This window comes from Bos mutus, chromosome 21 (genome assembly GCF_027580195.1).
Source record: "Bos mutus isolate GX-2022 chromosome 21, NWIPB_WYAK_1.1, whole genome shotgun sequence".
In the NCBI taxonomy this organism is placed as follows: Eukaryota; Metazoa; Chordata; class Mammalia; order Artiodactyla; family Bovidae; genus Bos; species Bos mutus.
In genome coordinates this window covers 64517326-64587597 of record NC_091637.1, presented here as the reverse complement: position 1 = coordinate 64587597, position 70272 = coordinate 64517326, and the positions used below count along the sequence as shown (strand labels likewise).

At 55.2% G+C, this 70272-nt stretch overlaps 1 protein-coding gene across 4 annotated transcripts; it reads right to left on the bottom strand.

The window, feature by feature from the left end:
• Positions 1-14139: 14139 nt before the first annotated feature.
• Positions 14140-22281, bottom strand: DLK1 (delta like non-canonical Notch ligand 1). Of its 4 annotated transcripts, none has more exons than XM_070357981.1 (6): positions 22047-22281; positions 20804-20867; positions 20134-20264; positions 17170-17311; positions 14871-15150; positions 14140-14717 (listed from the first exon to the last, which is right to left on the bottom strand). In XM_070357981.1, the coding sequence occupies exons 1-6, from the start codon at positions 22111-22113 to the stop codon at positions 14403-14405; spliced, it is 999 nt and encodes a 332-aa protein (XP_070214082.1). In that variant the 5' UTR covers positions 22114-22281; the 3' UTR covers positions 14140-14402. The 4 variants fall into 4 exon arrangements, with proteins under 4 accessions (XP_070214082.1, XP_070214083.1, XP_070214084.1 ...); XM_070357982.1 differs by having other exon boundaries at positions 14140-14651; XM_070357983.1 differs by having other exon boundaries at positions 14140-14645.
• Positions 22282-70272: the final 47991 nt, after the last annotated feature.

The window sequence follows — 70272 nt, the reverse complement described above, 5'->3', positions numbered from 1 at the left end:
TGAGATAGGAAGTTGGACTAGTGCCACGTCTTAAGCTAGATGATAAGGACATGAGAGACTAGAAGAAAGCAGAAATAATGAGCATATAAATACATGGACATATTTAAAAGAAGGAGGAATTACTCATAATTCTTACAGTCATTCCTACAACGGGCTCCATCATTGTAACTGATGTTTATAACTGCCTTCTTCCCACGCCTGCTTCATATTTCCGTTGCCTTTAGCAAACCCTTCAACTACTCGTGGCTCTTTGCCTTGCAGAGTGGCCCAAGCATTTATGTGTGGAGCGTCTGGGCTATTGGAGGCTCTACCTGAATTGAATCATTGGAAGAAAAGCTGTGACCAACCTAGACAGCATATTAAAACCAGAAGCATCACTTTGCCAGCAAAGGTTGGAATTGTCAAAGCTATGGCTCTTTCAGTAATCAGGCATGGATGTAAGAGCTGGACCATAAGGAAAGCAGAGTGCTGAAGAGCTGATGCTTACAAACTGTGGTGATGGAGAAGACACTTGAGAGTCCTCTGGTCTGCAAGGAGATCACACCAGTCAATCCTAAAGGAAATCAGTCCTGAATATTCCTTGGAAGGGCTGATGCTGAAGCTGAAGCTCCAATACTTTGGCCACCTGATGCAAAGAGCTGACTCATTAGAGAAGACCCTAATCTGGGAAAGATTGAAGGCGGAAGGATAAGGGGGTGGCAGAGGCTGAGATGGTTGGACGGCATCATCGGCTCAATGGACGTGAGTTTGAGCAAACTCCAGAAGCTGGTAAAGGAGAGGGAAGTCTGTTGTGCTGCAGTCCATGGAGGGCCAAGAGTTGGACGTGACTGAGTAATTGAACAACAACAACAGCAAAGCTTTTCGTTGATTTTAATCACAGGACCTGGGAGTAATAAGAAATCGCAAGGTGACCTTCTGCATCCCACATTTCCCCAAACGTGTGGTGGCAACCCACTTTCTCCTCGATAGTCAGCATCAATCGCTCCAGCCAGTCCAGTTACCTTCTTTGCTTGCTGATTCAGCACCATGGGGAATTCAAGGGGCCAATGACAGTCTCGACATCCTGCTCAGTAGAATCACTGTTGCGTCAGTGATGAAAGTGTGTGTTCTGTAGATCCATGGATGCTAGTTCTGGCAGAGGCATTGAGGGCAGGAAAGGCAAATTCACATCCAAATAAATAACTGTTCCAGTAAGAACACAGTGCTCCCTGCTCTGGAAGGAAGGGGTCTAATGTAATCACTCTGCTCCCAGATGCCCTCACCCCCACCCTGGGGAACAGCGCTGTATCAGGACCCAGTGCTGGGCCCTGCTGTTGGCAAATCAGACCCCCACCAGAGGCTGGAGGTGACCTGCCTTGGAGCGTGGACATGAGGGGTGCTGGGGCCACGCAGAAGCTTCTAACAAAGCTGCTTGTTCCTGAGCCCAAGTGAGAATGCCAGTGTGGTTGAGCACAAGAACTATCCAATATCCACAGAACAGGCTAGCTACCTGGTTAACTCAACCTCCCTCTAACGAGGTCATCCTTCAGAAACCTTGGTGACAATTCCCACGGGACACAAATACCTTCACACTCTGGGCCCATTTGCAGGGGTCTAGCCACTGATTTCTCCCTCAAACTTTTTCATCACCAATTTTGTGACTGTATTTCTTACAATACTCTGACCACCCAGCCAAACCATTAGCCGTAGTCCATCAATCAACACAGGCCCATAGGTCTCTGGCCGTATCTCCTTTCAGACAAAATGAACTATCAAAATTTGGTCCATTGGTAGGATTCTCCCTGCATCACTGACCCTCAAGGCTGTCCCAGAGTAGGACTATAGTTCTGCAGTTATCCAGTGTGGTACCTTTATCTAATGCAGAGCTGTCTATAAACCAGAGTGGAAATTTTTCTTCCCCACTTAGCTGGGAGTTTATGGGAACTCCCCACGAAGCTTTCTCCCCATGACAGAGAAAAGGCAGAGACTGGGGGCCGTGGGTCTCACGATCACATTCCCCTCGGATTCACTTTTGCTTTAAGATCTTGCTTGAGCCTGAACTGATAGGCTCCACTTCAATCTGAAGTAGAGTGCCGCTTCTGTCTGAAGAGGAGGTGCCGCTGTGTGGCCCTGAGCAAGGTTTTGGGCGTCAGCACACACCTAGTCCACAAAGGGCCACTTGGCCGCCCTCAGGACAGAGTTCAGCCTCTACAAATAGCCCATGGGCAAGTCAAAAACAGTTTCTCAGCTACTCTCAGATGGAGAGCAGCCAGCCACAGAAGACAGCAGGAACTGGCTCCAATATTCTAGTGGTCTGCACTGGGGTTCACCTCAGACGGGCTGCCAGAGGCTCCAAACAGCATCCTCTATGCCACTGACACTTCCAGCACACTTGGACTCTCTGGATCATGTGGCCCAAAAGGCAGAGCTGCTTGGATGGCAGCCTGGGCTCTCATTCTGGGCCCCCGCTCAAAACCAGCAGATTTTCAGGTCTCTCAGTAAAAAACATATATATATATATAGGGTATATGTTGTCTCCAAAATCCAAAAAGATGCACTAGACATTGTGTTCCTTTTTTAAATTAAATTCCTTATGATGTATTTTCTATTTCTCTGGGGCTTTGCCGCTGTGTGGGGGCTTTCTCTAGTTGCAGCGAGCAGGGGCTACTCTTCGCTGCGGGGTGCGGGCTTCTCATCGTGGTGGCTTCTCTTGTTGCAGAGTGCTGGCTCTGGGGCACGCGGCTTCGGTAGTCACAGCACATGGGCTTAGCTTCCCCCTGGCATGAGATCTTCCCGGACCAGGAATCAAACCTGTGTCTCCTGCATTGGCAGGTACATGCTTAACCACTGGACACCAGGGAAGTCCATGTCCCTTTCACAGTGATAGGAGGTGGCAGATGAAGCAACTTGTCCTTCACCTTGGAAAGTATATATCCACATGCCCCCCCAAATTACTGAGCATCTAGAATTTTCCACTGAGGTGGAGGAGCCCTGAATTTTGTGGGGTTTATTTCCCACTCTCTGGCTGCAGGCATTTTCCCAGCTCGCCAGGTCCAATCAGTGGAATACCATCAGTGTGATGAACCGCGTGGTGTCCTGGTAAGGGAAAGACAAGCAAAATCCCTGCGGAGTCGATTATGAAAGTGCTGGAGAATTGACAGGCCCCGGGAAGGGCAGCGGTCATGTATTGCTGGCCTTGCCAACAGGTTGGTAGGTTTCCTCGCAGGTTTAAAGAAAGAAGCATGTGCTGGCACACTGGCTGCATAGCAGGTGTCAGCAGGTGACATGCAGATTCGCTCCAGCTATGAAGCCACAGCTAGAAAACAGCTGCAGATCAGACTCACCACTTGATTCATTTATAGTCATTTACTCTCTTTCTTCTAGATCCATCTATTTCTTCTCAGACCAAATAAAGGAGTCAAAAGGAAGTATTGGAGGAATTCTGTATCTCTCACGCCTCTTATGGTGGCACTGATCTCGAGCAGGCCCTCCGAGGACACCGTGTTACTCTTGGTGCACGATTTTCATAGAAACATGTGTTTCCAGCGGCTTCTGTTTTGTCTTTCCTACCATCAGAGCCACCCCTCCATGAATCAGATACTCAGCGTGGGCCTTCTGTGGTTGAGGGTGTCTATTTTCATTATGAACTCCAGGTGAGGAGATAACCACAGGGTGGGTTCAGAAACCCACAGTGGGACAGACCTCAGCAAGGCTTCACTGTCCATCTGACTTCCAATGCTCTGACTGGTGAACCACAATAATGCTTTGGTCCAGAGAAATTAGTATTAATTCAGAGCCAGTGTCCAGGAGTCCCTGAACAGTCTGAGAAGATAAAAACGAAAGGCTTTGGCAGCGACACGGATGGACCTACAGACGATCATACTAACTGAAGTACAGACAGAGAAAGACAAATACCGTATAATCTCACTTGTAAATGGAATCTAGTTTTTTAAAAATGATACTACAGATGATCTTATTTACAAAAGAGAAACAGAATCACAGATTTTGAAATCAAACTTATGGTTACCAAAGTGGAAATGTGGGGGCAAAGTGATAAATTAGGAGATAGGGATTAACATACAAAAGTAACTATATTGAAAATAAGTAACTAACAAGTAACTGACTAACTACAGGGCTTCCCTGATAGCTCAGTTGGTAAAGAATCCACCTGAAAGGCAGGAGACCCCAGTTTGATTCCTGGGTCAGGAAGATTCACTGGAGAAGGGAAAGGCTACCCACTCCAGTATTCTTGGGCTTCCCTTGGGGCTCAGCTGGTAAAGAATCTCCCTGCAATGTGGGATACCTGGGTTTGATCCCTGGGTTGGGAAGATCCCCTGGAGAAGGGAAAGGCTACCCACTCCAGTATTCTGGTCTGGAGAATTCCATGGATGGTATAGTTTATGGGGTAGCAAAGAGTTGGAAACAACTGAGGGACTTTCACTTTAACTGTATAATGCAGGGAACTCTACTCAGTATTCTGTAATAACCTATATGGGAAAAGAATCTGGAAAAAATGAATATATATATTATATATATATATATAGTTATTTTTCAGTTGCTAAGTCATGTCCAACTCATTGTGACCCCGTGGCCTGAAGCACGCCAGGCTCCTCTGTCCTCTACTAGATCCTGGAGTTTGCTCAGATTCCTGTCCATTGAGTCAGTGATGCTATCTAGCCATTAACCTCTGTTGCCCCCTTCTCCTCCTGCCCTCAACCTTCCCAGTATCAGGGTCCTTTCCAGTGAGTTGGCTCCTTGCATCAACTGGGCGAAGTATTGGAGCTTCAGCAACAGTCCTTCCAATGAATATTCAGGGTTGATTTCCTTTAGGATTGACTGGTTTGATTGCCTTGCTATTCAAGGGATTCTCAAGAGTCTGTAGCACCACATTTTGAAAGCACCAGTTTTATGACACTCAGCTTTTTTTATGGTCCAACTCGCCCATCTGTACATGACCACTGGAAAAACAATAACTAGGACTATACAGACTTATGTTGGCAAAAGTCTGCCTTTTAATACTCTATGTTGGTAATAGCTTTTCTTCCAAGGAGCAAGTGTCTTTTAATTTCATGGCTGCAGTCACCATCCGCAGTGATTTTGGAGCCCAAGAAAACAAAATCTGTCACTGTTTCCCCTTCTGTGTATCGTGAAGTGATGGAATTGGATGCCATCTTAGTTTTTTGAATGTTGAGTTTCAAGTCACCTGTCTCACTCTCCTCTTTCCCCTTCATCAGGAGATTCTTTAGTTCCTCTTCCCTTTCTGCCATGAGAGTGGTATCATCTGCACATCTGAGGGTGTTGCTATTTCTCCTGACAGTCTTGATTCCAGCTTGTGATTCCTCCAGCCAGGCATTTCCCATGATGTACTCTGCCTTACAATGTTGTGTTAGCTTCAGGTTCTAATGCAACATTGGAAATCTACTATACTCCAATAAAGTTTCTTTTAAAAAATGAAGGGCTGAATAGAGTGCCTTAGCATTAGGACTAGTTCGGTATTGTTATGATTGATAATAGTGACAGCAAACCATCCTGATTCCCTTCTTATCTACAACTTGCAGAGTGACATCTGGATGTTACTAGGTGGCGGGGGAGCGGGGCTCAGGAGGAGACATCAGAGGCAGATGAGTTATCCCGTAGTTGGTGAGTGAGTGGACAAGGAGATAAGCAGAGATGCTCCATCCTGAAATGACAAAGCCTGGGAGCTCATTCTGCTCAAGAGTCTTCCTGATGCGCTCCAGGAATGATGGACTGAGATTGCCTGTCTCCCAGAAACTTCCAGGGAACACAGTTGCTAACACTAAGAAAATTGGGAATACATTATTTTTCAAAATATAAGGGAGGATTGGGTAGTGGAAAGAAAATTGGCATAAATGTTTAGAGAGCTGATGCTGGGGTTAGCCACTACTCTTGCCTGGAAAATCCATGGACGGAGGAGCCTCGTAGGCTGCAGTCCATGGGGTCGCGAAGAGTCGGACACGACTGAGCGACTTCACTTTCACTTTTCACTTTCATGCATTGGAGAAGGAAATGGCAACCCACTCCAGTGTTCTTGCCTGGAGAATCCCAGGGACGGGGAGCCTGGTAGGCTGCCGTCTATGGGGTCGCACAGAGTCGGACACAACTGAAGTGATTTAGCAGCAGCAGCAGCAGCTGGGTTTAGCTCAACCCCTCTCCAGCCAGAGGATCTGGGGCACGTGTTTTTACCTCTTTGAGCCTGGATTTCATTATCTGTAGCACTGGAAGATAATATTATCTACCTCTTGGGTTGTTGAGTGGGTTACATGAGATGATGATATTACCGTACTTCACACTTATTATCAAAGAGATAAGAGATAGCAAATGTGGTGAGGATGTGGAGAAAGGGGAATCCTGTGCGCCATGGGTGGGAATGTAAATTGGTGCAGACACTATGGAGAACTACATAGGGGTTTCTCAAAAAATTGAAAAAAAAAAAAAAAGAACATGATTCAGAAATCCCATATCTGGATATATATCCAAAGGAAATGAAATCACTCTCTGAAAAAGATAACTGGTGAAGGACATGGCAACCCACTCCAGTATTCTTGCCAGAGAATCCCATGGACAGAGGAGCCTGGCGGGCTACAGTCCATGGGGTCACAAAGAGTCAGATACGACTGAGCAACTAACACTCACACATTCACTGCAGGATTATTTACAATAGTCAAAACACGGAAATAACCTAAGTGTCCACCAAAGGATGAATGGATGAAGAAGATGTTTATATATGTGTGTGTACACAAACACACATGATGGAATATTATTCAGCCATGAAAAGAAGGAAGCTCTCCCACTTGTGAAAACATAGATTAATCTTAAGGACATTAGGTTAAATGAAGTAAGAAAAAGACAGATACTGTATGACTTGTATATATGAAACCTGAAAAAGCTGACCTCATAGAAACAGACTTGATTGCTGGTTTCCAGGGGCTGAGGGGTGCGGGAAGTGAGGAAATGGTGGCCAAAGGGTACAAACTTCTAATTACAAGACAAATATGTTCTTGGGATCTAGCTCAGTCGGTAAAGAATCTGCCTGCACAGCGGGAGACCTGGGTGGGGTCCCCGGATAGGGAAGATCCACTGCAGGAGGAAATGGCAACCCACTCCAGTATTCTTGCCTGGAAAAATCCCATGGACAGAAGAACCTGGCAGGCTATAGTTCATGGAATCGCAAGAGTCAGATACGACTTGGTGACTAAACTCCAAAACCACTGATGCACAGATGGTGACTGTAGTTAACAGCACAGCATTGTGTAGCTGATATTTGCTGAGAGTAAACTTTCAACGTTCCTATTACAACAACAGCCAAAAATGGCAATTATGTGAGGAGAAGGATGTGTTAACTAACTGTACTGGGGTCATCATTTTCCAAAGTAAAGGGATATCAAATTATCCCATTATACACGTTAAACTTACACAGTGTTCTATGTCAGCTGTGTCTCAGTAAAGCTGGGGGGTGTGGAATACCATCCTTAGCACAGTGTTACCTCTGTAGACACGGTCACGTGTTATTGTTGGTGAGTCCCCTTCCTGCCCTACCATCTTAGGCATCATTTCCCAACCTGGGCAGCACTGACGTTTGGGACCAGACAGTTCTTGTTGTGGGGGCTTCCCTGGCTTTGATCGCTGTCTAGCAGCATTCCTGGTGGCTGCCCGTTAGGGGCCAGCTGCGCCAGTCCTCTTTTGACAGTGAACACGGCCTCAAGACATTGCTTTATGTCTCCTGAGGGGCAAAGTTGAAAACTTCAGGCTAGTTATTCTTTTGATCTGTTTCCATGTTTGTAAGTAAGATAGTGAGGTGGAGATTAGATTCTTTCAAAGCTATATCATCCATGCACGCATTGCTTTAATCCTCTATTCATCACACCAATATTATGTGTCTGTTTCATGCAAGACACACTATTTTTACTCTTATCGTTTTTGGTTTTAACATTTGTTGATGCAACTTGTTCCTTTAAAATTTTTTAGATTATTTTTACCGTTTCACTTTTTGAAGGATAAACCTTAAAAGTAGAGTGTCTAATGGCTCTAATGTTAATAAATAGCTTTAAACTTACAATTAATTTGGGGGATAATTAGTATGCTTGTAACACTGGACTTAACTACTCAAACCAGTACACACACACACACACACACACACACACACACACACATATGCATGCTAAGTTGCTTCATTAATGTCCTTCTTTGCATCCCTATGAGCTATAGCCTGCCAGGCTCCTCTGTCCATGGGACTCTCCAGGCAGGAATATGGAGGGGTTTGCCATGCCCTCCTCTGGGGAATCTTCCCCAGCCAGGGATTGAACCCACATCCCTTATGTCTTCTGCGTCGGCAGGCAGATTCTTTACCACTAGCACCGCCTGGGAAGCCTTATATGTATCTCTACATGCCTCATACGGGGTCAGTGGCCGCCTAAGAAGACACCAAAGAGCTGGGTCTTGCTCTTCTTTCTCTGTCTCCATCTCTCTGCCTCTCTCCCTCACCCCCATGTGAGAACACAGCAAGGACATGGCCATCTGCAAGCCTTCACCAGAATCCTATCATGCTGACACTCTGATCTCTTCCCAGTCCCAGAACCATGAGAAATAAACGATAACTGTCTGTTGTTTAAAGCACCAGGTCTATGGTATTTATGGTATTTTGTTCTGGTGGCCAGCACTTCCTTCACATGTAAGGAAGTAGACATACAGATAGTAGGTGGCCCCAAGGACACCAAGGTTAAAGCCAGGCCCCTCTGACTCTAAAGCCAGGGCCTCTTCCTGCTGCAAAAAGCATGACTTCACCTGCCCTTGGGTTTCCTTGAGCCCTAGGACACTGAACATTGTTTAAGACAGAAGCTCTTGATGACATTAAGGAGATATGCATTTTTTTTCCTAGTTGGCTTTTTTTTTTTAATCAAAGATGTATTTTGTCAATTTCCTTCTGGCATCTATTGAACTGATGTGTTTTTTGGCCTATATTTTAAGTTGCGATTTGGTCCACTCTTGTCTCTTTGCCGTGGTCACAGAGCGCAGCGTCTGGAGGGATACACGGAGCAGGGCCGCGCCCTCAGTGGGTTGGAGTTAGCTGGGAGTTTCTTTCCCCAGGCTGGGGCCTGGGGCTGGCTTTCCCCCTCCTTCTTCCCAAGAGCTCCGTGAGGAGGGTCTCGCAAGGGTGATATGCAGGCCAACGCTTTCTTCTTCAGTAGCGGGAGAGAGGCGCTGAAGGAAAGACCGTCCCAGGGCCACATCAGAGGCGTCTTATCGATTCTAAGTGGCTTAGCGGACATTTCCCAGACCCAGGGGCTGGACGCTGTGGGGAACTGGGTGCTGGGCCCCTGCTCTGGGCCCTGGAGCCCACCTCCTCCGTCTCCTGCAGGAAGCCCCCGCCCGTCTGCAGGGATGTGCAGATCCTGTCTCTTCCTCCCCTTGGAGCCCACAGGATATTTTCCTTGGCCAGCTGCCCGAGCCTAGGACACCCTGCAGAGGCCCCCCAGGGCAATCATCCCTCCTGGCCAGGACCCCCACCCACCCCGCCACTGGGGCTCCCCCATCCTCAGGCCCCCACAGCCAGGACCACCCGGCGCTGAGCCCACACCCCACCCGCTACAGCAACGCAGTCCCTTCCCCTGATGGTACCCCAGGCCCCTCTCGTCCCTGCGGAGCCAGCTCATCAGCCACCGCAGCCCTGCGGGAGGGGGCCGGTCCCGCAGGCTGGCTGGCTTCTCTTCCCAGGTCACCTGCCTGACCCCCGGCTTGGCTCACAGCCACTCTGGTCATCCATCACGGTTTCCTCCCTCCTGGACACTCCGGCGTTCACTATCTACGGATACATTTATTACAATGAAACCCGACTTGTTTTTCCAGAAAGCGCTCTACTTGATCATGAGTTTTATTAAAAATATATTTACTTGTTTTGTTATTATATTAAAGATTTTGTTCCTCTACTCAGCAGTGTTAACTTGGTGAGGCTTTAGCACTGGGATTCTCTTAGCTTTGAAGAATGAAAAGATCTTCATCCTTTTTTTTTTTTTTTGCTCTAGGATCATCTCTATTGTGGGCCTGACCTGCTCCATCAAAGGGTCCAATGTGCTGCACCCCAAGTCAGGGAACAGAGCTGGGCCACTTTGGGGTCTTCTCCCAGCGTCGTTCCTGCTGGCAAAATTGAGGAATTGTGATCATTACTATTTTCCCAGAAAAATCCCTTTCATAGAAGCGTCTAGATTTGTCGTCTCAACATTATCATCCTTTTTTTTTTTTTTTTTTTTAATGGTTCTTGGAATGGCATCCGTCTCTGAGTTTACACGGCCCTAGCCGTCCCGCTTGTGTGTTCCTGCAAAGTCGAGACACCCAGCGCCCCCTGCCCGGCTGAATGGGAGGTGGACAGACAGGAGACCCATGCAGCATGGAGGGGAGAGGTGAGACCAAGCCAGGAGGACCCTCGGGGATGCCCAGCGGCCGGGCGGGGCAGCTGGGTGGGTGGAGGCAAGGACCTGGTGGAGGAGAGACCCAGAGAGGGTGTGGAAAGGAAGACCTCACCCCAAGGCCATCTGCCAGGCCAGCAAGGATAAGGGAGTTGACTGAGTCTCCTGTGCCCCTGAGGGGGACTCTGGCCGACCCCTCTCGGGTGGACACTTCACCTCTAAAATCTCTTGTGGGTGGTTTTAGTGACCTGAGTGGACACGCTTGCGACTTGAGGCCTGGGACCAGAGGAAAGGCAAATCCCCCTGGTCATGAGTGGGGCCCAGGTCATAGGAACACTTGGGGCCAACAGACCGATGCGCCAACGTTTAAACGCTTCCAAAGCGTGAGTCACTCGGCCATGTCGGCGCTTTGCGACCCCATGGACTGTAGCCCACCAGGCTCCTCTGTCCATGGGATTCTCCAGGCAAGAAGACTGCAGTGGGCATCCGTGCCCTTCTCCAGGGGATCTTCGCCATCCAGGGATTGAACCGAGGTCTCCTGCAATTGCAGGCAGATTCTTTACCATCTGGGCCACCAGGAAAGCCCCCAAGTGTCCTTCAAATCTATTCTGCTCCTTCCCCTGGGCAATCCTACTTTCCCTAAGTCCTGGAAGGCCTAGGGTCAGCATGGGATTTTCAGACCCTCTGGAGTTCTTTGCTGGAATGCGGTAGCCAGGGAGAGCCAGCCCTCAGCTGTTTCGAGGGGACTTGAGCGTTCCCATGTGGAATCCCTCACTCCTCAGGCCCCAGCTCCATCCACACCGCCCGTAAACAGCTAGCCATCAAACCCAGGAAGAGGCCCCCAAGGGCCCTGGAGGTGGGACCACTGGGGAGGAAATTCCTGGGCTCCAGACCCCAGAGGGTGGGCTGGGAGGCCTCTGGCCTCCTCCGCAGCATGGGAAGGGCTGGATGGGGCCAGAGCAGGGCCCACCAAAGACTGACTCCTCTTGTCCAGGTCAGAGACCACCAGCGGGGAAGGACGTGTATAGCCCGGCGCACAATAAACTGGAGAAACACATGAGGTAGCCCTTGGTTTTTGTTTATTTTTTCAATAAACAAAACTTTTTTTGCATGTCTGGTGCAGAGACGGGGAAGCTAAAAAGAGCTCATCATTGACATGTTTGAAATTTTTCAGTTACAAGATCATCACGCCTGCTCCTCCCCCAGGTTGGGGACCACGCTAGGGACATGTCTCTGATGGCTGTCTTTGAGCTTCCCCGGGATTGGCGTAAACTACACACTACTCCAAACACACACGAGGTGTGGATGGGCAGTCAAGGATCCCAACACTCTCAGCAGAATCTGGTTACCCCATAGCGGATGGAATGGACCAATTTCTGCATGACGTGAAGACCGTGGCGAGGCTGCTGACTTGGTTCTGATCTTGCGGGATGTGTGTTAGAGGCGCTGTGGAATTTGGGTGGGGCGGCCTCATCGAGTGCTGGTAAGAGAGGATCTGTCACGTGGGCAAGTGAGATGGTCAGGCTGCAAGGGAGGCGTCTCCCCTCCCACGTTGCTTTACCTGCACTGCGCTAGGCTCCCTGGGGACTCCTGTGTGTCCACGCCCCTCCCAGAGGGCCCCTCATCCTGCGTCCTCAGCTCCCTGCACACCGCCTTGCACTCAGCAGGTGCTTGGAAATGCTTCCGGATTGAATGGATGGTGGATGAAGGATGAATGGGTGAGGAACTGGTCAAGGATAGGCAGTGGGTGGGGTGGGGGTGAGGGTCTTTTCCTTGTCGTCAGGGGACGTGGCTGTTCTCTACAACACGGAGGTCGAAAGCGTGGAGTAGAGAAATTTGAGCTGTGTCCAATCTTAGAATTTGGCGCGAGGGGAGACTGAGAATCAGAACCGTCAGCTGACTCGATCAGGGGGTCTCACGTGAGAGAGAGGCTGGGCGGGGGTGCCAGACCCCCACCCAACCAAGCCAACAGTTCTTTTTTTTTGTCTTTTTTTAAATTTTATCTCTTAAAACAAACTTAAAATGAGATGAGATGGTGACTCCAATGACTTGGGTCGGGGGTAGGTAGAGGGGGTTGGGGGGAGGGCTGTTAGAGACTGGGGTGAGGGCCAGGGAGGGGAGGGGTGGGGGCAGTAACTTGAGCTGGGGGCGGGAGAGGACTTGGGAGCGGGGACAAGGAGGGGCGAGGGTGCAAGGCTGACGGCTTGGGGTGAGGGTGGGAGGTGGTCGCCGGGGGAGGGCTTGGGACTGTAAGGGTGGCTTGGGCTGGAGATGACGAAGTCTGGAGTGATGGGGACAATGTCTTAGGTGAGAACTGGGGAGCCTGGGGGAGATGAGGGTCGGGCCGTGAAACACGATGACAAGGGGCTGGGGGCGGTAAACCGGTGGCTGACGGGTGATGAGCTGGTGGTCATGTGACAGTTGGTGACGCATGAGGATGCATGTGATTCGAATGACGGAGACGGCGTAGGTGACGGTGGCTTAGCAAGGTAAGCAAGGCAGGTAATAATGCTCAATAAGCTAAGAATATACATTCCTATCTTAATAATTCAAGAAACAAAATACTCCTAACTGGTACCCAAGGGCTGTTTAGCTGCCCAACTCCGAGAGCTGGAAAGCTAAACAGAACTCTGTCCCATCTACTTTTGCACAAAAGATAGATGCTCTTTTTTCTAAAAAAAAAAAGGCAACGTTTATCATTCAGAAGCTGGCTAGGTCTTTGGGGATCTGAGGGTGGTTAACTCAGCAACACAAATGAAATCCACGCTGTGGTCTGCTCTGGTACCTCTATGGCCACAGAACTAGAAAATGCCCCACAAGCGATAATTTCCACCAAACCCTGTGAAAAACCTTGGTGAGGGTTGTGTTGCTGCTCAGACACACCGGGGCACTTGCGGTTCAAGATGCACTTAAATTGCTGGGGGACATCTCTAACCTACAGGGTCGGAGGCAGGCACAGTTGCTGGGGCCTTGAGTAGGTGGGTAGGTTGGGGAGGGGGCTGCCTAAGGGTCAGCCCCAGACTGCACACTGGGACTCAAAGGGGGCGACCGTTTCCGGGTGGGCAATGGGCCAGGAGGCTCCCCACTTTGAGAAATGCAGTCAAAATTCATTTCAAATACATCAAGTGTACATCCAGGATAGGCCAAAACCTTCGGATCCCAGGATGAGACTTAGTCTTCATCAGATCCTAATTTTTTAGGGGCACGGTTTTGGTTCATCACTCCCTCGTTCCTAATTCAGATGTTGAGGGCAAGAGAGGACCCTGACGGTCATGGTGTTCAAGCCCCCGCCTGGAGGTGGGGGGGAGGAGGTGGCCCAGGGTGGGAAAGGGACTCGCCAAGGATCACACAGCGAGTGAGTGGCAGGGCTGGGACAAGGTCCCAGCACCCCCAGCAACCAACCCGGGGCTGTCTCTCTCTCTCTCTCTGCCTGACACACGGCCGCTGCACTCTGCTAAAATCCCAAGTCAATCGGGAAGATCTAAAGCTTTGCGGTGTTGACATGAGTGCGAGTCGGGAGTGGTGTGTGAGAATTAACGAACGAAAGAGATTTTAGCCCTTTTCACAGTGGGTGGTCATGCACAGCACTCGTAACGGTTTCACGAGGACCCTGTGGCCGAGACCCCACCCCTGGTTGGAGGGGGCGTCGGCACGGAGCCCTGGTACTGTTGCCATGTTTTTTTTTGGTCTTTTTTGATTTTAGGTTGAGATTTTAGAATAACATACTTATTTGTCTTACTCACTTAAAGATGAAATTCTCATTATTATTATCGTTATTATTATTTTTTTATATCATGCATTAAGAAGAGAGAAAGAGGATTCATCTGGCAATTACGTTGGTTGCACACACACGGCAGCGCAAAGGCAGGAGAGGGGAGCGTAGCGTTCACCAGATTTGACACAAAGGAGAGCAAATTCCACCACAAAGATAAGAACAGACCGCACAGAGAGACAGGGGGCTCTGCGGGGACCCCGAGAAGGGGGGGGCCGGTGGGGCGCTGCTCAGATCTCCTCCTCGCCGGCCTCCTTGGTGAAGGTGGTCATGTCGATCTTCTCCGGGAAGACGATGTTGACGGCCAGCTCCTCCCCGCTGTTGTAGTGCAGCAGCAGGTTCTTCTTCTTGCGCAGCATGTGGTTGTAGCGCAGATTGGACACCCAGGCCTCGCACTTGTTGAGGAAGACGATGCCCATGGTGCCCAGGACCACCAGGCTGGTGAGCACGCCCAGGATGGTGAAGCAGATGGCCTGTCCCTCGGAGAGGAGCGGAGTGCTCTTGTTGAGCTCCTTCATGGACACCTTCAGGACGCGGTGCTCGGGCTGCGGCACCGGCAGCTCGTGCACCCCGGGGGTCAGGCGGTAGGTCAGCCCGTAACCGCTGGGCAGACGGGTGACCTGCTGGGGGCCCGCCGCGCGCTTCCGGCCACACCGGGGGCCGGTGAACGCGGGCTTGCACAGACACTCGAAGCTCACCTGGGAGTGCTGCAGGCAGGTGCCGCCGTTGAGGCACGGCTCGCTGGTGCAGGTGTTCACCGGGCGGCTGCAGGTCTTGTCCATGAAGCCGGCGGGGCAACGGCAGCGGAAGTCACCCCCGATGTCGGTGCAGATGCCCTGGTTCTCGCACGGGTTGGGGATGCAGCTGTTGGTCACGATCTCGCAGAAGTTGCCCGAGAAGCCAGGGGGGCACAGGCAGACAGCGTGGGGGGCCCGGCCCTCATCGTCCACGCAGCTGCCTCCGTGCTGGCAGGGCGAGCTGCAGCACAACAGGGCACAGCGTAAAGGGCCCTCGGGCGCTTGGCTAGGACAGCAAGGCTGCGGTGGGGGGCGGGGGGGGGTGCCCTGCTCCCCCCTCGTGCCACACCGCAAACCTCCTGGGGCCCAACCAAAGGGCAGGTGCTCAGAACGCTCGAGCTGAGGGAGTGCCAGCCAGGGAGGCCCCGGGGTAGGGGTGGGGAGTGGGTGCCTGGCACCGGGAGCCCCTGCCTGTGAGGGGCTCCCGGGCCATCCGAGGTGGGGTGGACACCTCACCCCCATCACGCCGCCAACCTGGAACATGCCTGACCTCCCGTGCCAGGATGCCCATCTCCTCTCCCACCTCTATGTCACCTCTCCAACCAGAGGCATGACGGTTAAGTCACTGGACAGGTGGGGAAACTGAGGCTGAGAGAGGCAAAGTTAGTGATACCCCAGGGCTTCAGCCCACCCTCCCCTTAGCTCCGCCCCTGGGCCACAGAGGCGGAGCCAAGCAGGGTATCCCTCAGTCTCTCCCACCACCACCACCGCCGCCGGCCCCAGCCCCTTATTATTAATTTTATTTTCCGTGGAGTGAGCCTGCGGGCTATTGTACTGGGAAGCCCTTGGGGACTCTCAGAGTGAAAGAAATCCACGCTGTCTGCAAGGCAGGAGCAGCGTCTGGGCCTGGCTGGTTAATAGTGGCTCATTCACCCCAGTGCAGCCTGCAGACCGAAGCTGTTTGCTCAAAGCGGTGCACACGGAGCATTTAATGTAAGTGCTTTTAAACGAGCAGACCCTTTGTCATCTGATAAATGCCGAAACTCCGGGGAAGAAAGGGGCTCGGAGCGCAAGGAATCAGCATTGCTGCTGCAAGGGTGAGGGCGAGGGGAGCCAGGGCTCTGGAGGAATTTCAAGGACCCCAGGCTCTATTTTGACAGACGGGCTCAAGTCTATTAGGGAGGAAAGCAAAATATTTTAAAGGTCTTGCTCCGTATTTCCCCTTCCTGCCAGGAAGCAGAAATGGAGCTCGGTGGTCACCCCTGTCCTCCGACCTCACCCTGAACTCTGATCTTTTTTTCCCCTAATATTTACTTTTAATTGAAGGATCATTACTTTATAGGATTTTGCTGTTTTCTGCCACACATCAACACGAATCAGCCCTGGAATGCTGATTTTTAGAATGCTGCAAGAATGCTGGTTCCTGGCCCATGTGGCTCTGGGGGCTCTCTGCCCCGTCCCTGGAAGGGACTTACACTTCGGCTTCCTCATGAAACAGGGGCGTGCCCCCACCTGCAGCCACTGGCCCAGGACTGGAGACTGCCCTGAATTCTCGCCCGACCTCCCTGGCCTCCGTTTAAACCCCCTCCTCAGGGGGTGAGGAGGGCAGTGCCGCTGAGCAGATGAGGACTAGAAACGGCTGAGCTGCTGGGAAGTCTGCTCAGGGGGGCACCGGAGAGGCCAGGGACCGGTCCATCTGCCGTGCCCACGCCCTGGTGGCCCCTCCCCATGAGGGTGGCTGGGGGCCGGACCCCCTCCCCCTCCCCCTCCCGCCTGTCCTGTGCTGGCCATAGCCCCCTCTCCCCACCTCCTAAGACGGACATCCCAGGAGACCCAAACGCAGAGCCTGCCACCCCCTCCCCCAACCAAAGCCGCCCCTAAGGTACGGAGAGCGGGTTTCACCAACGGCCTCAGGCACTGCCGAACTCTGATCTCGTTACGTCACCTTTAGAAAATTATGCCGCTGGGGCTCGGGTTCACAGTCCCCAATCTACTGTCATTCACACACATCAGGACTTGGGGACGTCAGGGGAATATGAAATCGCCTTCAGGATTGTTTGGGAAAAAATGATGGAAAGGACACACTCCCCCATAAAGACCCCATCGCGGGGGCAGCCCCCCCGCAGGCTGCAGAAGGAGCACTTCCTCGGTCTTTTGTCCGCCGACAGGTCCGCCTGGGTTAGGCTGAAAGGGTCTTTAAGGGGTGGAAATGGGACTCTAAAGCAGCGTTTTATCAGATCCGCAGGGAGAGAATGCTCACCCATTCACCACGCAGGGCCCATCCATTTCCTGACAATCCTTTCCTGAGAACCCGGGGGCGCAGGAGCACTCGTACTGGCCGTCATCGAGGTTCAGGCAGGTGCCGTTGTTGGCGCAGGGGGTCGAGGTGCAAGCCCGGATGTCTGGGAAGGGAGAGAAAACCAGGGAGATTAGATGAGGTTGGTGGCGGGGTTGGGGGCACGGAGGCTAGAAGGAGAGCATCCTGGGTGGGGGCAAGGAGAGAGAGGCACCCGTCCCTCTGGTCAAGGCGGGGAGCCCGTGTGAGCAGCCCAGATTCTCTGCTTGTGGTCACTGTCCAAGGTCACCCAGCGGGGTCCTCAGTAAGGGAGCTCTGCGACTCCCCCAGAACCCTGAGCTAAGTAAACAACTCTGGAGGCCAAGGACACAAAGTCACGGCCGTTCACCAAGATTTCACCCAGGCCCGCTGTGCCCTTTTTCTGGCACCAGGTCACCTCTTGGGTTCTGCAACAGTGACCTTCACTGCAGACCCCTCCCCTCCCCCTAACGCTCCAGACCAGTTTCTAGTGTCTGAGGAGGTCCATGGTGCCCGGGAGGTGGAGGGGTGAGTGCAGCCCAACTAACTGTTAGAGACATCACCTGCCCCTGTATACTGTTCCATCAAAGGGGAGTGGGGAGGTGGGGGAGGAAATGAGATGTAAAGCCCCCTGTTGGGAATCAGGAAACCTGATTGAACCCCAGCACTGCCTCGTCTCCTGGTGGTCTGTCTGCTCTCAGGTTCTGAACTAAGGGGGTCTATGATAAAAAGGTTGCATCTTTTGAAGGCGGTGAAATGAGAGCTATTGAGTGCTCGCCTGTCAGCACGGGTTTCCATGAACACTGGTATATTTCCACCGCCTTTTTACACCTCCCGTCACGCACACTTCATTATTCGGGGCTCAGCAAGGCAGGGACGGGTTGAACAAAGGGGGGCCTGAGGCGGGGGCTCTCTGACCGGACAGAGACCCTTTCTGCATCCACCTTCAGCCAGCTGCAACTCTCCCCCACCACCCTGCCACCCCAGACTCTATGCCTCACTTTCCCTGCTTATAAAAGGAGGGCTTCTCCCCAGCCCATGTCTGAGTCCCCCCTTCCCCTTGGGTTTTTCCACCATCTGAGCTGCCGCCTGAGCCAGGGCCAGCCAGAGACGCAGCGGTGATTGAGGGGCAGCTCTGGGTGGGGGTCCCCGGGGGCTGTGGCCACACACGTGCAGATGGATTCGCTCTTTTCAAGAGCCCTGCATCCTCTCAGGGAGAGGGGATGGCTGTCCGTCAGTAAGGAAAAGCCCCGCACGCCAGGCGAGGGCCTGTGCAGAGCTCACACGAGGAGTCTGGCCGGCACAAGGGGAACATAGGGGATTTATCACTATGGGAAGGCCCTGGGCGTGAGCGCCAGGCTCCCCTGTCACTGAGAACCTTACGTGTAAGCACAAGAGCTATCGACCACCCACTCCTCTCCTGCAGTGAGAGCCGAGGATCCGAGGATCGGCTCACCTTCTCCCCCTCCCTCCAGGGCCTCCAACCCCAAAGTCGGGTGGATTAAGCCACCACAAGGGGAGAGCGGCAGGGGGTTTTTGCCTGCTGGGGCAGCAGCTGTGGCAGTGACAGCCTCAAAGACGGGTGAAAAGGGAGAAGGCCAGGAACTACCCGGAGGGCAGCTTCCTCTGGACCCAGCCGCCCCAGGCTTTTGTCGACCCAGTGGGGAGGGACCTTTTGTCTGGGTCCCGGGCTTAGATATCACAAAGAGTGGGGCTCCGGGCTAAAAAGCCCTGATCCCCAATGGTGGTTTTTCCGGGACCCCCTTGGGTCCCCCAAACAGCTCAGAGATTCTTGCAGGGAGTCAAGCCCTGCTGGCCAGAGCCTAAGTCAGCTATAGGGAAAAACCTGCCTCGTGCGGGTGTGGGGGAGGGCACTTTAAAGACCCACATGCTGGGGGATCTTGAAAGCCCACTATGGCTTTGCGCGGAACGGTAACATTACAGTTCTTAGGTTTTTCTCCAAGGAAAGCATTAGCCCCCCGATGAGAATGAACACATTTTGGAGGCGGAGGGTGGAGTTTGGTAGCCAGCTGGCTGTTCTCCTGACTTCCTAAGAGTCATGAGCAGACCCAGTTGCTTCCCTGAGCCTCAGTTTCCCTCCTGGGAAACTTTGCAGACGCTGGCGTATGGCAGCTGCCTACACTGCCAGGGGAATTTTCTCAAGGACCCTGGTCTGCCTGGGCTTCAGGGCAGGTTTTGCCAAACAAGAATGGGCTCGGTTGAACATTTTGCAGCCTGAAACTGCAGCGACAGCCAACTGTCCACTTCTCAGGGTAATGGAGGGCAAAGATGGCATAAATTAATGAAATCAACAGATAACACCAATCTGCACTTGAGCTACTTCTCAGCCTTTCCCGACCTGCCACCCCCCAGCCCCTACACCTGGCCTCGTCCAGCACAGCCCCCAGCCCTGTCCCAGTGGTCCTGACCCGGTAGCCGCTGGCCCTAGCGCTCAGCACCCAGCACCCTCTCCACGTGTGTTTGCGTGTGTGCTGCAGCATCCTTAGTAGCCTCACCTGTGGATTCCTTGGCATCTTGGCTCTGTGACCCTCCCCTCTTTGAGCTTCAGTGCCCCCACTCCCCCGGGACAGATTTCTGCCGTCCCCACCCTCTCAGCTTTGGGTGGTGTGATCCTTTTGGGACTCTTTATTCAACAGGCAGCCCCCCCGCCACCCCCCACCCCAGTGCCTTCCCCACTGCTGGGCGCTGGTGGTGCAGTGGGGAGCAGCAGTAAGTGCCCCCTCCCCGTGGGGAAGCCCCCAGCACCAGTGGGAAGCGGATAAACAGATCATTACCATCCAGACTGCTGGGTGTGCTGGGCGAAGGCCGCAGGGGGAGGGGAGGCAGCCGCCACCGCACTGGGCGGGGAGGAGGTGGCTGGGGGCAGGGAGGGCAGGGGCAGGCGCCCACCTAGGTCACAGAGGTGTCCGTCCCAGCCGTCCTTGCAGATGCACTGCCATGGCTCCACGCAGAGGCCGTTCACACAGCCGGGAAAGGTCACGCACTGGTCACACAGGGGACCCTGCCAGCCAGGCTGGCACCTGTGGGGTGTTGGTGGGGGAGAAAGATGGGGGCATGTGAGTGGGGGGGGACAAGGGTGGAGAGGGAGTTGCTGTGGAACTGACAGCGCTCGGGGAGGGGGTCTCTGCACAGTGCTAGGCCGGTGGGTCGCAGGAAACCAACGCCAGTCACCTGAGCGGGAAAGCTTAGACTCGAGATGAGCTGAGGGGCCGGGCAGAGGGGTCCCTAGGAGCCAGGGGAAGAGCTGCCTTTTGCCGCAGTGGCCCGCAGTGGTCTCACCCTGCAAAAGGCTCTCCTGCCCGCCCCCATCTCTGAGGAAACAGACAGGAGCCAGTGGCACCATGTCCCCCCCCCCCCCGCCCCCGCCATCCCCAGACACCCAGTCCTCTTCCCCCACCCTTCTCCCCCAATGGTTGGTTTTCTGTGTGGGCGAGGGCGCTGTTTGCTGCAGTCCAGGGGCCCCCCACTTTTTCTGACTGCGTCACAGCTCCCCAGAATTCTGCCCTGCCCCCCCAACTCGTCCCTGCCACGAGCTGCCTCTGGGGAGCCCCTCCATTACCTGCACACACTGTCATCGTCGCAGAATCCATTTTCAGGGTGGCAGGCCGGGAAGCATTCAGCTCCTGGGGCACAAGAAAGGTTACGCCATTCGCTGCACGAGGCCCGACAGGCCGGGAAGGCGGCCTCCTCCCCACCGGGGCTCTACCAGCCTGGCCCACAGTCAGGCACGCCATCGAAAGCCACCCAGGGGAAAGCCCCCGCTGCTCCCGGGTCTGGGGTCATCACAGCACACTGCCTAGCTCCCGGGGCCCGGTCAAACACCCAGCGTCCCTCAGAGAAACGACAAACGTCAGGCCCTTCAGGGCAGGGATGGGGAGACATCGAACCAAAAGAGCTTGACCCCGGGGGACTGGGCCAAACCCTCAATTTTACAAAGTGAGCTAAAGGTGGGGCGGGGGACAGATTTTTGAGGTATTCAGCTCGGGAAAGCTCAGACAGGTCCACCTGGAAGGCTCATAGGTAAGGCGTCTGAGTTTTCCAAAGGTTAATCCCAGCGAAGCCAGGCACCCAGGTCAAACTCCCCACCCCAGGCGCTTGGTATTAAAAAGACCAAGGGTTTTGCGGACAAGACTGCAATTCTGACACCCTTTAGAGATTCTAACACTTTAATAGGCACCTACTGTGTGCGTTTATTTTAACTCTCAGCAGCTTTTCAGACAGCCCCCCCATAAACACTGGCGCAGTGGGGGGGGAGGGCCCTGCGCGAAGGGGGTATGCTGCGTCACGGACAGATGGCCGCCGCAGACAGGAGTGTCGCAGCCCCTCACCTAGACCAGCGCCACGCGGGAGGGGCACGGCCTGCGCTCCCGGCTGGGACTCTGGGGCGACGACGGCAGTCACCCTCCATAGCCCCCACAGGCCTGCTCCCGAGCGCACACGCAGAGACCCCCCCCAAAGTTGCACCCCAGAGCGTTTTCACAGAGGGCTCCCCAGCATCACCTCGTTTCTCCATACCTCCGCTCTGCGCACCGGGCCCCTGCGAGCGCCACTTCTGCGGGGCGGGAAGGGGCCGGGGGTCCCACAGCCCTCCCGCTCCCCGCGCCCCCCACCCAGGACCCCAGGGCCGGGCTTGGCATGCGAGGGTGGCAGGGGGGCGAGGCAGGCACGGCGCGGGGCTTAGGGTTAGGCGGGACGGGCGGGAGTCGGGGCGCACGGGACGGGGCGCGCGGGGCACAGGGCGGCCAGGGGGGCGTCGCAGGCTTCCCCAGAGGGGGCGCGAGCCGGGCCGCCGGGGGGCTCACCATGGGCACTGCGGCCGAAAGCCAGCAGGAGCAAGAGGGCGGGCAGGAGGGCTGCGGTCGCGGCCATCGCGGGGCGGCCGGGGGCGCGGTCCCGGGAGCGGCGCGGGCGCGGGACCTGCTCCGGGCGCCGCGCTGGGCTTCTGGTTGCGGACGCGAAAGGGGGCGCGGGCGCGCGGCGAGGGGAAAGCCAGGGCTGCACCGGGCTGCGCGCTGCGCTCTCCGCTGCCGCCGCCGAGCTGCCGCCGCCGCCGCGCGCGCCGCCCTTTTCGTACCGCGGCCCCCCCGCGGCCCCCGCCCCTCGCCCCCGCCTTCGTGCGCACGGGGCCGGCGCCGGCCAGTCCCTGTGACCCCCGCCTTTCGCGGGGCCGCCCCCCACCACTGCGGTGTCCCGGAAACCCGCTCGCGCACGCGGGCCACTCTTGGCTAGACGGGCACAGGTACCCCGCGCGCGTTGGGCACACGTTGCCCCCACAGGACGGCACACGGGCGCGCACACACGGGCCGGCTTGGAACAAGTCTCGGTAGCCGAACCTGGGCTGGGCCGCAGACCCCAGGAAGACGCGAAGACGCGCTCGGAATACAAAAGCACGCACAGAAACACCAGAGCACTGATCGCCAAGGTCCCGAGCACGCATGGCATGGTTCACGCACCCAGAAACACACAAGCGCACACTCTAGACACCGGGGAAACGCACACTACCCCACACGCAGCGGGAAGAACACTTAGGAGAAGCCTTGGGGCACCCACTCTCCTAGCCATAAACACGCAGGGGGAAATTGCAGGCACTCTTGTGGGAGCACATACAGCAACCCTGACACTGCGACACACACAGACACTGCAACACACGCGCACGTCATAGAAATGGCCGGACCGCCACAAGCTTGCTCAGTCACAGGCACGCAGACAGGCAGAGGACGTAGAGTTATGAAACCCGGGCGTCCTCAGCATGTGCCAGGCCGTCTGCACAGGGCACGTGTGCAGCCTCGTGACACCTGGACACGCGAATACCCTGGTGACATGCAGACACCTGGGCACATGTTCCATCACGTACACACACACACACGCCATCAGGCCCTAGTCCCGCCAGAAGGCTCTCATACATCTGATATTCACACGCACACACACATACACTGTCCCCGAAACTCACGGATGTCAGGCTCTTGGTTACACGCTTATCAAAACACACATACGGGCACCCAGCACAAACAGGCACGCACGCACACACAGGCCCTATCACGTCCATCTTCGCCACCGTGACATATGCGGGCAAGCTCACAAGTATGCTCACACGGACACGCACAGTTGCACACCCGGCACTCGGCAGGTGTTCCATATCCACCAGGAGGCCTCCAGCTGGGGGTCACACAGAAGTGCAGCTGGGGGTGGGGACCCTGCCAGAGACCCTGAGAGTTCCAGCCCGGACATAGAGCCCTGCACTCTGCTGGGCCAACCACCCTCTGGGCCCGTCCCTATCAGGGAGGTTTAGGGAAATGGAGAAGGACCTCTAGGCGAGCATGGGGGGTGGTAGAAAGGAATCCCAGGTGTGTAACCTCTGGGGAGGATACCAGGAGGTCCTGAGCAGATGGATCTTCAGTGTGGGCTTCACTTGCATCCGTTAGTTTGCAGACAGATGCCGAGGGCTGGGAGGGGTGGCCTACTCTTCCCCCCACACCTGAGTGGGGGGTGACCTCTGCCTCTCTGAACCTGGCTTTTGGGCCATCTCACAAGGCCCTGGCAGGTTTGAGAACAGACTTACTGTCCTTGGCCCTAAGGCCCTAAGTCCGCACCCTAGAAGAAGGACCTAGTCTGGGTGGCCTCCTGGAGGCTGGAGGGAAACCCCCACTTCCTTGTGGACGGCTCCTTTTCCTTGTCCACCTCTGCTGAAGATCCAGAAGCAGGGGGTGCTCTGGGAATGGCTTTGGAGAAAGATCACGCAATAGTTGCCCAACCAGCTTCCCGCCCCATGGCCCCTGCCTTTCCGTGACCTCGTTCTCTCCCACGAACGCTCTTCTCAAGTGAAGAAACAGTCCAGAGATGGAAGGACTTTTGCCCGAGGCCCATGGGCTACAATGGGAGCGGCCAGAGGTCCACTGGAGCTCCTCTGACCGCACCCCGCCCCGCACCCCCCCCCCCCGACTTCCCTCCGAGGACCCTGACCTCAGCCTCCAAAATTATCCCCGGAGGAAGGGAGGGCTGGGTTGCCAGCCAGACCCTAAGGAATGGGGGTGGAGGGGCAGGGGGAGACCTCAGGACCCAGCAGCTCCTCCCCACCTCTCCTCCCACCAAGTCACCAGGTGCCTGTGTGGACAGTACCGAGCACCAGGGGTGGGGGCTGGCAGCCATGGAATGTGCCCCCTCTAGACTCCTCCCTTCCCTACCTGGATCCCTTCCCACCACTGCCCTCCCTGGTCTTGGAAAGGGAGGGAGGCCTTGGGAGGGCGGTCTCCCTCACAGACTTCCTCTGGAGCCCAAATGTCACGAGCTCAGGCCGAAAGGGCACTCCCCTGGCTGGTTGGCACCTGCTTGCTAACCCCAGCTCCATCCCCTGCCTGTTGAGCACTGGTCACTTCCACTCTGAGCCCAGCTTCCTTGTCTAGAAACAAGGATGGATATACCACACTTATCCCCAAAAGGAACTCGGGTTTTCGTAAGTAGAAACCCACCATACTCACAAGACCTGGCCCCTTCCTGCCCTTGCAACAGCTGTCACCACCAGGCCTCCACCCCAGGCAGCCAGAGAGAGCTGCTGGCCAGGGATGAGGTGCCCATCCGGTCCGGCAGGCTGAGCCCTTTACCAGAGCCCTCGCAGAGCCGCTGCTGGGAAGCCGGTGGGGTGTTCCTGCCTGCCCGGATCTATAAACCTAGAGCTTTCTGTCGCTTTGCTCTAGTCTCAACAAAGGGTTTGTAAATTCAGGAGCCCTGAGATTTCTTTTCAGCCGGCAGACACTGAGAAAGGGTAGCTGAGGAGCCGTGGGGAGGGGAGGTTGGCGACTGTCACAGGCTTCCAGGCTGCACAAAAAGAACGAAAATGCCAATCCAGCCCCTTGGGGAGAAGTCGACACCGCCTGCTGGTTGCAAGCAGACCCTGGGGGCTGGGGGGGAGCACAGGGCGGCCCCTCCTCTCTCTATACTTCCCTCCCCTCCCCCCACCCCTTTCCAGAAGAGGCGGATGGCCCCTCCCTCGGAAGATGCTTGGCCCCTGCTCATCACAGCCTGGCGTGGCAGGTGGTCCACACAGGTAGCAGAGGTCAGACCTGCCTGACCGAGCTGAACTCCATCCCTTTGCTAAGCCGGGGTGGCTCTGCCTGCTTCTCCGCCCCTCCCCTGCTCCCAGCCCAGCAAGCAGGGGCAAGACAGCAAGTGGTCCTCTGGTTAAGAAAAAACAGGCTGGGCTTCAGCCTTCCAGGGCAGCAAGGTGATGAGTGAAAGTTTTCTGAGAGAATCAAAGAAATGTGCTCTCCAGCCTTTTCCCCTTCCCCCAACTCCTCTCCCCCTCCCCACTCTTCAAACACTACATGGCCCCCGGCCTTCACCAGCCCCCTTTGCCCTTGATTAAAGACAGAATCACTGATCAGAGAAGCCCAGCAGGGTCCAGCTGGAGGAGCCTGGGAGACCAGCTAATAATCCTGGGTGCCCGCAGCGGGGGGCAAAGCAGTCTGGGGGCGGGGCTTCAGCCCCACCTTGCCATCCAACTCTGGGCCCCTACTGGTCCAGCCCTAGGTGAACACGGTAGAGCTGGGGGAAACTGAGGCCTGGTGAGGCCTACCGGGAGCCTTGGTTCCCTCTTGCCCCCAGATACTGCATCCTCCACCCTCCCTCCAGAAGAGGACCCGGCTCTCCTGGCCCTGTCTGAGAGGCAGCTCTTCCCACGGCGTGCGTGCTAAGTCACTTGGGTCACGCCTGATTCTGTGCAACCCCATGGACTGTAGCCCGCCAGACTCCTCTGCCCGTGGGATTCTCCAGGCAAGAATACTGGAATGGGTTGCCATGCCCTCCTCCAGGGGATCTTCCTGACCCAGGCATCTCCTGCATTGGCAGCTGTGTTCTTTACCGCTAGCGCCACTTGGGAAGCCCATGGCACTTCCCATGGCACTGCTCCTGCAACCAGTCAAGCCGAGTGCAGAAAGCTCAGGGCTCCTGGTTAGAGCCCTAAAGCTGAAATATCCTAGAGACTGCCAGGTCGGGGTTTGCAGCGAATGGGGACTGCCTTGCTGCCGCTCTCTGATGCCCCCTGGGACTTAGATTCGGGTTTAGCTGAACCTCATCAGGGCCTCTTCACGGCTGGACTGGGTCAGGATGGCAAGGCCCACTTCAGAGATGAGCATGCTAAGGTGTGAAGACACCGAGACAGGCGTTCAGCTAATGAGTAGCAGAGCTGGGATTCACGCCAGAGGCTTCAGGGACTCCGAGCTCCCAGGCTCTCTGCTCTGCCAGCCACGTGGTGGGAGACACCCAGGCCCACAGGAGGACCGGGACACCCCCGGGACCCAGCTGTCCTCTCCTTGGGTCGGGGGCTTTGAGCACTTCTTGCAAACACCGCAGAGCTGCGTGACTGCCGTGATGACAGTTCTTTTCCAAAGCTCAAGTTCATCTTTGGAGAGAGAAATTATCTCTTTTTCTGCCAAGCGGAGGGGGCTTGGGGGCGGAGGATGGAGAGAAATGAGAGACACACCCGAGCACATTTCAGATCTGAGAACATGATGGCTTGGTTTCGAGTTCAATCAGAGAGAAGCCTCTTCAGTCTGAAGTGGCGTTGCGCTCAGCTGGGTGGGAGAATGTGGCCTGGAGAGGCATGTGACAGAGGCCCACTGCGGGGGTCTCGGCGGGGCCGCGGGGGGCTCAAGCACCCCACACAGGCCTGCATGTGACATGGGGAAGGAACAACCTCGGCTCCCCAGCAGGGACGCGGACAAGAGCGCCTGGTCTGGGTTGTCTTTAGTGTTGACTTCTGCCCAGTCGCGTCTCTTACGGATTTCTCATCCTCCTCGGATGGTAGGATTCAAAAATAGATTTTTCTCGCTTCCTTTCTCGCCATTGGAATCAACGTGGATGTCAAGTTCACAAGTCTAATTGTCCACGTCATCAATCAAATTATCCTCTTAAAGGGCGCCACTGAGTCATGCTGTGCGTGTGGGGAGCTCTCGGGGGTCTCCAGAAGGGTTAATGACAGCTCCCCACCCCACCCCCACACCCTATAGGTAAACTCACACCGCCCCCACCCCTGCCCCACCCAGGAGGGAGGAAAATCAAGACCAAGAGGAGAAAGGAGTCTTTTCATCACTTAGCCTGTCGTTGCAGGCTTTGGCAAAAAGTACAGTAATTCTTCATTCATCAGAAATTCCCAGAAGTTAATTTTCCACAAAATGGAGGTGTAGCTCTTTAAATGTAGTCGTTTATCCATTCAGCATTGGCTGAGCTCCTACTGTGCGTCTGAGGCTGTGCTGGGGGCGGGGTGTGTACAGAGATGGACCCCAAGGTCGTCTCTCTCTTGCGCGAGTTCAAGGGGCAGAGGAGACCTAGAGGTCAGAGACCTCTGCCCTCCAAGGGGGCGTGTGCTGGGAGGCTGTGCGCACATGGGCAGGAGGGGGTTGGTCCTCAGGTTGAGTGTGTGAGGGTGTGCCACTCCGAGAGGACCTTTGGGCATGCGGGCATGTGATGGTTCAGGAGTGTGGGTTGTCCACTGTGACTGGGGCAGGGGTAGGCTGCAGAAAGAACATTACAGAACTTCCAGCATTCTGGGTCTGAACCCCTCTCATCTATTCTGGAATGTTCTTCAGTCTCTGTCCTTTCTCTCATACCAGGGTCGACCCACGGACACATCTTGCCCAGACTTGTGCCAAGTCTTGGGAAGTGGGCTGAGCTACTGCCACCCATCTCTGCCATACTTACCCACCCTACCTTCCCAGGAGGGTCCAGCCAGGATGCTCACCACAGGCTCCGGCAAGGCGCCTGGGGGTCAATCAAATGAGGGTAAACAGGGGACTTCCTTTAGCCACAAAGAAACCATCCTCTCAAACCCTGAGCCCCTAGAAGAAGGACCCTCATCCTGACCCCAGTTGAGGATTTCGTGGGGTGGTGACTGTGGCCAGATCATAGCCTCTTTCCATCAAGAGTCTGGGTCTAAGAAAAAGAGGCTGTGCATCGTGGCTCGGTCTGCCACACCTGTCAAGTTCAGGGATGTGAAAACACGCAGCTCTCGAGGAATTTGAGACGGTCCCGTACTATATTTATTCTTGTATTTGTAAGAAAGCATTAGCATTCTCATTCAATTATATTCAAAGAATGTTGCCGACGTCCTGCTGCATCCCAGGCGTTAGGGATCTCTGGCAGAAGAAGGCGCTGCCCTACGCCGTGCAGGGCCCTGGGACAGCCAGGCAGGAGGTCGGGGGCATCACCTGCTTGTCCTCTCTCCCCTCCTTCTCTGAGACCTTCCCCGCCACCTGCCAAGTCCTCCAACCTGCCTAGGACTGGAAGCCACAGAGCCCACGGCCTCCCCATCGCCCCCGCCACCCCCGGCCCCTGCTGCACCGCCCGCCCCAGCACCTCTCCCCACCTGGTGTTGACGGATTTTGCACGAGTGCCTGACCTCAGCAGGGCCAGAAGCGCCTTGCTCAGTCTTGCAACCCACATCCGGGGGCCAGCAGGGCTACCCACCCGGTGTTTGTGGATTAAGTGAGTTAATGAATAAATGAATGAGGCACCAAGTGTTCTCAGAGGGTAACTGCAGGCCCCTGGCAAAGATCCTGCGTCCTAGCAACTGGCCCCCGCCTCTCCAACCAGCGCCTTCTGGCCACCCCTGAACACAGGATTCCAGGGGTGGCCAACCCTTCAAACTGGGCTTCCCCAAGGGGGGTCCCAAGGTTGCAGTGGTGCCCTCACCTTGTTCTCTCCCTGCCAGGACCCTGCAGCATGGCGACAGGATGTAGAATGCAGTGAGACCGTCAGCACCCCCACTCTGACCAGCCCCCTGCCCACCTCCCCCAGGGCCTGGCTCCTGGGCACTGCCCTCCACAAGCCCCTTCCTATGCTCACGCTCTGTGCCTCCCAGACCCCCACCTAGCTGCCTGCCATCGAGCTCCAGTTAGGGGTGTGGGGCAGGGGACATTCAGCATGAGGGGACCCCAGCTTCTTCCCCCACCCAACATACATGGGGTTTCTTGGTATTCCCAGACTCAAGCATGGTCTTTAAGGATGAGCCTTGATTTGATAGGTGCACACAAATGCCCGTTCCTCTTCCCTCTCCACCTGTAGGGGCTCCCCTATCAGCTGCAGAACTGGCTGGGGCCAGAGAGGCTGATCCAGCCTCCCAACGTCACCCAGCCAGGTACTGACTGAGCTTAGGAGCACAGCGTCAGGGTGGAGTGCCCCGTCAGGATGACTTTGAAAGCTGATTGTAAAGTGCTTTGAGGAAACTCTGGGTTTATAAAGAGGTGTGTCTGAAATCTGACCAGGAAGCCCACCGGCTCAAAGCAGAGAAGTCCTGTCACGAGAACAGGACTCCAGCTGGGGAACAAAAGCCTGCTTCCGAAGGTGGCTGCCCTGTCTCCTCACCCTCATTTTCTTCGCTGCCTTCTCCCCCCACTGCCTCTCGCTACCCAGCCGTCCACAAGGGGAGAACCCAGCTCTCTCTGGCTGTCTCACTCCGAAGCTGGTGCCTGGGTGGGAGCCCCGGGGGCTGGAGAGCCTGCCCTCGAGGACTCGGACCCACTTGTCTCCATGTGTCAACCCCTGGCCTCCTTAAAGGCCACCGCCACCTCCCTCGGCCTTCCGAGTTCACAAGCTCGTAGCCCCCACACCCTGGGGGCCGTACCTTCCCCACAGGCCCCCTCATCCTCTCCCACATCCCCATCCTAGCCACCATCTGGTGCACACCACCAGCCTCTCTCACCAAGGCCTGCTTAAGTCCCCAGGCCGCCAAACTCCAACTCCCCGTGGCTTGCAGGGAAGAAGGAAGGAAGGAAGGAAGCGGGAAGGAAGGACTCCTGCCTTTTCGAAACCCGTTTTGGCTCCCCAAGGGCTGCACACTCAGAATTAGGCGCACAGTAGGGTCTCATTAAGCATCTGTGGAATTGAATTGCTCCATCTTATCAGGGACGCGATGCGGATGCATTTGGCAGGGACAAGGGGCACCTTGGGATGCAGACACAGTCTTTTCAAGCCTGGGGAGCCCCTCTTCCCTGTGAAGATTTGTCTCCATCCTGGAGATGAGCTTCTTTTCAGCACCTTTCTCCTGCCTCTCTCCAATGGGCCAATTATTTCCGATCGTGTTTTATTTAATTCTGCCTGCCCTCCATGAGCGGCAGGCAACAGCCTGTACTGGTCACGGACGGCGTCAGGACCGAGATTGATCTGTGCACACGTGGAGGGGACCCTGCTGGCTCATTCTCACCCTGGTCATGGTTGTTCCTCCTCCGAACCCCCTGCTAAGTGAAGAAGATACAAGGAACAATCTTGCATTTGTTGTTTTCTGAATAGTTTCTAGGCACCAGCGGGGCTGACTGGAGAAGGGAAGGGGCACGGAGCGTGGGTGGTGGCTGTGTGGCTGGTGGGTGAGCTTGGGAAGCTGGTTTGGGCTCCCCCTGGAATGCTGTTCGTTCCCAGGGGTTATAGTGCAGCTGTGACCCCTCTGCGGAACAGTCGTGCAAGAAAGAGAGGCTGAGCCCCCACCCAGCACTGAGTCCTCAGTTGGTGCTCAGAGCCACCCGCCGCCCGCCTCTGAAATGAGGCTGCTGCTGACCACGGCAGGACGCAAATGCGCCACGCAAAGGCCTGTCACCATCCAGGTTCCTTACGCGCACCGTCCAGGCCCATGTGCCCTGAGGTTGAACCGTTCGCTGGTCCAGAACCCACAATCCATCCCTGGGGATCTGGGCCCAGCTTCGTCGTTCCCCACTTGGCACCGTGAGTTAACAAGGAGACCAAACCGGAGGACTTGTGAGGCCTGCAGGATGCGGGCAGGGCCCCAGTGGGAAACAGATGGCACATACAAGATGGTTGATGCGGGGAGACTTTAATAAAGGGCTATTTACAGAGATGTGGGCGGTGTGCGAGGGGATGGGAGGGATAAGCCACCCCGTGGGCCTATGGGGCGAGGGGGTGCACTGTCACCCCGGAGCTTGGGGCGGAGGGCAGGCTTGAGCCCAGGAGTCCAGGAGGACCCTTCCCATCCTCCAACGTGCTCAGGTCCTGGGGCCTCACCCAGCTGGCAGCAGAGGCCTGGAGTTCCTGCTGTGGAAGTTTAGGGGGGCCTCCAGGTGCCCAGAGCAGGGGCAGGACAGAAATAAAAGAGCCCACGGAATCAGAGGCATCGCCAGACCCAACTGCCTCCTTCCAAGCCAGGGAAACTGAGGCTGGAGGGGCCTCCTTCCGGGCAGAGCTGGGATTTGAACCCAGGTCTCCTGGCTGGAACCCTGGCCCTCGCTGCTCTGCGGGTGTACTGGCTTGGAGCAGTGCTTGGATTGTGGCCCCCTGTAATGGGAAGAACGCAGTGGACCAGGATTCAGGGAACGTACCGCGAGCTGAGTGAGCCCCATTCTGGGCTGGGGGCAGGGGGCCGACTCGGCCAAGTGGCTGCTCAGGGCCGGGCATCAGGACTTGGGGAGGGCCCTAGGTGACCCTGGGGAAAGTCTTTCCCCTCGCAGGCCTCAGTTTCCCCACTTGACTTTCCCCGGCTCTGACTTCTCACCCAGGCACACGCCCTGCTGCCTGGGTGTTGGAGGAGTTGTGGGCCAGGTGAGGGAAGTGAGAGGGGAAGGGGCCATCCCTGCAGGAGGAGAGGGTCTGAACTGTAAGCTCTGCGGCTCCAGGAGGGACCCTGGGGCGGGCAGCTGCCGACTGTGGTGCTGGAGAGTGGACAAGGGACCCACAGAGACGGAGAGTCAGAGATTTGGCGGGGACAGAGCCCTGGGATCCAGCGGCCTTTCAGCTATGGGAAAGGAGAGGAGTTCACAAAAGAAACAGAAGAAGCTGCCCAAAGGCGGGTAGGGCCAGACCCGGCTTCCTCTCGGCTGGCCACCCCAGTAGCCCTTCTGGCTCTGAATTTCCAGTTCCTTTCAATCCACGGGCTCCTTCGCTGACATCCAGAAACACTCTTGAATCCCTCATGTTTGTAAGTATGGAGAAATCCCAAATGCCAAGAGAGACAAGAGAGTGAGGAAGGGGAGGGTCATTGGTTCCCCATGAGGCAGAGACATCAGTTAAGACCAAGGTTGGGAAGAAGCCACTGGGGCAGGTTAGGTGGGTTCCTCTGGGGCAGAATGGGGGCAGGATACAGAGGGACTAAGTCGGAGGTGAGGCATTGGAGGCAATAAACCACAGCTGTGAACAGGAAGAAAGAGGGTGAGATGGGAAAGGGCTTCATTTTGCAAAAGGTTGTGTGTATGTGTGTTGTTCAGCCGCTAAGTCGTGTCCGACTCTTTGTGACCCCGTGGACCACAGCACGCCAGGCGCCTCTGTCCTCCACTGTCTCCCGGAGTTTGATCAAATGCGTGTCCATCGAGTTGGTGATGCTGTCCAACCGTCTCATCCTCTGTGTCCGTGTCTGCATTTAAAGATGGGAGAGACTAGAGGGTGTTTACAGGCAGAGAGCCTGCAGATGTGAAGCGAGGGCACAACTGATTAATTGAATGAGAACACAGTCTCTCCCCTCTGTGAGTTCCTGGTCTGGTGCGGAGAGGGGGATTTGAACCGACACCTCCACTAATGGGAGACGCGCTGTAATTAAATTACCGCTCCAGCCGCCATCATCTGCGCCATAGCAGGCACTGTGTGATTTCCCTCCTGTGGGCAGAGAGAGAGTGCTGTCCTGACACATGGAGCACCGGTGTTAATTGTGCTTTTAACTTTCAAAGTGGCTTCACATGGATTATATTTACTCCCCAGAACCCAGTGTTTGTCATGTTCAGCTTTAGATGCTGGTGAGCCGCTTGATGCAGTGGGAGGTGGCGGGGGTGGTGGGCGGCGGTGGGAAGCTGATCATTCTTTATGCCTCAGCCATGTAGTAAGACACAAGGTGCGTTTGTTGAGTGAATACATGATGCATGGATGGACGGATGGATGGATGGGTGAATGGCTGCATGAAGGGATGGATGGTGGATGGGTGGGTGCATGGATGGATGGATGGATGGGTAGGTGGGTGGACGGATGGGTGGGTGGATGGATGGGTGGGTAGATGGACGGATAGATGGATGGATGGATGGATGGGTGTGTGAATGGATAGACGGGTGGATGGATGGATGGGTAGGTGGGTAGATAGATGAATGGGTGGGTGGATGGATAGATGGAAGGATGGATGGGTGGGTGGATGGAAGGATGGACGGGTGGGTAGATGGATGAATGGGTCGATGGATGGATGGATGGATGGGTGAGTGGATGGAAGGATGAATGGGTGGGTGGATGGATGGATGGGTGGATGGGTAGACTGATGGGTTTCACTGTGGAATGTTAAATAGGAAAACTCTCTCGTGTCATATGGATAAACTGAGGCCTGGTGACCAGGGCATGTGGCACAGTGCCTGTGTTTGGAGGCATTAATGCATGACAATGACCAAGCTTAGGCCAAGCATCAGTTATCTGTGGGCCCCAGAAGAGTCACAGACACCTTCTTCCTCTTCTCTGCCTCGGAAAGGTGGTAGTGCTGGTGGTTTTCGGCTCTGTGTTCCCCCATCCACTGACCTGTGGACTCTGGGACTCTCAGGCCCAATGGAAGACGGGACCTACTCCTAGGGGGGCTTTGTCCCACCTCTGACCTCACGCCCTGGCTCATGCTGGGCTGTACTTGAAATGTCCACACCGTGCCCACCTCCCAAGGCCATTCCATGCTGAGTGCCGCCTCCTCCAGGAGGCTTCCCATAAACACCTGGCCAGGCTCCTTGTGCCCGTGCTGACCTGAAGACTTCTGCCGAGGCGGCAAATGTCCGAGAGTGGAGGGATGGGATAGAGTGGGGGCTCCACGGCACCCAGGGGCGCGAGGCTGCTCTCCCCCCTGCTGGGCACGGACGCACAGGGCTGGCAGAGCTGCCATGGCTGCCCCGTGTCCCACCAGCTGGGTGACGGGCAGGATGTGGGCAGGGATTCCCCCGGGAGGAGCTGCTCCAGCTTGCTCGCGATCGGGGCGCCTACCTCGGCAGCTCCCTCGGCCTGCACATCATTGTCACCAGTATTTTTAACTTGGCATGGCTTTTAGTAAACCCTCCGTGTGTGAGGAGCAGTAAATGATTTGAGAACTTGACTAATTAAGACACAGCTCTGAGGTTGCGGTGGGAAGCCTCTGTGGTTGGTTCCAGGCCCCCTCCCCTCCCCAGAAGCCTGCCCTCCTGGAGCTGCCCCAGAAGGGCTCTCCTCTGCAAATGTAGAGAGCAATGCCTCTGGGCCCCAGAACCCCAGGGCCAGGGCGTCCATAGCCCCAGGGGAAAGGTGGTGTGTGCTGCGGCAGGGGGCCCCTGACACACACACACACCTTCCCGCAGCCTGGCCCTGTCTTAGAGCCCGCCATCTCCTCCAGGCAGCCCTCTCACAGATGCACAAGGCTCTCCAGGGTCAGGCCAGAAATGGGTCTATTCAGGGCCCTCGGAGGGCAGTGGCTCTGTTGCCAGTTGCTCAGCTCCTGACCTTCACGTTCTTGGTTTTGCCTTCATCTGAGGCCCAGGCGAGGTCAGTCAGTCAGCTCGCTGCTCTACAGCCAACCATTGCTCCTCTGAGCTCAGGGTTTCAGTGGCCCAGCACAGATCGTGGGGGACCCATCCACGCTCTGCTCCCCTCAGAATATGGGGCAGAGTCCCTCCTTCTCCTCTCCCCAACCCCGCCCTCCAGGGCCCCCAGGTCACAGCTCCTGGCTCTCTCTGGCTTCTCGTCCTGCCTGGGAGATGGACACTCGGGGCCAGGAGATACCCTGGTGCTGGATGCTCCCAAAGGACAAGAGTGCTCCTCCCCTCTGGGGGAGCCCAGGGGAAGGACTCCCAGTAAGCTGCAGGGTCTCCCACCGAGGCAAACAGTAGGTGCTCAGTAAATGTCAGCAAGACCCTGTCAAGGGAGGTGGGATGGCCAGGCCTCCTTGGGCGGGGTTGATCTTGCAGAAAAGCAGAGCTGGCCATCACTCTCTACATGTGACCTCAGGGACCCCCCTCCCAACTTGAAAAGTAGCTACTCCACCCCCCCAACTGATGACCCCACCACCCCCCACCTCCAGAGTGAGCAGTCAGAACCCCAGCACCTGCTCCCACCCACCACAGCCTGACTGGTGCCTCAGAATAGGGGTCTGGAACCCCACCGACCTCAGTGGCCACATCTGTAAGATGGGGGCTCAGGATTCCTGCCCAGGTGCCCCCTGCCCCAGGCTCCAGCGAGGTCATGGAGCTGGGCTTGGAGCAGAGCTCCCGGACCGGGTTATCAGCACTCCTATTAATTGCTATTATTACAATAATTAGGAATGTGCCCACTGACCTTTGGGGAAATTGAACCTCTCTCAAGGGCGGCAGAGCCTTCCTGACAGGCACCCTCCCCCTCTGCGGAGCCAGGCCACCTGCTCGGGGGTGGCCGGGCGATGACTGGCCGGTGGGCTGGCCCGCAGGCACCCCGGAGCCCCCGATCGTCACGGAGCTCCCCCGGTTCTGCACGCCACTTAGTTCTGCCCCTGATGGGGAACACTGTCTGAACAAAGCTCTTGGCCCCGTTCCCGGCTCCCACATCTGCCTGCCTCCGCCCCAGCCCCCCCCAACGGCTTGTCAAGACAGAAGCTGGCAGGGAGGGGTTTGCAAACATGAATCGTGGCATTTACTCGTATGTTCCCTGGCCCCGACTTTGTAAAAACATCTGCGGGTGACTCTTCCTCGAGAGAAGGGAAGCTGCTGTTTTTTTTTTTCCTCTGAGCCTTGCCGGGAAAGAGGCAGACGGGGGGCGGGGGGCGGGCGGGGAGATGCTGGAAAGCCGTGTAATCAAGATGGGCACATTTCTCGGGGTGTGTGGTTACCAACTAATTAGCAACTCTGAAGACCGTGACCTCGGGGGCCCAGCAAGGCGGCCCAGATGCCGCTGCGTTCCATCACATGGTCCTCAGGCCCCAGGGAGAAGGGTCCACACTCTGGGGACAGGCCACTGAGAGCCCGTGGGCTGGCAAGGAGCAGGCCTGTGCAGACACATGGGTGCTTCCATCCAGAGAAGTGCTGACCATCACCGGCTGCACCGCCACGCCCCCAGGCCTCAGTTTCCCCTCCGTAGCCGAAGAACGGTTATGACAGCACCCAAAGACCATCTGGATCCTAGTCCCAAGATCTGCCCCGTCGATGCACCTCCATCAAGCCTCCCTCTCTCCCCTTCCGCCTAAGGCTGGCCGTGAGGCCTCCCTGCTCCCCGCCCCCCCACGGCTAGCCTTCCTGTCCTGACGTCACACCCTCACTGCCCGCCACCCCTGCTTCCCACACACCCGGGAGGTCCCTACGCGGACCTCAGCTCCTCTGGCCCCTCTGCCTGCAGACCCTTCCTCAACTCTGTTGCTGCTTGTTGGTCAACACACCAGCCCATCTTGCAGGGGCCAGTCTGGGGAAGACCCAGCAAAAACACCAGGCTGACCTGTTCTCCACGGGACCCCCTAGGAAGGGGGACCCGGCACCTTCACCCACAAAGCAGCAACTGTGGGCCCAGAAAAGCACCATTGCTGGATCTGTGCCTTCTCCCAGGAGCCCCAGAGCAGCGGACAGGGGCCTCTAGGACAGATCTCAGCTGGGCGAGTCTTCCTTCAGTGCAGTCCAGGGAGTGAGCTCCCCGTTGCTAGAGGAAGCTGGGATTTCATGCGGGAGGGCAAGGTTGTGGAGAAGAGCACAGGCAGACAGACTGACAGACGGTGGGACCAAAGCAAGCAGCTTTCGCCCCTCTGAGCCTCAGGGTCTTGTCCTGCAAGATGGAAATGATAGTAAGACCAATGACCTAGGTCCTTGGTGCGCAAAGTGTGTGCCTGGGGGGGCAGCTGGGGGCCAGTGGTGCCCAGAGGAGGAAGAAAGGGAGAGTACAGCTGAACCAGGGCCCCCAGAAGGGTGAGCCCTGAGCTGGGTGGGGAGCCCAGGGCCCTCAGAAGGGTGAGCCCTGAGCTGGGTGGGAGCCCAGGGCCCTCAGAAGGGTGAGCCCTGAGCTGGGTGGGAGCCCAGGGCCCTCAGAAGGGTGAGCCTGAGCTGGGTGGGAAGCCCAGGGCCAGGCCCTGGGGACTCTCTCCTACCCACCGAGCTAGCAGAATACCTGGGTAGCTCAGGCAGGCCTGAGAGCCTTTGAAGGGCTTCCCAGTGGAAGTGACCTTGGGGATAGACCTTGAAGGGGACAAATGAGTTCGCCAAATGTAGGGCAGGGGGAGGCCTTCCCAGCAGCGGGGCCCAGCGGCAGGACAAGCTTGCGGCAGGACAAGCTTGCGCCAGGGAAGGCCAGGGTGCCCACGCGCCTGTCTATTTTGGGTGGCTCATCCGTCAGAGACACTCCGAGTGAGGGGAGCAGCCACCTTCTCCTGCTCCCCCGCCCCCGCCAGGGCTGAGGGTCGGAGGGTATTCATGGCCGGGGTCTCAAATGCCAGGCCAACGGGCGGTGTCCCGGAGGAGCCTGAGAGCGGAGCGGAAGAACGAGATCAGAGATGTGAAAAGCTCCAGCGAGCATGCAGCGGCCTGGGGGAGGACAGGCAGTGTGCACAGCAGGAATGCCACAAAGGGGCCCAGCCGGGGGTGAGGGAGGCGGCCACGGGGCCTGGGGACCCGGAGGCCCAGGCCTCCCCCTGGATCGGAAGTCGGAGTCAACTCCCGACTTCCGGGGGGGGGCCTCCCCCCCACCTTTGGCTCCCTTGCCAGCAGGGCTCCCTCCCTAAAGGACTTCATCCCACCACCTTGCTTTCCTTCCACGGGATCAATGGGGAGACGTGGCTGGAGAAGGCTTACATTTGCCCGAGGTTCCGGAAAGGCTGCGTGGCGGGGGCGGGTGAGGGCGGGGTGAACTAGGAGGTGGGGAGGGCCTGGAAGTTTCCAGAAGGTTGGCTCCCCTCCCTGCACATCTAGCCGGCCACAGCCAGCTCGCATCCCCCTGAAGGTCAGGGCCCCACCCCAGTCTCGGCAAACCCGCGGCGCCCCCTGCTGGCGCCAGTTGGAGGACTTAGGGGGGCCCCCCCACCCCTGGGGGGCGAAGGGCATGTGCCTTCCTCCTCCCGCCAGCCAGCTGCCCTGTTTCTGTCGTCAGCCAGCGCGTGTCTATTTCCTAAAAGGACGGTACGTGCGGCAAAAAGATAAGGGGGAAGCCATTATTAATGAAAACAGGTGAGGGGAAGATATTTATTATCATTTTCAGCCTAATGAAGCCTGCGGAAGGCTCTCTCCGGAGTGATCAATCCATCCGAGGCCTGCGTGCTCCCGGCCATGGAGCCACAGGCCTGTCATAACTCATGTCGCAGAAGTCACGGCGCTCCTCTGTGAGTCCTCAATGCGGCCCCCTTGCTCGAGGGGGAGGACGGAGAGTGCGGCAGATAACAAATTTTGGAAACGCAGAATTTCACACCTCATTGGGCGAGCGTTAAGATGACAATGCCCTAGGATTTTTTCTCTCCCAGTCGCCCATCCCTATGGGCCCAGTGGTGGTGGAGGCCGGTGGAGGGGAGGCGGCGAACGGGTGCCTCTGGAAGGTAGGAGGGAGCTCCTGTGGGCCTCCCCTGCCCCGTGGACGCTGGGCAACAGACCCGGCCAGAGGCGACCCCCAGGTCCAGGATGGGAGGGTGACAGCAGAGGTCTTTGCGTTCTGAGTCACAGAGTTCGGCGGCTCCATGAAGCCGGAAGGCGCCCTGGGGCCCGCAGAGCTCTTCTCCCTCTGCCAGGCCCCATGGAGGCCCAGGCCTTCCAGGCCATCATCCTTACGTCCGTTCCCAGCAAGCTCGGCCTGGTGGCTGGATGCTCTCACCCCTCCTGGGAGCCCACACAGACAGCTGCATCAGACGAAATCCAGACTGCAGGGCCTGGTCAATAAAACTTCCCATCAGGCCCCGCAAAGCCCGGCCAAACAGCTCCCCTGGCGTCACGACGGCCCCAGGTCCGGCCACTCTGGCGTGAGGGGCGCTGGGCGGGTCCCAGTTGTGCTGGGTGTGTGGGAGGACGGGGAGGGGAGAAGCTGGGGGCCATTCTGCAGTGTGGGGACAGGGATGGGGGCCAGGGGAGGAAGAGAGGAGGCCACTGCCTGGCCTGGGATCCACTCCCGAAGTGAGCGGAAAATCTCCCCACCTTTCTCCAGCAACCCCCTCCCCACCCCCGTGACACGTGTCCCAGACAGCTGACCTTCTCTGCTCAAAAGCGAACACATTTCCAGCCCATGTCCCAGCACATGGGGATTTGGGGTGCACAGGGATCATCCCATGCCCCCGCTGGGCCACTTTGAATGGAGTAAGGAGAGCTGTTTCCAGGCGTGCCCCTCCACCCACCGGCCCCCATGGCTCTCAGGCCCTCAGCTGTCACTGGGCAGGGAGGACAGACGCTCCACATTCCAGGAGGTGCGCCTGGGTGGACGGGCAGGGACCGTCTCCCAGGCTAGGGCAGGTGGAGCCACCCAGAGGCCTCGGCCAGTAACTGACGCCCGCTTTACCTCGGGGAGTCTCCGACCAGGTGACCAGGTGACCATGCGAGGGCAGAAAGGCCCGAACGCCCGGGGCACTCCCAGAAGCCACGTCCTCGGGCTATGCCCTGAGGTTCCGTGACACTCGGAGACGGTCCCAGTTGGGGCAGTCACCTCTGGTTCCACTGGCTGTCCCTGCAGACAGAAAGCCTGTGTGGGCAGGAAGGAATGAATCCAGACCCTCCTGACTCCCTGTGTACCTGTAACACAGACAGGACAGGATGCCTTTGGGTGTGGGGCTCAGGACATCTTCTAATGGGCTTTGAAGATGGGGTAGGAGTTTTAAAAAATGAAAGTAACTTGGGGTTGTTTTTCTTTTTGAAAGGAATATACATTGCTTAAAGAAAAAGTTAGAAAAGGCTGAAAATCAAGAAGAAGAAGAAAAACAAACAAATGAGTGGTTACTCTACACAGAAAATACCGCCACTGAAGCATTTCCTTCCAGTCTTTTTTCTGTTCATTTTCTCTTAGGTTGGCTTTGCATGCCAGGAATCCAACTTCATCCGTAATCTTGTTTCTTGACGGTTCCCATGCAGAAATATTTCTCTCTGTTTATATAAATGCAACCGAGAGAAAGTATCCATGGCTACATAATGGTTCATTGTGTGGTTTGCAGCACAGTTGGCTGGTAATTTTTTATTGGAGACATTTAGGATTGAAATTTCCACTCCTGATTAGTGGAAGCAGTTCTGCCACAGTGTCAGCGTGTCTAACTGTATTCTCATTCTGCAGATGAGTTCCTTTCAAAAGTGCACTCTCCACATTAAGATGATAGAAGTCTTTTAAAGGAAAATAATAGGTCTTTTTGGGGGGTTGGTACAATATGTATTCATTTTAGAAAACTTGGAAAATAGAGATGAGTATGAAGAGGAAAACACAAGACACCAGGAACCTCGTGAATATTTATTTGTGAGCCAGATGTGAGTGTGTGTGTGTGTGAGTGCTCACACACTTATGGAGAGAGGAGACCGCCTCGAGCTTTGTCAGCCAGCATTTCACATGCCACGTGCCCATGGCTTTGTTGAATCTGGAATGCTGAGCCTTCTGGGTGCCTGGGCTTCCGACGGCCCTCTGGGTGCCCACAGGAAGTGCCACCGTCACCCAGGAAGCTGGAGGTGAGCTGGGCCCAGCTCGGCCATCACCATGCCTCCATGACCCCCTCAAGACTTTCATGGGCCCCCCTGGTGGGGGCCCCACCTCCATACTCCCGTTGCTCTGGCCAGAAACCCCAGAGCCATCCTGACTGCCCTCCTCTCACACCCAGATCCAAGCCATCAGCAAGTCCTGATGGTTTTATTTTCAAAATGTGTCCAGAATCCAGTCACTTCTCCAGGCCCAGGTGGGTGACCTGAGCCTCCAGCGTCTGTCACCTGCATCCTGGCCACAGGCTCTCAGCGTCTCCCCTGCAGGGCGAGCCTGGAAAAGCCAGCACACCTGGGCCCCCTACGAGCTGGCTGCCCCCCGGCTGTCCCCAAGCCCTTCTCTCCTCCCTCCCTCGCCTCCAGCTGCACTGGCCCCCCTGCTAGTGCTCAGGCTTCAGCATAGGCCCCTAACCCTGTCCTTCTCCAGGATGGCCACACAGCACACTCCTTTACTTCTTCCAGGTCAGATTCACTCTCTCAGCAATCTGTCAACATCCTTGTTTTATTTGCCTCTGAGCGCTTCTAGTTTATCTAATGATTCACTCATTTATTTAGCGCTTTACAGCCAGCAAAGCTTCGTAGCTCACCAGACACTCAAAGCCATCACGTCGGCAGGCAGGGCCAGGGTTTGTCCCCCCTTCCTAGGAAGGAGGAGGGGCCCCCAGGTGCCAAGCCCCTACCTTCGTGGTCCCCGTTTTTCAGCAGAGGAAAGAGAGTCAAACCCCGTCCTCCCCCTGTCTTTTCTCCCAGGACTCTGGGGGAATTCCAGAAGGCTGGGGTAGCCATGGCCCATCAGCTGTACAATATTTCAAAGCCTCCTTCTCCCGCTCCCCCAGGGAGGGTGCCAGGGACTGTGCAGACACCTGAGCTCCAGGACTGCCCGAAAGCTGGTCGGTATCTCGGGTGCCCAGCCCACCCCACTTAAACAGACTCAATCCACCATGTAGACTCGGCCTGTGGTGAGAAGCCCGTGTGGGCCCTGGCCCCTTGAAGTCCATCCACACCACGGCTTACAATGCACCACCCGATGGCCTCTGCACCTCGAGTCCACCATGGGCAGTCCGCTCTTTCGCCTCAGTCAATGCCCACGTGAGGTGAATCTGCTCTGTTGGATCAAGACTGACACTGTCTCCAGCTTACAGACACCTGGGCTCCAGGTAGGACTGGGCTCGACACCCAGCTTTTTTTGTCCCTCGGAACCACACTGTGACATCAGGAGGAGCCACCGGCAGGGCACCCGGGGAGCATCAGCTTGGGGTTGGGATTTCCTATCCACCCGCTGACCCCGGGTCCACCCCCAGAGGAGCCCAGCTCCAGGAAACTGCCAGGACCCTCCTTCCCTGGAAAACCCAGGCCGACTCCTTCTCCCACTGCTCACCCCACGCCAGGCTTACAGCTTGATGCTGGCACCGCCCCAAAGCTGCCCACACTGAACACTTTCCACGGACTCCCCCATGCCAGGCTCACCTGCCCTGTACCCTTACAACCGCCCTGCCTCACAGCAGGTCTACATTTCCAGTGACTCACAGGCTCAGAGAGGTTAAGAGCTTCCCTCCAGGACACACAGGCCAGTCCGTGGGGCAACGGCCCCTCCCTTGAAAGTCACCCTGCCTTGGCGGGTGGAGGTGGACAGTCCAGCCTTTCACTGAATGCCACCTGCCTGAGAGGCCAAATCTCCCAGGTCTTAAGGGGCTGCCTCTCCAGGTGCCTCCCCCGCCTCCCCTGGGCACTTTGGGCAGCTGTGACACGTGATAGAAATTGACCCAGAAATAAGCAAATGGGATGCCCAGGCGCCAAACTCAGGAGGCCCAGGTGAGGCTGAGGCAGTCCTGGGGCTTCTGCAGACGCGGGCTTGCTCCCTCTGGGCTCAGATTCAGCCCAGCGGCCCCCTGATTTCGTCCCCTGAGGTTCTGAGAAAACAGCTGGCCTGCACCGGCCCCACCCTTGAGGGTGACTCATGGTTGAAAGAGACCAGATCCCTTAGGCCGGGATGACTAAAATCCTGCTATGGTCAACGTGGGCCCAAATGGACGGACAGGCAGCCTTTATTAGCCCCCCACCCCACCCTGCTCTAAACGCCCTGTCTTTCCTCCGCTTGAGCCCCAGGAAGAGGGCTACGGCGGGACAGCCTGAGACCGTCTGGCCCTTACAGCAGCCCTCCTTGTCTGGGGCCTGGGCAGCCTCGGGGGCCGTGTTGATCTCACAGGGCTTGCAGGCACTCACGAGACTCTGAGAGAGGTGTTCCACTGCTACTTTATGGAAATTATTTTATGGTCCATGTAGGCGTTGGGCAACTCCCATCCTGCAAATATTTCCAGGCTAAAAATACTGTGGTCATGCTCCACAGAGGAGAACTTTGGGGCCCAGGGTAGCAGTATAGATCTCGAGTCACAAGATCAGGCACGCAAGAAAGATAACTTTGTTTTTCTACAGCTCAGTTCTTCTGAGGACCCGTCCAGTGGGTGTTAAAAACCAACCCTCAGATCAGTGCTGACCCCCCGAGCCCCACACCCCATTCCCAAGGTTGGTATGGTATACCTGGCCTCGGCTCTTTCCACCTCCTCAAGTGAACCGAAAAAGTCTACTCTGAATTTCAAAGGTCAAGACTGAACTTCTAAGCAGTACAACAGGTCTCCTCAAAAATCAGATCATAGAGTTACCGTGTGAGCTAGTAATTCCACTTCTCAGTATATACCCAAAAGGACTGAAAGCAGGGACTTGAATAGATATTTTTCCACCCCTGTTCACAGCAGCATTATTTACAACAGCCAAACGGTATCTATCAGTGGCCTTTGATGGGCGATCGGATACGCAAGACACAGCGTATCTATACGGTGATACGTTGCTGTCGTTCAGCCACTAAGTCGTGTCCGACCCTTTGTGACCCTCTGGGCTGTAGCCTGCCAGGATCCTCTGTCTATAGGACTTCCCAAGCAAGAATACTGGAGTGGTTTGCCCTGCCCTTCTCCAGAGAGTGGAATATTATTTAGCCTTAAAAAGGAAATGAAATTCTGACACGGGTTACAACCTCGAGGACATTGTATTGACTGAAAGAAGCCAGTCACAGAAAGACAAATATTACATTCATTGTTATTTTCCCAGCCCTATTGGTATGTAACTGACATATAGCATAGCTTTAAGGTGTTCAGCCTGCTTGCTTGACACACTTACATGTTGCAGTGTGATTATGGACACAGTGTTAGCTAGCACCTCCTCAACGTCATGCAGTTACCATTTCTTTTTTGTGTTGAGAACATCTAAGATCTACTCTCTTAGCAACTTTCAAGTATATAGTACAGAATTTTTATCTACAATCAACATGCTATTCATTAGATCCCCAGAACCCTTTCATCTTTCTTTCAATTTTTTTAATTGAAGTATAGTTGATTTACAATGTTGCATTACTTTCTGCTGTATGGCAAAGTGATTCGGTTGTATACATATATACATTCCTTTTTAATATTCTTTCCGTTACAGTTTATCATAGGATATAGAATGTAGTTCTCTGTGCTATATAGTAGGACCTTGTATATCCATTAAATATACATATATGGCTCCCCTGGTTGTCAGCTGGTAAAGAATCTGCCTGCAGTGCAGGAGACCCCAGTTCAATTCCTGTGTTGGAAGATCCCCTGAAGAAGAGAGAGGCTACCCACTCCAGTATTCTTGGGCTTCCCTGGTGGCTCAGCTGGTAAAGAATCTGCCTGCAATGCGGGAGACCTGAGTTTGACCTCTGGGTTGGGAAGATCCCCGGGAGAAGGGAACAGCTACCCACTCCAGTATTCTGGGCCTGGAGAAGTCCGTGGACAGTATAGCCCATGGGGTTGCAAAGAGTTGGACACGACTGAGCAACTTTCATATATATATATGTATGTATGTAAATGAAAGCTTACATCTTGTTAGTTACATCTGCTAATCCCAACCTGCTCCTCCTTGGCAACCGTCAGTCTTTTCTCTATGTCCATGAGTCTGTTTCTGTTTCATAAATAGGTTCCCTTGTGTCATATTTAGATTCCACATATAAGTGATACCGTATGTTATTTGTGTTTTTTTCTTGCTTATTAATACTTTACTTGGTATGATAATCTCTAGTTGCATCCACGTTGCTGCAAATGGCATTGTTTCCTTCTTTTTATGGCTGACTTGCTGTTAGTCGCTCAGTCGTATCTGACTGTTTGTGACCCCATGGACTGCAGCACGCCAGGCTTCCCTGTCCTTCTCTATCTCTCGGAGCTTGCTCAATCTCATGTCCATTGAGTCGGTGATGCCATCCAACCATCTCATGCTCTGTCGTCCCCTTCTTCTTCTGCCTTCAATCTTTCCCAGCATCAGGGTCTTTTCCAGTGAATCGGCTCTTCACATCAGATGACCAAAGTATTGGAGCTGCAGCTTCAGCATCAGTCCTTCCAGTGAATATTCAGGACTGATTTCCTTTAGGATGGACTGGTTTGATCTCCTTGCTGGCCAAGGGACTCTCAAGAGTCTTCTCCAGCACCACAGTTTGAAAGAATCAATTCTGTGGGCCTTTTTTACGGTCCAACTCTCACATCCATACACAGCTACTGGAAAGACCATAACTTTGACTAGACAGAACTTTGTCAGCAAAGTGATGGCTCTGGTTTTTAATATGCTGTCTAGCATGTTTGTCATAGCTTTTCTTCCAAAGAGCAAGTGTCTTTTAATTTCATGGCTGCAGTCACTGTCCACAGTGATCTTGGAGCCCAAGAAAATAAGCTGTCATTGTTTCCATTTTTCCCCCATCTCTTTGCCATGAGGTGATGGGACTGGGTGCCATGATCTTACTTTTTTGATTGTTGAGTTTTAAGTCCATCTTTTCACTCTCCTCTTTCACCTTCATCAAGAAGCTCTTTAGTTCCTCTGTGTTTTCTGCCATAAGGGTGGTGTCATCTGCATATCTGAGGTTGTTGATATTTCTCCCAGCAATCTTGATTCCAGCTTGTGATTAATCCAGCCTGGCATTTTGCATGATGTATCTACAAGTTAAACAGGGTGACAATATACAGCCTTGACGTACTCGTTTCCCAATTTTGAACCAGTCCATTGTTCTAACTGTTGCTTCTTGACTTGCATACAGATTTCTCAGGAGGCAGGTGAGGTGATCTGGTATTCCCATCTCTTTAAGAAGTTTTCACAGTTTGTTGTGATCACATAGTCAAAGGCTTTAGTGTAGTCAATGCAGCAGAAGTAGATGTTTTTCTCAAATTCTCTTGCTGTCTCTATGATCCAACAAATGTTGGCAATTTGATCTCTGGTTCCTCTGCCTTTTCTAAACTCAGCTTGAACATCTGGAAGGGTTCAACAGAACCCATGTACTGTTGAAGCCTGGCTTGAAGGATTTTGAGCATGACCTTGCTAGCGTATGAGATGAGCACAACCGTCCCGTGGTTTGAGCATTCTTTGGCATTGCCGAGCTTTGCGAATGGAATGAAAACGGACCTTTTCCAGTCTTGTGGCCACTGCTGAATTTTCCAAATTTACTGGCATACTGAGTGCAGTACTTTAACAGCATCATCTTTTAGGATTTGAAACAGCTCAGCTGGAATTCCATCACCTTCACTTGTTCTGTTCATAGCAATGCTTCCTAAGGCCCCCTTGACTTCGCACTCCAGGAATGTCTGGCTCTAGGCTGAGTAATATTCCATTGAATATATGTACCACATCTTCTTTATCCATTCATTTCTCAGGGGACATTTAGGCTGTTTTCATGTCTTGGTTATTGTGAATAATGCTGCTATGAGCATAGGGGTGTGTGTATCTTTTTGAATTATAGTTTAAAGCAAATGCTGTATGATTCTGCTTTGATGAGGTACCTCGAATAGTCTATAAAGACAGAAAGTAGAATGGTGGTTGCCAGGGGCTGGGAGAAGGGGAGTTAGTGCAGTGGGTACAGCATGTGTACAGAATGGGTACAGTTAGTGTAATTGGTACAGAACTTCTGGTTGGGAGGATGACAAAGTTTTGGAAATGGGTAGTGAGTGATGGTTGTATCACACATGAAAGTACTTAATACCACTGAATAGTACACTTTAAAACAGTTTATTTAGGAGGACTTTAGGTGGTTCAGGGGTTAGGACTCTGTGCTCCCTCTGCAGGGGGCACGGGTTTGATCCCTGGTCGAGGAGCAAGATCCGCATGCTGCACAGTGCAGAACAACAAACGGAGCTGGAGAAGCTGAATGCTCTGTGCAAAAAACAGCAATAACCGACCGTGCCTCGCACCACACACAGAGACGATCTCAGAATGGATCATAGACCTAAATGCAAAACTTAAAAGAATTTTTAAAAAAGAAACTTAAAACAGCAAAGTTTATATTATATATGCATGCTAAGTCCCTCCAGTCGTGTCCAGCTCTGTGTGACCCCGTGGACTGTAGCCCACCAGGCTCCTCTGTCCATGGGACTCTCCAGGCCGGAACACTGGAGTGGGTTCCCGTGTCTTTCTCCACCCAAACTAGGCATACTTCACGACAATAAAAAATCACACATACAGAAAAAATTAGCTTCTTTCTTTTCTCTTTTCTACTCTAGCTCCCGGTGTCTGTGCTATAAATACAGAGTCCCCAGGACAGAGGGGCTCAACCGCGCAGTTTTGTTCCCCTCCTGGGACATTTGGCAAGGCTAGAGGCGTCTTCAGTTGTCATAACTGGGAGCAGGGAAGAATGTCCCTGGCACCCAGTGGGTCGAGGCCAGGGATGCTGCTAAATGCCTCACAAGGCACAGGGCAGCCCCCGCGGCAAAGGATCATCCAGACCCAGATGTCAAGAGAACCGAAGCTGAGAAATCCTGCTTTGAGGGAAGGACCAAAGAGAGCTAAAACCAAAACATTAATGCTTTGAAAATGTCTAGATTCTCTCCTTCTCTGTGTCTTGCTAAAGAGACAAGATATTTTCCTTTTTTTTTTTTTTCATTTTATTTATTTAATTTTATTTTTTAACTTTACAATATTGTACTGGTTTTGCCATATATCAAAATGAATCCGCCACAGGTATACATGTGTTTCCCATCCTGAACCCTCCTCCCTCCTCCCTCCCCATACCATCCCTCTGGGTCGTCCCAGTGCACCAGCCCCAAGCATGCAGTATCTTGCATCGAACCTGGACTGGCGACTCGTTTCATACATGATATTTTACATGTTTCAATGCCATTCTCCCAAATCATCCCACCCTCTCCCTCTCCCACAAAGTCCAGAAGACTGTTCTATACATCAGTGTCTCTTTTGCTGTCTCGTATACAGGGTTATTATTACCATCTTTCTAAATTCCATATATATGCGTTAGTATACTGTATTGGTGTTTTTCCTTCTGGCTTACTTCACTCTGTATAATAGGCTCCAGTTTCATCCACCTCATTAGAACTGATCAAATGTATTCTTTTTAATGGCTGAGTAATACTCCATTGTGTATATGGGAAAAAAATCATATTCTTTTAAAAATTTTTTAATTGGAGGATAATTGGTTTACAGCATTGTATTGGTTTCTGCTATACAACAACACAAGCCAATCATAGCTATATATATATATATATATATATATATATATATATATATATATATCTCCCCTCCCTCTGGAGCCTCCCTCCCACTGCACCCCCATCCCGCCCTCTGGGTCATCACAGAGCACCGGGCTGGGCTCCCTGTGTTATCAGCAACTTCCCCCTGGCTACCCTCTCTACACATGGTCGTGTATATATGACCTTCCCAGGTGGCTCAGTGGTAAAGAATCTGTCTACTGATGCAGGAGATGTGGGCTCAATCCCTGAGTCAATCTCTGGGTTGGGAAGATCCCCTGGGAGAGGAAATGGGAACCCATTCCACTATTCTTGCTTGGAGAACCCCATAGATGGAGAAGCCTGGTGGCCTACAGTCCATAGGATCGCAGAGAGTCAGACACGACCGCGTGACTGGTCACGCGCGACGGACACGCATATATACCAATGCTGCTTTCTCAGTGCGTCCTCCCCTCTCCTTCCCCTGCTGCATCCACAAGCCCATTCTCTACATCTGCGTCTCCAGTCCGTCCCCGCAGACAGGCTCATCAGTACCACTTTTCTGGATTCCATATAAAAACTCATATTCTTGTTTCTGCACTAGCTAGCCTCCCCAGCCTGACTTGGAAGGAGAGGGGCCCACTGTTCTGGTGGGGTCTCCGTGACCCTTGGCCGCTAGCCTGTGAGCCCTGAAGGCAACACCTGTCTGTTGTTGTCCTTACAGAGGGGCCCCTCCCCAAAGCACACCTGTGTAGTGCCTGGGGAACAGCCAACCGTCGGCAGTACTTACGCCAGGGTAGAATCAGCAGTGCCAGCCCCATTATCTGCGGAGTGAGGCCGATGATAGACCCGTGTCCCAGTTTGTGGAGCAGAGCCAGGCCCCATCACAGCCCAGTCACCATGCAAAGTGTGGATGAGAGGAACAGAGTTAGTAGTCACCCAAAGAGAATGTCTCCCTCCCCCCTTCCTCTCATATCAGGTACTTGTCTGAGCCCGAGCTGCTCCTGGCAAGAGAAAATCTGTGTAAGAGAAGTTTATGAGGACGTGTTGACCCACTTAACTGGGAGGTCTGGGGCAAGATGATGGATGTCAGGCATGGCTGGATCCAGGAGCAGGAGGCATGTCACTGGGGCTCTCTTTACCCGATCGCCCTTCCTTTCTGCTCAGCCCTGCTCTGCCTTGGGCCCTAGTCTCGTTGCTTCTTGAACCAGGTGGCCACCTCCTGGACGTCCTGACAGACGGATGGGCCAGCCCATTTACACTGTCACCGTCGATCACAGTCCCCCCTCGCCCCACGTGTGACGGCTCATCTCTCCCCTCACCCTGGGCTCTGAGGGGTCCCTCTGGTCACACCCTCATTCCTGCAGGCAAGGTGGAGCTTCAGGGTGGGCAAGGAGAGCCTCCCAGAGGGAAAGACGGTAGCAAACACAGAAGGGACCATTCGTCCCCCGTCCCCAGGCTAGATTTGGCCACTCTAGCAGCAAGAAAGGGTCCAGCTTGAGGCTTTTTATCCCAAGCAGCGCTGTGGCCCACACTCCTTTCCAGCTCCTGGACACAGCCCCACGTGACTCACACTGCTTCCAAGTGCCCACTCCCTTCCCCACCCCACCCCGTTTCCCAGCCTCCCAACCTCCAAGTGAACTTGCTATGTGGGTGTCACTGCTTCCCAAGCCACTTTACAGCCATCTGGAACTGAAAGATGGAGGGTGGGGGTAGAGAATAAAACAAGGCCATCAAGGTGACACTGGTGTGACAGCTGGGCTTCCCCTCACTTCTTAGGCTCTCAGCACCGAGGGCAGCCTGAGTGACGGTCCTGGAGTCTGGGGGCTGACAGTCTGCAAGGGGCTCCGGCGGGCACGTGGGCTGAAGGTGTCGAACCAGGGCTGGGGGCAGCCGGAAGGGCCGGGGACGATCGGAAGGACAGTTTGGTCCAGGACGTCTCTCAGGCTATGATCCACGAGCCCGTGGCCCCCTTGGGATCTCAGCAAATATGGAATGAATGATTCATGTGATCCCAGGTTCCCCACTCAAACCAGCAGGAAGTCCCATTGCCTGGCCCCTGGAGGAAGCCCCAGTGCCCCCCGCCCTCCCGCTCCCCTCCTCCACATCCACGGCCTTCACCGCCAGCCACCAACCCTGCCACCCTCGGTAAGCGGATCCATTTCCTGTGGCCACCGTGACAAACCCCAGAAACGTGGTGGCTGAAAACAACAGAAGTTGATTCTCTCACAGCTCTGGAGGCCGGAAGTCCAAAATCAAGGGGTCGGCAGGCCACACTCCCTCCGGAATCTCCAGGGGCGACTCCTCCGGGGGCTCTTCCACCATCCAGCGGCTCCTAGAGCCCTTGGCTCATGGCTGCATCACTTGAACCTCTACCTCCTCGTCGGTGTCTCTCTCTGCAGGTCTCTATAAGGACCCTGTGGAGACTGAATGCCCGAAGGGGCAATGAGCAGACCATACCTGGAAACAGACCTCTGAGAACCCACCGCCTGCAGCCACCAGGCTGGGGAGCCGAGCCGTCCCTCCAGCAAACCGCCCAGGAAGCCCACCTGCAGGAGGTCAGAGGGCAGGGGGCAGGGGGCAGTGACCCTGTAACCATCGCCGGGACTTGATCAATAACTCACTGCTGCCCCGATTTCTGTTCCTGCTTCCAACATGGGGCCCGGCAGAGAGAGCCAAGTGTGCCCCTAACGGGTCCCCTAGGAGTCCCCCTCCCGTGAGCCCCCCACTGTCCCATGGGTCACGAGCCAGCCTTTCCCGCCGTGAAGCCCCGTCCATGAAGCTCCCCAGGGGTGAGTGGGGCATTGCTCCCTGGCTCCAGTGGCTCTGAAGGAACAGCCTTGCCTTGTCCCATCTGCTCGGTCTCCTTCATCTCCACGGCTGCCATCAGATTCGGGGCCTACCTGGATAATCTCCCCTCCAGATCCTGGCTGCATGACATTGGCAAACGAGGCCACAGTCATGGCTTCTGGGGGTTCCGACGTGGACACAGCTTGTGGGGGTACCCATTCAAGCTCCTACAGCAGGGAACTCAGGCACACCCCTACCTCCGCTTTGGTGGGTGTGAGTCAGGGATAACAGGCCCTGCCCTGCATGACCGCCGGGACAGTTACTGCGTGTGTCCTCAGAAAGCCCCGGAACAGAACCCGGCATGGGGTACAGTACCCACCGAGAGCCTGTCATTATTCAGAGCGGAGAGGGCAGCCCCCAACAGTGAAGATCAGAAACAAATTAGGAGAACTCGGTGTTTCCATTCGGTGATGGAAATGTTCTAAAATTAGATGCTGGCGACGGTTGTACAACTTTGCAAATTTACTAAACACCATTGAATTATGCACTTAAAATGGTAATTGTTATGATACATAAATTCTGTCTCAATAAAGCTGTTAAGGAAACAACGTAGGCCTCCAGGGACTGGAAAGTCTCCCCGCGTGATTCTAGGTTCTCTGAACTAATGCCGCCCGGGGGAAGGGGAAAAAAGGAGGGGCGGGGTGGGTTGGGGGTATCCGGGGAAAGAAGCACAGCCAGGCCCCCCAGGCAGGAGGCTGGGCAGGACTGGGCTGGGGACTTACCTTCTAGAACGTCCTTCACGCCAAGGCTCAGGGAGAAGAAGGTCGTGACACCATGCTGTTCTAAGCAGTGAGTCACAAGCACAGCAGACCCGGTGCCCGCCTGCTCTTCGCCTGACCCAGCCCTGCGCTCTGGTCAAGGCCGGAAGGACTGGAGAACATGGAGCTCCCATGGGAGTGGGAACCCGGCTCTCAGTCGCAGGTGATGCCGTGGATCTGGCCGTCCACCAGCTCGGACTGGAGCAGCCTCCTTGTCAATGTCCTGCAGGAGCCTATGCGGCCCAGGATGCTTCTGAAAGACAGGGTTGTCATCTGGCCCCGCCACCTCTCATGGACCAGGGGTTCCCCCATCCCCTGGCTCCCACGCCCCCCACTCCGTTCTCACCCCAGCTGCCCCCATCTCAGCTCTGCCCCTGAGCTGCTGTGTGGCGTGGGGTAAGCTGCGACATTTGTGCCTCGTTTTCTCAAGGAGGAAATGGGAGGCTCGTTCTTAGCCATCTGTCTAGAGTCTGGGGGGCGGCCATGCCCTCATTGGGCCTTACTCCAACAGGCAGCCTCTGTCACTCTTGCTGGCTGGGGCTGTGCCCACCCAAGGAGGAGCCCGGGGTGACCCTGCCCCCAGGACTGATCGTGGACTCCGTGGCCTCCGGCTGGGAGCATCACTACACTCCTGAGGCCCCCAGCAACCCGGCTCCCATTCCCACCACCCCCAGCATCCTTCATCAGCCTCTGGGACTCACACCTTCCTGCTGAGGGTCAACCCCGCCAGTGAGACACATCAAAGACACAGGAATGCTGACAGGAGGGGATTTGGAGACTCTCCAGCATGCCTGGTCTAACTTTCAAAGCGCACTAAGTCTTAGATGGTGTTTCTCGTGGGAACCAGGATCACAGCTTGAAAACGGAATGTGGAGTGAAAGGTTGAAAGCAGGGAGAACGCCATGCATGTGATGAGGACCTTCAGACTCATGAGGCCGGGACCCGCATCTCCGTGGAGGCCCCCAAAACCATCACTCTCCATGCAGGTCCCGTGCAGGTAGGGTGAGTCACAGGACCTCTTAGGACCTACCTCGGTCTTCTCATCTACAGAACGGGAATGATGGGGAATAGCCCCAAACTAATACATGTGCAAGGATCCTCATGGCAGCCCTCTTCACAGGAGCCAGAAGAAGTGAAAGTGTGAGTCGCTCAGTCGTGTCTGACTCTGTGCGACCCCATTAGACTGAAGCCCACCAGGTTCCTCTGTCCACGGGATTCTGTAGGCAAGGATACTGAAGTGGGTAGCCATTCCCTTATCCAGGGCATCCTCCTGACCCAGGGATTCAACCCGGGTCTCCTGCATCGCAGGCAGATTCTTTACCATCTGAACCTCCAGGGAAGCCCTAGCAAGCAGATGGAGGCAACCCAAATGTCCATGGACAGAGGCTTGGATTAACGTAATGGGACCTCTCCGCTCAGTGGATGATTCCTCAGCCGTGAGAAGGAGTGAAGTTCTGATACAGGCTATAGCGTGGACGGAACTTGAAGACACATGAACTAGGAGAAGCCAGGCACAAGAGACCACATGCTGTGTGATTCCAATTGTATGTAAATCCACAGAGACACAGGTAGATTGGTGGTTGACATGCCATGGAATTGTTCCTTTTCAAAGGGTTCATTGTATGTTATGTGAATTTTGCCTCAATAAAAGAAAAAATGGTCCCCTGCCGATGGGATTTTTGGAAGAACCAGGTGAGTTCCTCCCTACAGGCTTTGGGAAGGGACTGGGCACAGTCGGTGCAGGCTAAGCACTGCTCTGGGAAAGAGCCGTCCTTCCAAACATGACCGAGTCCACAGGTGGCTGTCGCCACCTGAGTGTGGAAGGCAGTCTTGGATGCTGGTTTAAAACCATTCAAGAAATCAGTCTAGTACTTGGTTAAAAGCAAACCAACCAACCTTGGGTGATTTCTCGAACAAGAAGCTACAAGAAACCAACCCCTTGGCAGTGACATTTACAAGCGGGTCATGCACGGTGGAAAGGAGCAGCACCAGAGACCAGAGAGCACAGAGTGCCCTGCTCCGCTCAGCCCAGCGGAAAACACAGTCTCTGCGCAATCAGATGGCAGATCAAAGACCGCTGCCTTCAGGGTCATTTCCACAGTCTCCGGGGAGGGTGGGGCAGCATGGGAACCTGCCGAGAAGCCGTGGACGCCAGATTCATACGGCTGAATGTGTCCCTGGGAGATGGCAAAAGCCGTGAAGCCACCGCGGTTAACGCCGCCTAACTCTCCACTAAGCAGCCCAAGTGTGCCATCGCTCTGGTTGTTGATGAGAGGGTGAAAGAGATGCCCGTGATTCGGGGCCTTCTGTTTGATCTTTGGATCTTAGGTCCACGGCTGTGTTTAGAAGACGCTGATCTGAGGGACGCGCGACGGTAAGATGAGTAGGGGTTGAATTGTCAGTAGCAAGAGTCCAGGTTTATTTGGCTTGTTTGTTTGTTTAGTATTTATTTGGCTGCACCAGGGCTTAGTCGCAGCACGCAGGGTCTTTGATCTCCGTTGAGGCACACACCATCTTTTAGTTGCCGCATGTGGGACCTAGTTCCCTGACCATGGATGGAACCCAGGCCCCCTGCATTTGGAGTGTGGTGTCTTAGCCACTGGACAACGAGGAAAGTCCCTCAAGAGTTTTTTTAGGGCATATAGATGGTCTTGGACTAACCTTCCCTTGAATCCATCAAGAGACCCACTGCAGCCTCCCTTGGGAAGGGTGGGCGGGTGATCAGTTTTCCCAGCTGTCAGAGTTTAGAACCCTCATCATTTAGAAAAATCTGGAGAGAAACTGGACACAGTCTTGGAAGTTGCTCTGCATTCAAGATGTGAGCTGGGGGTGGGGGCGGGTAGCCAGGGGTGGGAGGGGGCCCCTTGCTCTCTAACCCAGGGTCAAGTGCGCTTTTTATTTGGAGAGAGTGGAGGGGAAGATGCTATGCAGCAAAGGACAAAAATACAGATAAGATGAATGAATTCCCTCTTCATCTTAATGATAGAGAGTGGCTCAGAAAGCCAGTCGACGTGGAGGCCAGTTTCTCAAGGCTGAACACTCTTGTTCAACAATTTGACTTCCTCCACCACGTATATTTGTTTTTATTCGGTTTGGCCAACTTTGCGGGGCAGAGGAGGTGAGCTGTGGATAGGGATGTAGTCTCAGTCCCCCGGCCACAGTAGAAAAATTGAGCCTCGGCTTGATTATGTTCCGAGTTTTTCTGGTCACCTTCTGGGCAGATGTGCCTGGGGTTGACGGCAGTCCCACTGGGCCGAGGCTGACGGCAGTGATGTTATTTATCCCCACTTCATTCTGCAGAGGCTTTAGGAGGGCTTAGGAAGTGACACCACAGCAGTCAGATAAATTAGAAGTGGGCGAGAGAGATGAGGCAAGGGAAAGCAAAGTCGGAGGCGGGTGAGTCTGGGCCACAGGGGTGTCTGAGCCTGCTCCCCTCCACCGGCAGTTTAGCTCTCAGCCTCCCCCCAGACACAACAAAAGAGATGCTTCGCTTTCCCGGCTGCGTCTCAGCCTGCCCCTCTCCTCCTTGCCCACAGGCCCCCAGGGGCACTCTCTCATCACGCCACTGGCTTCCTGGAGCCCGATGTCTGGGTGGCAACGTGAGCAAGGGACATGCAGTGTCTGAGTTATCCCTGAGTCCCCAGTGCTCCGTGTTCACTTCGTTTGGTGAAGGAATGAATGAATGGGTGGACGAACAAATGAAAGAATACAGATGGCTGAGGGAATTCACTTCTCCCTCACCAAGGGCTTCCCAGGTGGCACCGTGGTACAAAATCCACCTGCCAAAGCAGGAGACGCAAGAGACACGGGTTCCATCCTTGGGCCCGGAAGATCCGCTGGAGCAAGAAATGGCAACCCACTCCAGTCTCCTTGCCTGGAAAATTCCATGGTCAGAGGAGCTTGGTGGGCAACAGTCCCTGGTGTCACAGAGTTGGACACGACTGAGCACGCACGCAACCAGCATTGTCAGGCCAAAGGGCCGGCTGAGAAGAAAGCTTCTGTCTCTGCCCCAGCACCCCTGGCCACCCTCCCCTTGTCAGAGGCGTGTGGGGACAATTTCAGCCTGTTCACCCACATCTTAAACACTCTTGGGTCCTCTTCCCCCGGGGTTTGAACCCCGGCTCTGCCACTCCCTGGCTGTGTGACTTTGGCCAAGTTGCTAAACCTCTCTGTGCCTCCATTTCTCCATACATAAAACAGGGATACTAGCAGCCCCTTCCTTGGCATTCGGGAGTTTGCATACACACGAAGGTGCCTGGACGGGTGCCTGGCATGTAGTAAGCCTGAGGTCTGGGTTGATTCGCAACTGTGTCATCATGACCTTGAGCAGAGGGAGGAGGCAGAGATGAACGGGCGTTCCCTCCAATCCTGAGCCCCCTGTTCCGGGCCCACCTCCATCAGTTACACGTGTTCCTGGCCTCATTTCCTATAGAGGTCCTAGACACGCACCATCACAGTGCCGGGAGCAATGGCCGGTGATGGGACCCCTTGTGGTTACTGCTGCCCTCTGGGGCCCCCACGTGCTCTGGTCACCTGGAAGCCCCCAGGCCCCCTCCCTGTGCCTGGACCAGGCAGCTTCCCAGCCCGGAAGCCCATTCCTCAGACGTCACAGCACAGCCACCAGCCACCACGCAAACCCTGAGGACGCCTGCCCTTCCTGTCCCCCTCCACCCAGCGGGGCTGACTGTGAGAACTGAGGCGCCTGGCACGGAGGATCTTCAGAGAAGCCTCCAGAAGCAGCAGAGGAGGAGACAGGAGGGGAGGAAGGGACGGGAGGAGGAGGCCGGGGAGCAAGAACAGGGCGCCAGCGGGGCAGCGGAGGCCACAGCAACCGAGGGCCCTGGGACCAGTGATGGGGCCTCCCGCAGGGCCTGGCCTGACGCTCTGCATCATCTGCAGGTACCAAGTTGATGTTTGTTAAGTGGATCAAACCGAATTGTATCAACAGAGAGTGCGAGGCTCACCGCCCGGAAGCTTCCGGGCTCGCTGCACGTGTCCTGAGGCCATGCTGTGCTCCTGTGCCTCTTAATGGGGTTTGCTGAATGTATAAGTGGTACCCCATTACCCAGCAGCGCCAGCACTGGGCTACCCTGGTGGCCGCTCCATCCCAGAGGTCGCGGCCCTGCTCTCGCTGTGCTGGTGCCTGGGGCCGGGGTGGGGGGTGGGGGTGGCGCATGGCTTCGCAGGCTGGTGGGACAGTGGCTAAGAAGCCGTGGTGGCTTGGGAGTCCAGTGGAGGGGGCAGAGGGAAGTGGGGATGGATGGTGGGTGGGGAGGCACCCAGGGTCCCCAAATTTCCCTCTGGACCATGGGGTGGGGACGATGCTGTTGGAGCAGGTTAGGAGGCAGGGGCAAGAGAAGGAGATTTTAATTTGACTTGAGCTATCCCAGGGATAGCCAGGGGGGCTGTCCCAGGGGAACCGGTGGTCGGAAGGGGAACATGAAATGGAAGTTTCCGGAAGAGAATCACGAGGCAGGGGCATGGAGAGCAGGCGGCTGACTGTGCCCGTGTCCACACCACACGTGACAAGGGGCAGAGATAACAGGTGGGACAGGTCGGATGGGGGCCAGCGTCCAGCTCATCAGGTGGGAGAAGACGTCACCATAGCGAAAGAGCTGTGGTTGGAAGCCTTCAAATGGAGCCGAGAGCTCGACTCCATGATGGGCAGGGGGCAGCCCTTTGGAGAAAGAGAGATGTTTCTTTCATATGCTCATTCATTCATTCCCCGCATACTTCCTGAGTGCCCACTGTGTTCCACGGGACATCTAGGGCACGCTGCAGGGACCACACAGACCCCGCCCCCAACTCCCTCCCACTCTGTGGCTCTGACATCTCACTGGTGGAGACTGGTACTAGCGGAAGGGCTAAGAGGGAAGTACAATATCAGAGAAGGTGATGAAGGAAGACCTGGGTTCAGACCTGGGAAGGGCATGTAAGCGTGGCCGGCTGTTTGTGAAGGCTGCTGTGGAGTGAAGGAAGCGACGAGTATCAGGCCAGGAGGGGCGGCATAGGCACTCTGGAGGGTTTCAGAGACAAGTGGGTAACCCAGGAGACTTTGTGGCTTACATGTGCAAAGGAGTCCTCCAGTCGGGCTGAGATCAGGGCAGTGGTGGGGAGGGCCACGGACGGAAGCAGGGAGACAAGGTAGGGACTCCCACAGTCTTCCAGATGAGGTGGGGCAGGCAGCTTGGGCCCAGAGACAGGGCTGGAATCTGGTTGGTCTTGGGAGGCAGGCCCCGTGGGGCTTCCCAACAAGCTGGACGTGGGATGTGAGAGTCGGAGGAGAGTTCAGAGGTACCTTCCATTTCCAGCCTGAGCTGTGGGAAGCACCCCAGGTAGGTCTGGCTGCCCCTGGATGCGGCTGGTTTGCGAAGATGCCCGTTGGACATGCTGGTGGAGATGCAGAGTGGGCCTTGGGATGGCAGGGTCTTCAGCGAGGAGGTCCTGGGCTGCAGATGTAAATTCTGGACTCGTCAGCAAGCGAGTGGGATTTACGGCCACGTGCTGAATGAGATCACCAAGAGTGAACGCAGACACTTGTCCCCGAATCTCCTCACTTCACTGCAGCCCCTGTGAGTGACACCACTGCTGGGCTGCTTGGCAGCCTTGGCCCCAGCCCGGCGCCCAGCAGGGACAGAGCAGACCCCCCACCCCTGGCTGACGTGATGGATGACTCACTCAGGAGACAAATACACCAGGAAGTAATTGGGTCCGAGCTGGACACAGAACATCAAGGCTCGACTGCCTGCCGCATGCCCTCTCACGCCTCTCTTTCCACTGGACCCAAACAGCCTTTATTAGCTTAACCGACACCGAGGCAAAAAGATCCCTGTGAGAAGCATGATTATAGAGTTCAAGGAATTGATTGCTTCTTCTGGTGGAGTTGTCTAAGTTAATGAATTTTAAGCAGATCTGTTTTGAAAGGATGCATTTGACTCCATCCCTATGGCGACCATATTTCCCAAACCCAGGGCCAGAGACACTGCCTGACACATGGGCTGATGGATGGCTGAAGGACACGACAGAATATTTGCAGTCAAGGCTGTCTCGCCTCCGTCCCTCATTTATTCCTCCTGCATGCCGGGCAGGATATTAAGAACTCACAGGCTTCTGTTATCTGCAAGCGTGTCCGCACTTGTAATGGGTTGACTTCAGTAAACCTATTTGGGAAGGTGTTATCTGCGGCTTGTGTTTCGGTGGTGGGGGAGGAGGAGGGGGACCCGAGGAAAGTAATATGCTAGTTTGACGAAGTTTTTCAATTTTCTGCTCATCACTGTGCTGCCGGAGAAAAAAGAGCTTCCCAGGGAAGGTGAGGTGGCTGCAGAAGAGGCTGGTGCTGCAAAGCGGGTGAGCCTGCCCAGGGCCGCCTGCCAGTCCCAGCCCTGCCACTTTATAATCACCACCGAACCCTGATGGAGCATTTAAAAGGGGCCGTGCCAAGAGTCTTCTACGAGCCACCTAGTCAAGACCTCCTGAACACCCTGGGAAATGTTATCACAGCTTTGCAGACAAAAAACAGCTGCATGTCAGAGAGGCAGAGCTGCTTGCCCAAAGACACACAGCGAGCAAGAAAAAAGCAGCATCACAGCACATCTTTACCAAGTGCCTCCTCTGTGTCGGGCCCCGGGCTCAGTGTATGCCTTCTCTTACTCAGCCCTGGAGGAAGGTGGTGACTGTGGTCCTTGAAAGGCCTGAGAAGTGCCAACGGTAAGAACACGTGATGCTCAGCTGTCACTAGGAGCCCCACTTGCAGCAGTGGACGCGGAGGCACTCTGTGTTTGACCAGCTCTCCCAAAGTCATGGAGCAAACAGAGGGCATCACACCCAGTGACCTGAGAGCCCAGGGTCTGGGAAATTCGTATTCTGACCTGCTCGGTCCCCACGCCATCCCTGGGAGGCATGAGAGGAGGCCTGGGCCGAGGCAGCCACTGTCCCTCTCCCTGGGCTTGCCCCGTCTGTGCTGTCAGTGGACAGTACACGTAGACAGTGCGTCTAAAGAAGGGAGTCAGAGAGGAGGGGCAGGAGGGCCATGAGGCGTGGACAGTCATGGCAGGTGGTCAGGGTCCTGAAGATGACGTGTGCAACCCAGACTCTCGGAAGCCCCTTGATCATTCTTTTTCTCATCTCCTCCCTAATGAATGCCAGGGTTCTATTGGGTCCATCTTGGAGGCATGTCTTGAATTTGACCACATTGTTCTCTCCTCTGCCATCACCCCAGCCCGACCACCTTCTGCTCTCAGCCTCCACTCCTCGGATGCTTCCTCCAGGGCCTTCCTGCTTCCTGCAGTGTGTTCACATCTGATCTCTCACTCCCCACCTGCCACAGGACATCGGTAAAAGGTCCAGCTTCAAAGATCCAGCCCTTGTCCACCTCTCTAACTCAAGGAGGTAACCTAAACTGGAAAATCAGACTGCAGCCAATGGCCCGGGGTTGTAACTCCACCTTCTGTACCTAGAACCTGTGACTACAGGTGGGTCACATAACCTCTCTGTGCCTGTTGGCTTACCCATGTGTAAAATGGGGTGAAAATACCCCCTCATACCTTAAGCCCCCTGACACGTGGGGGCATACACCCCCTCTTGGCAGCCCACCACCCCACAGGAGGAGTCGTGATGGACAGGTGGACGGGCCAGAATCTCATCCTGTTTCTGCAGTCCCGGGCCTCCTCCCTGGCTGAATTTTGTGTTTCCTGAGGCTTTATCCTTATTATACGCTGTTCCTGGCATCCTGGGGCGGTTAAGTAACTCGCCGAGGTCACGAGGCAGGTGGGAGCCGAGCTGAGACTCGAGTCCCACCCGCGCCCCACTGCAGGTGAGCCAACAAAAGACATTTCTATTATGATAAACAGAGACTGTGGCAGAGCCGCCTTCCCCGCAGAAGGAAAGGTCTAGAACAAGGAATAAAATCTCCATCGCTTAGTTTTTAAGATTCACTGAACCTTCCCACTTGCAGCAAAAACAGCTTACTTTCAAATTAGTCAATCAGAGGGTGAGTCATTTCTTTGCAGGCGCCTGTGCTGGGAATACTAATGCCGGCCGCCCTGGGGGTGGGTCCCTGTGTGGCTCACGGGTACCTGGCAGAAGCAGGGGAGGGGGAGCCTGCAGTGAGTAGCCCCCCTGCCAGGGACACAGCCCCCTGTCCCCACGTGTCCTCAGGGCCCCCCGGGGAGGTGACACCAGGTCACTCTCCTTGCAGCTCCTCACCAGCCATGAGGCCCCATCCTTCCTCCAGAAACAGGGCGATTAATCCTGGCCCCCCTCCCGGAGCCGGGGAGGTGCAGCCTTCAGGCCCACGCTGACAGGACAAAAGGGAAAGGGCTGGAGCCGTGGCCTTGCTGCAAGCTCCAGAGGCCTCACTTCCACTTTCCACTGGGGGAGAGGGGCTCCAGGGAAGGAGGCAGAGGCCAGCGTTGTCATGAGGGACCCTGGGGAGAAAGGCCTGGGGGCTGCACTCTTGCAACCCCAAGCCCTGCGGAGGCACCTCTAAGCTCAAGCATCCACATGGTCATTCACTCATTCATTCATTCACTCACCCATTCATTCATTCACTCACTCATTTGTTCATTCATTCATCCATTCATTCATTCACTCATTCATTCGTTCACTGCCACCTGCTCAACCTAACTGACTGCTGCTCTGAACTAAGCTCATTCAGACTGGGGTGGAGGTGGGGTCACAAGGGGAGAGGATGAGGAGTTTTATGAGGATGGTGGTCAGAGAAGACTTTCTGGAGGAGAGGACAGGTGAGCAGAGTTTCTGGAGGATACAGGTAACCAGGTAGGGGAGGGTAGCATGGGGTGGGGGATGCAAAGGCCTGAATAAAGTTTGGATGACAAGAGGAGCCACTGATGCAGCTCGAGGAGGGGGCAAGTAAAGAGGGCCGTGGACACAAGCCCCAGGCCCGTACCCTGAGGCTGCTGAGTCAGGGGGCTGTGGGCAGGGCAGGGGCATGGTCAGAGTGGAGGTCTAGGCAGCTTGCCCAGGCTCAGAGTGGACCTGAGACCTGAGCTTGGTGGCCACCTGGGAGGTGGTCCAGGTGGGAAAGGATACGGCCCCAACCGGAGGATATGGCTGAGGGGCTGAAGAGGCAGATGGTCAACAGCACCCTGGAGGAAGGAGCTGATGGTGCTGTGCCTGACAAGCCAGAGGCAGGGACGTCTCCAGGTGTCCTCAGGGCTCCGGGCCTGGACAGGGGCCAGTGGAGCCAGAAATGTTCCTGGGGAGCTTTTGGAACTAGTCACCCAGGCAGCCCTCAGAGCTGGCCACATCGAGGTCACTGGAGGCCACTGGAAAATCTCTCTGGCGCCTGCCTGAGAGAGACCCTTCATTCCTCATGGCTGACGATGAGCTCAGGCATGTCTGCAGCTGACAGGTCCTAAGGATTCCGTGCGCCGGCCTGGCCTCCCTGTTCTGCAGCCCTGAGACACAAAGCGGCTGCTGCCACCGCTCCAGACATGGTGTCACAAGGGAGTGGGGGCCCGTGGGGATCCTTTGCTGGGGGAGGCCCAGAGCAGCACAAAGAGCTCCCCGGATCTCAGTCCCTCCTCTCCCCCATCCTTGGCAGCCTCTCGGGGAGCAGCCCCCACAGAGCTCCTTTCTATTTCTCCCTTGGAGCTAATCCCTCTCCCTTAGGATCAAAAAGGCATCAAACGTCAGATCCAGAAGGGAGGCCCGAGAGAGAGCGCCCGTGCCTGAACCCACCAGCCCACCCCGGGCTCCAGGACCCTGGGCAACGACTGGTCCAAGGCATCCAGGGAGGAAGGAGGGCACCCAGGACCTCAGGACCAGGAGGCGGCTGCCAGCTGGGGGCAGTCAGCCCACCCCTCCCCACAAGGAGCTGCAGGCCTGGAGAGGACGGCTGACGGGGAGGAGACACGAGGTGTCACTGGCACAGGTAGGGGAGACAGCGCGTCCCGACAGTCGGGGGTAATCTCTGCACTCCAGACGCAAGCCCCAGGCCCCTCCGGTAGGCCCTCTTTCTCCCTCTGTCCCCTCCCCTGACGCCTGGTGGGGTCATGGCATCAGTGGGGGGCAATGAGGCAGAAGAGGGCAGCAGTGTTCGGTCCCCTCAAGGCTCCGAGAGGTCCTAGGAGGGATCCCAGGAGCTCTGGCAGGGGTGGGAAGTATGAGGCCACCCCACAAGTCTGAGCACAGGGTGGCTGCAGCTGTCTTTTTTTTGTTGTTTTTCACCTTAAAAAAAGAGTTATAGGAGCGTCAAGCACGAAAGTCAACTTTGACAAGAGGGAGAAGCAGCGGTGTGAGCCCCGCCCCGGCCCGCACCGCCTCTGATCCACCACGCCTCGCCCGCCTCGTCTGCGCTCTGCCCACCGTAGTCAAAGGCACGACCACGCCTGCTCTCTGCTTTTTCATCTTGTCATGTTTCATTAGCCATCTCCATTTTCTAGTTTATAAAAAAGTGTGCGGGCACGCACACATACACACGCACACTGGTCTAATCCCTGAAGCTTCCAGTCTGGAGTAGAGAAACTGACGTATTTTAACTGCAGGGCAACCAACCCGAGTGACATTCTCTGGAGGAAAACCTTCCCGTGCCAGGGTCACCGAGGGTGGTGACTTCCCTCCCCAGTGGGCTTGGGCACCACCCGGCTGTGAGCTGAAACACACCAGCGTCTGCTTCCCTGGGGCTCATTAGGGGTTCGCTTTATCCCCCTGGTTTTGGAAGTCAAGGTTGATATCTGTTTTTTCCAGAGCCTGACTCACATTGCAGTGAACATCTTCATGAAAATGCAGTTCTGATTCTCTTGGGTGGTTTTCCTTTTTTTTTTTAATTGAAGTATAATTGATTTACAATATTGTATTAGTTTCAGGTGTATAGTGAAATGATTCAGCATTTTTGCAGGTTATATTCCATCATAGGTTATTGCAAGATAATGGCTATAATTCCCTGTGCTATACAGTATATCCCTGTTACTCGTCTATTTTATATACAGCAGTTCGTATCTGTTAATCCCATACCCCTGTTCCTCCTCCCTTTCCTTCCAACTTTGACAATCACAGTTTGCTTTCTAGGTCTGTGCGTCTGTTTCTGTTCTGTATACACATTCAAATGTATTAGTTTTTACATTCCACATGTAAGTGATATTCCATAGTATTTGTCTCTGTCTGGTTTATTTCACTAAGCATAACATTCTCTAGGTCAACCCACATGACTTCAGTTGGCAGTATTTCGTTCTTTTTTATGGCTGAGTAATATTCCTGTGTGTGTGTGTGTATGGCACCTCCTGGTGGCTCAGATGGTAAAGAATCCACCTGCAAGGCGGGAGACCTGGGTTCGATCCCTGGGTTGGGAAGATCCCCTGGAGGAGGGCATGGTAAACCCACTCCAGTATCTTGCCTAGAGAATTCTATGGACAGAGGAGCCTGGCAGGCTACAGTCCATGGGGTCGCAAAGAGTTGGAAGCGACTGAGTGACTAAGCAGACGCAGCACACACAATATTCCAGTGTGTGTGTGTTGGGGGGGAGGGGTGTGTGTGTGGCACATCCTTTTATCCCAATCATCTGCTGATGGGCAGCTGGGCTGCTTCCATGTCTTGGCTATTGTAAATAGTGCTGCTATGAACATCGGGGTGCATGTATCTTTTCAAATTAGTGTTTTTGTTTTTTCCAGATATGTACCCAGGAGCAGGATCGCCAGGTCAGATGGTAGCTCTGCTTTTAGTGTTTTAAGCCGTCTCTATATTGTTTTCCATAGTGCATGCACCAACTTACCTTCCCACTAACATAGTACGGGCTTTCTTGTGTGTGGGGGTTGTCTCTTAGGAACACATTTCCAAAAGTACAATCTCAAGACCAATAGGCATCAGCATGTTTATAACTCTTTGTATATATTTTCATATTCATCTCTATAAGGGCCATGTTAGTCTCACATTTCCTGGTGCCCTTCTGACAAGTGTGTCTCTGAGGTTGTCATTAAATGTATATGCAGTTAACCCTTAAACAACACAGGTTTGACCTTCGAAAGTCTACTTACTGGGTTGGCAAAAAAGTCTGATCAGAAAGTTCATTCGGGTTCTTCACTACGAGCAGAAAAACCCAAGTGAACTTTTCGGCCAACCCAGTAGATGCAGGATCTATTGACATGCGAATGTGCTTAGGGGCTCAGTCGTGTCCACCTCTTTGCAGCCCCACGGACTGCAGCCCGCCAGGCTCCTCTGGCCATGGACCTCTCCAGGCAAGAACATTGGAGTGGGTTGCCCTTCCCTTCTCCAGGGGATCCTCCCAATCCAGGGACTGAACCCTAGTTTCCTGCATTGCAAGCAGATTCCTTACCATCTGAGCCACCTAGGAAGCTCCCTTTTTCAATAGTAAATACTATTTACTATGTGATCTGAGGTTGGTCATATGCTCTGATACAGAACCTCAGATATAGAGAAACCATGGATACGGAGGGGTCACCTGGAGTCATATGCAGATTTTGCACGAAGGGTCGGCACCCTTAACTCGTGTGTTGTTCAAGGATTGACTGCATTTGGCTAATTCACTGGATGCAAAATAATCTATTGTGAATCTCAGGAATACCGCATCCCCCAGAAAGTAGATACAGAGGTATTTTTCTCCCTTTTCCTCTGGCACAATATGCTCATAGTTATTTTGAATAGATAGAACCATATAAAATTGCCTAGAGTCTATCATCTCTGCGCTACAGAGAAGACAATTTCATACATTTCATCCCCAAACTAAACATTTGAGTGCAAGCTGCAGCAGGCTATCAAGACCTAGCAAGGACCAAATGGCCATTTCTCCTTCCTCCCTGGCAAGAGATCCTGAGGTGACTTGGCGACATAACATTCAATTTTAGGAAATTAATTCCATCCTCCGGCTTGCTTGTTCTCTGAAGGCTGGTGTCAGCTGAGCAGAGGGACAGCAGAGGTCTCAGAAGCATCTGATATTGTTGGGGCCGATGAGACTGCACGACTCGGTCCAGCCAATGACTGTCTGGTTTGCACTGACCTGGGCCAGGTGGACGGCCGTCAGAGTTCTGTGCGGTTTTCCGGCTGGAAGCATGTCGCCAAGACCCCTACCTACTGCAGTTTCTCCCCAAGCCAGTCTCAGCCGACCACTTCCCAGGATGTCCTGGATGCCAGGACATCCGGGCTTCGTTCTCAGACCACTCCCTAAGGAAGAGGTTTTTACTGGCAAGAGTGAAGGGAGAGGGCCTTCCCAGGTGGTGCTAGTGGTAAAGAACCCGCCTGCCAAGGCAGGAGAGAGAAGAGACGCGGGTTCGATCCCTGGCTTGGGAAGATCCCCTGGAGGAGGACACAGCAACCTCCTGCATGTACTTGCCTGGAGAATCCCATGGACAGAAAAGCCTGGCGGGCTGCAGGCCATGGGGTCCCAAAGAGTCGGACATGACTGAAGCGACTTAGCACGCACGAATGGAGGGAGGAAAGAATGACATGCACACCATGAGGCTCTCCGGACTGTGAGGTGCGCTGGTTTAATCAACGCTTCATGAAACACAAATCTTGATTTTTTTTTTTTCAATTGTGGAGAAATATACAAATCATAAATTTCGCTGTCTTAACCACTTTAACGTGTATGGATCAGTGGCTTTCAATACATTCTCATGGTTGTACAACCATCCCCACCACCCAACCCAGAATGTTTTCATCTTCCCAACCTGGAACTTGGTCCCTATTAAACAGCGACTCTCCACCCTCCCCCGCGCCCAGCCCCTGCAAACCACCTTGCTACTTCCTGTCTCTAGGAAATTGCCTGCCGGGTGTACCTCATGTAAGAGGAATCCTACAACACGTGTCCTTTTGTCTGGTTTATTTCACTGAGCATCACGTTCTCCAGGTTCATCGAGGTTGCAACCTGCATCGGGATTTTCTTCTCTTTTTAAGGTGGAACATAATGCACTGTGCGGATGGAGTACATTTTGTTTATCTGTTTATCTGGTCGTTGGACGTTGAGCTGCCTCTGCTTTTCAGCTGTTGTGTATTCGTAACAAGTGCTGTTGTGAATACAGGGATACAAACACAAAAGCGGGTTTTTACAATAGGTCTGAAGCTGCGAGCAGAGTCGAGCCTCTCGCACCGACACCCCTCATTGATGCTGGAGAGAGGTGTCCAAAGGAGAAACTGAGGCATGGCGAGCAGTGACACCCAGCGAGGACAGGAGGTGGGGCCCCAGCTCCTTCCCTCTGGGCGGCTGTGCCGGGGGTCCCAGGGTCCTGGGGGGCCTGTCTTTGAGGTCGGCTGCAGGAAGACCCTTGCTTGGGACAAGACTCCCCAGAAGTCTTGGCAGCAGGCAAAGCACTAGAGACACCCCCCTACCAAGATTCAGGGGGCACAGGCCTCCAGTCCTGCTTTCCCATACCCAGAGTGCCCATTTACAGATGGTCACACTGAGGCCCTCCTGGAGGCCCGCTCAGCCTCCGCTCCAGCCACCCTGCAGGTGGGAGGGGAGGAACGTGGCTCCCAGCCCCTCAGGCACGTTGAGCCTGGGGACAGCTGCCAAGAGACTCAGGTAATTGATGGCTCCTCCAGCCTCCGGCCCTTTTAATTTGATTGAACACGCACTTAGAGAAGGGCCAGAGCCGTGTGCACCGAGGGCCAGGCCCATAAATCAGGCTCCCGAAGCCAGCCTCCCACGCCGGAAGCGCTAAGTCCCCATCTGGAGCTATGGGGCAGTCCCCCAGGGTAGGGGTCCCTGACCACCTCCCGCAGGCACAGGGAAAACTGCGGGTGGGTCTTCACCACGCCTGGGGAGCACAAGCTGTTCTCCCGTCCTGCAGGGGACCATAGCACCCCCATCCAAGACCCCAGCTGCCTCTGGGTCCTTCTGGGACCTCTCTGGGTCCTTCAGAGACCGGAGCCCCTGACAGAGAGTCCCTGGCAGCGGCTGGAGGGGCCAGGAGGGGCCGGAGTGAATCTTCCCCCCACAGGGGCTCATCTGAGAGTCAGGGTTACAGGGTGGGGGGCTTACCCCTCCCGGCCCCATTCTCCCTTCAGTGTTGCTCACACACCCTGTTGCCCCCCAACAAGGACGCCCGTGACCCCAGAGTCTGACGGATACCCCTCATGGCTCCTGCCATTGCCCACCCCCCAGGGGTTCACTCCTGCCTGTTCAAACACTCTCTTCTCTTGGCTTGGGGACCCACTCAGGTCTCCTCGGGCTTCTCTGGAGACCCTCCAAGACTCTCCTCAAGGGTCAGCCTGGTGCCCAGCCCTCTCTTTGTGACAGGCATCCTGCGCAGCCTTGGCCCCCACCAGGCTGTGTGCCAGAGAAGGCAATGGCAACCCACTCCAGTACTCTTGCCTGGAAAATCCCATGGACGGAGGGGCCTGGTGGGCTGCCGTCTATGGGGTCACACAGAGTTGGACACGACTGAAGCGACTTAGCAGCAGCAGCAGCAGTAGCAGCAGGCTATGTGCCCGGGAATCTCAGACTTCATCTTCGGCCCAGGCCCAAGCTTGCCCCGGGGGCCCACCTACCATGTAGACCCTTCCACCACCAAGCACCGCAGAATCACACACCCAGCACCTGTGACTCAGGACCTCTCTCTCCTAGGATCAGGGGCCAAGCCTCCACTTACACATCTCCCTCATCCCTCAGGTCCAGGTAATCCCTTTTGTTGTTGCTCTTCAGTCACTCAGTCGTGTCCAACTCTTTGTGACCCCACGAATTGCAGCATGCCAGGCTTCCCTGCCCTTCACTATTTCCCAGAGCTTGCTCAAACTCATGTCTATCACGTCGGTGATGCCATCCAACCATCTCATCCTCTGTCGTCCCCTTCTCCTCCTGCCCTCAATCTTTCCCAGCATCAGGGTCTTTTCCAATGTGTCGGCTCTTCTCATCAGGTGGCCAAAGCATTGGAGCTTCGGCTTCAGCATCAGTCCTTCCAATGAATATTCGGGGTTGATTTCCTTTAGGATTGACTGGTCTGATAACCTTGCAGTCCAAGGGACTCTCAAGAGTCTTCTCCAGCACCACAGCTTGAAAACATCAATTCTTCAGTGCTCAGCCTTCTTTATGGTCCAACTCTCACATCCATACATGACTACTGGAAAAACTCTAGCTTTGACTATATGGACCGTTGTTGGCAAGGTGATGTCTGTGCTTTTTACTACGCCGTCTAGGTTTGTCATAGCTTCTCTTCCAAGGAGCAAGTGTCTTTTAATTTCCAGGTAATCTCTAGTCTTAAAAATTCTGCCTCAGCAACCTTCCTCCAGCCCACCCACTCCCCCATCCCACCACCCTGCCTGACTCCCCTCCCTGCCTGTCTGCCCACTCCCTGCCCAGCCCCCATCCCTCCATCAAGGAGCAACCCCCCAGCCATAGCTCCCAGGACCGTAGGGGTGCTCAACCTTAGGGGCTCCAGGCATCCACTCTGCCTTCCTTCTCACCTCAACAACCCTTCCCCTTGTCTGGAGGCTGTCGGGGCACAGATGGATCACATGTCCCTTCCTTCAAGACCCCTGGGCATGAGAGACCCTCTGGGATGAGGACAGGGCACCATCTCCGCATCCCTGCTGGCGGGAGGGAAGGGCATTGCAGACAAGGAACAGCACATGCAGGAAGGCCTGTGCTCAGCAGAAGGCGCTCAGGGATGGGTTACAGGCAGCTTCCAGTAGGGAGCCCAGAGCTCGAGGTGGGAGGGCATGGGGGCGCCACAGAGGAGACCTTCCTGGGCCGCTTAGCAGGGCAGCCTTTCTCCAGAGGGCCACGAGGTGGGGGGACGGCCTGGGGCTGTAGCCTGAGGGACTGAGAGGGAGTGCAGGCAGGAAGCGGCCTCTGGCCGAGATCGCCGCTCCCCAGCCTCCATGCCTCCACTCTCCCACAAGGCTCCTGGCCAAGGTTGTTCAGGCCACTGTGCACTTTTTTACGAGGCTGGAGGTTTGTAAAAATTATTAGTTGGTGGAAACTCAAGGGCTGCCGGCCAGGCCTCTGTGGCGGCGGCGGCAGCCTGCCTGTAGGACACCCGCACAGCCTCTGGCAGGGGCGTGGGGGGGGGGGAGGCGGCCAAGCTGCAGCTTCGCACCGTGGAATGTTCTAGGCCGGGACTAAGGCCTGGGGGGTGGGGGTGTGTAGCCCCCACACCCACTGCCTCCTCGCGGGGAGCCTTGGGCCGGGGACCAGGCTGGTGGCAATGCAGGAAAGGCGGTCCCTCGCCAACAGAGTGGCCCTCACCCCCGACCGTGGAAGTGCTGCCCTGGCTCACGGACTCGGGTTCGAATCCCAGGCCTGCCAGTCCCTCGCCCTGGGGCTGGGGACGCTGACAGTGGACTCAATGGGCACCCACAGGCTTTGGGAGCTGAACTGGGCCTCTCTGTGACTTAAGTCTTATGTGGACAGTCCTGGAAGGAGGAGCCATCGTCACCCGCTGC

Coding starts and splice junctions, on each gene's coding strand:
- DLK1 (XM_070357984.1), bottom strand. CDS start 22,113: ATGGCCGCGACCGCAGCCCTCCTGCCCGCCCTCTTGCTCCTGCTGGCT. Junction 17,312..20,133: donor CGGACACCTCTGTGACCTAG/GTGGGCGCCTGC, acceptor CTCCCTTCCCAG/ACATCCGGGCTTGCACCTCG. Junction 15,151..17,169: donor GGGCCCTGCGTGGTGAATGG/GTGAGCATTCTC, acceptor GTTGTGCTGCAG/CTCGCCCTGCCAGCACGGAG.